This window comes from Brienomyrus brachyistius, chromosome 2 (genome assembly GCF_023856365.1).
Source record: "Brienomyrus brachyistius isolate T26 chromosome 2, BBRACH_0.4, whole genome shotgun sequence".
NCBI classification, from domain to species: Eukaryota; Metazoa; Chordata; class Actinopteri; order Osteoglossiformes; family Mormyridae; genus Brienomyrus; species Brienomyrus brachyistius.
In genome coordinates, this window is record NC_064534.1 from 7853709 (window position 1) to 7925797 (window position 72089).

General features: G+C 45.3%; 3 protein-coding genes across 5 annotated transcripts in view; 1 reads left to right on the forward strand and 2 right to left on the reverse strand.

The window, feature by feature from the left end:
• LOC125727565 (peptidyl-prolyl cis-trans isomerase C) overlaps positions 1-5040 on the reverse strand; it is a 5889-nt gene extending 849 nt beyond the window's left edge. The window contains exons 1-6 of the mRNA XM_049004379.1: positions 5033-5040; positions 4558-4725; positions 2254-2367; positions 1596-1689; positions 1142-1326; positions 1-636 (exon numbers count right to left, since the gene is read on the reverse strand). The exon at positions 1-636 is cut by the window's left edge and continues 849 nt beyond it. Coding sequence (XP_048860336.1) covers positions 502-636; positions 1142-1326; positions 1596-1689; positions 2254-2367; positions 4558-4647 — 618 coding nt within the window. The 5' untranslated portion in view covers positions 4648-4725; positions 5033-5040 and the 3' untranslated portion in view covers positions 1-501. The remainder of the gene's footprint in view (positions 637-1141; positions 1327-1595; positions 1690-2253; positions 2368-4557; positions 4726-5032) is intronic.
• A 7768-nt stretch (positions 5041-12808) lies between these two features.
• On the forward strand, positions 12809-55554 carry prdm6 (PR domain containing 6). 3 transcript variants are annotated; one of them, XM_049004406.1, is made up of 8 exons: positions 12809-13146; positions 13733-14228; positions 17045-17352; positions 34980-35107; positions 37943-38067; positions 42749-43106; positions 51040-51226; positions 54929-55554. In XM_049004406.1, exons 2-7 carry the CDS (start codon positions 13745-13747, stop codon positions 51218-51220), a joined length of 1584 nt encoding a protein of 527 aa, XP_048860363.1. In that variant the 5' UTR covers positions 12809-13146; positions 13733-13744; the 3' UTR covers positions 51221-51226; positions 54929-55554. The 3 variants fall into 3 exon arrangements, with proteins under 3 accessions (XP_048860363.1, XP_048860350.1, XP_048860357.1); XM_049004393.1 differs by having other exon boundaries at positions 51040-51216; XM_049004400.1 differs by having other exon boundaries at positions 34980-35050; positions 51040-51216.
• Positions 55555-60674: 5120 nt separating this feature from the next.
• Positions 60675-72089, reverse strand: part of LOC125723949 (centrosomal protein of 120 kDa) — a 16939-nt gene continuing 5524 nt past the window's right edge. The window contains exons 9-20 of the mRNA XM_049000730.1: positions 71848-71998; positions 71194-71343; positions 70153-70335; positions 69896-69992; positions 68692-68844; positions 68074-68163; positions 67815-67907; positions 67323-67484; positions 65473-65595; positions 64355-64453; positions 61809-61954; positions 60675-61105 (exon numbers count right to left, since the gene is read on the reverse strand). Coding sequence (XP_048856687.1) covers positions 60895-61105; positions 61809-61954; positions 64355-64453; positions 65473-65595; positions 67323-67484; positions 67815-67907; positions 68074-68163; positions 68692-68844; positions 69896-69992; positions 70153-70335; positions 71194-71343; positions 71848-71998 — 1658 coding nt within the window. The 3' untranslated portion in view covers positions 60675-60894. The remainder of the gene's footprint in view (positions 61106-61808; positions 61955-64354; positions 64454-65472; positions 65596-67322; positions 67485-67814; positions 67908-68073; positions 68164-68691; positions 68845-69895; positions 69993-70152; positions 70336-71193; positions 71344-71847; positions 71999-72089) is intronic.

Genomic DNA, 72089 nt, shown 5'->3' on the forward strand with positions numbered 1-72089 from the left:
ATCTATCTATAAATTTTTCACTTATCATTAGGTTTTTTTAAAAAACGTTCGTCCTAAAGTGAGTTCATGTATCACATTAAAGCAAAGGATTTAAATGCAGGCAACAGTGAAAGCTGTAACTGTGGATGCCCATGAAAACCTTTCTCTCCTTGAGAAATTTTTGGGTGATATGTATACCAATGTATCTACCCGTGTTTAATTAAGTGATATCTGCTGCCATGAAGGAAGTACCCCTTCAACGGAGTCTTCATTTACTGAACAGGCCATGGATAAAGAGTAACAAATGCAGGTGAAAAAGGTGTTTCATGAAGTACATTAATTTCATGGAATCCTAAAGGTACATAATGTTAAAACACATATTTACGCTTTTCATTAGATCATTTATTTCACATACTTTCCATTAACTTGATTATTGCTTGAGAGGGTGTTGGCACTGCCATAAGCTCGAGGTATGAACAGCAGATTTCATGGAAGCATCTGAGTGGGACGCCGATCAGCTACTCAAGTCTCCCAACCCTCCACTTCCACCACGAAGGGCTCCTTGACTTCGATTTTGCCGCTGTTCACAATCACACATTCTGTGTATGGCAGGTTTCTGTCGTTGGTGTCCTGGAGCTCAATGGTATGAACTACAGACTGAAAGGATAAGAATACAGTGAACGTCATGGATATACAGAAAAGATTCACAACCAGTATGGACCACTTGAGGTCTATTGGGTCTTGTCTTTTGGGTTTTGTCCATTGTAGCCATTGAATTCACCTCAGGGGGAGTCAATCAGAGGTAAAATGCTCATAAACATACAGGACTGAAGCCCCAGAGGAACAGCACCTCAAGTTAGCAACACAGTTTGCAGTCTTCCCTACTCAAATACACCTTGGGTGTTTCTCAATACCAAGAACGCAAAGATTGTATTTGAGGTCTTGACAAGACTGCTAACTTGCCTCCCAAGATTGAACTTAGGGTGCAGTGCATCATGGGATTGATATTTGGGACAGGCCAGAATGACATCCAGGGATATTTACCGTCCTCTGTAGGTGTGTCTTAGCAGGGAAATCTGCAAACTGTGCTGCAAACTAGCCTCCAGGACCGGAATTGAGGAACCCTGACCTAGAGTCTTTCCTCTGTGAGTATGAAACCTACCATGCCTTCTAAGACCTTCCCAAAGACCACGTGCTTGCCGTCCAGCCACGGTGCCCGGACGGAGGTTATGAAGAACTGCGAGCCGTTGGTGTCAGGCCCCGAGTTGGCCATGCTGACCCAGCCCGCTCCCACATGCTTCAGCTTGAAGTTCTCATCAGGGAACGTCTTACCGTAGATACTTTTACCTGAAGTGAAAGGAATCAAGTAGTCTTCAGTATGTGGGAGGCACGCAGCAGGAGAGATCCTGCCATCGAGTGATCATTCAGATGAGGGCAAGCATGGGAGGTTGCTATCTGGACATAGCAACCATTACTAAAAGCAAACCAAGTGTGATGCTAGGTGTGATATGGGGATGAAGGATTCCAAGCCATATTACTACGTCATTAAATGTCATGCAAAATACCTCCCCACCCCCATGCTGGACAGTGGTTGGTGCCAGAGTTAATATGTATACCTCCGGTTCCATCTCCTGCTGTAAAATCCCCGCCTTGGATCATGAAGTCCTTGATTACGCGATGGAACCTGCTCCCCTTGTATCCGTACCCATTCTGCAAAAAGAGGCCATTTTGCAGGGTTCGACACGCAAAGACTAATGACCCCCATTACTGGTTCATTGTGTTTGGAACAAATGCAGCTGCTCGATCCTAATCCACACCTCTGTAATATTCTTATAAGAACCTTTATAGCTTAACCGAGTGAATCTGGGGTTTCGGAATAATCCATCCATCGTCTGCTTATTCAGTACAGCACAAGGGTACAAGGCAGGGGAACACCCTAGGCGAGATGTCAGTGCACTGCCTGGCACAGAGTTACATTAATGTCTTTTACAATTTCCCACACTGTAAAAAATGTGATTTATAACATATATTTTAACTTGACATTTCTTCAAAAGGCAAAGTGGTCCTCAAAGTCTGAAATTTACGTGACCCTGTCAAGGTCTTCACTTATATGTGCGACACTTTGGCAAAATTAATGAGACACAGTGGACAGACTGTGTCATTGCACTTGTACTACCGATCTCAAAAATGACCAATCGCAGCCTCTTCTCAACACCCTCGGCAGACAAAAACATTGTTACATTATCCCCAATGTGTTAGACAGGGGGCGCGTACCTCGCCTGTGGCCAGAGCCACGAAGTTATTGACAGTCTTGGGGGCAACATCTCCAAAGAGGCCTATTACAATCCTGCCGACCTCGTGTCCGCCCACTGTGATGTCGAAGAAGACCTTCAAGCAAATAAGAGAAGGAGAAGGAACCACATTAAAAATACTACACTGCACCAAGAGAACAAGCACTGGGGGGGGGGGGGGGGGGGGGGGCTTGTGCTTCTCTCCTGAAATCTGTAGATGATTGGAGGCACGTTTCTGAATAATGCCGACCAAGTCCAAAGCAGCACTGAAGAAGATACCGCCACTTAGAAGCCATACGTAGGTGTCTGGAACCATGTACTTGGAACTCCTGGAACTAGAGTGACTAGATAATCCATATCGGGGGGGGGGGGGGGGGGGGCACTATGAGCTACTTCAGGATTTACAAACTACTTTAAAACTGAAAGGCTCTAGTGCTCGGCTAAATAGTTCAGCTCTTCTTGTACTTTGACTGGTTTGTTTCCTTGATTGAAGCGCTTATCGAGCTGTTTCACATTAACATTAGTGATACATGCATGATTATAGGAGACTTGCCTTGGCCGTGTCTATAACCTCCCTCAACAGTGTGCATAACCTCCCTCAACAGTGTGTATAACCTCCCTCAACAGTGTCTATAACCTCCCTCAACAGTGTCTATAACCTCCCTCAACAGTGTCTATAACCTCCCTCAACAGTGTGTATAACCTCTCTCAACAGTGTGTATAACCTCCCTCAACAGTGTCTATAACCTCCCTCAACAGTGTGTATAACCTCCCTCAACAGTGTCTATAACCTCCCTCAACAGTGTCTATAACCTCCCTCAACAGTGTCTATAACCTCCCTCAACAGTGTCTATAACCTCCCTCAACAGTGTCTATAACCTCCCTCAACAGTGTGTATAACCTCTCTCAACAGTGTGTATAACCTCCCTCAACAGTGTCTATAACCTCCCTCAACAGTGTGTATAACCTCCCTCAACAGTGTCTATAACCTCCCTCAACAGTGTCTATAACCTCCCTCAACAGTGTCTATAACCTCCCTCAACAGTGTGTATAACCTCTCTCAACAGTGTCTATAACCTCCCTCAACAGTGTGTATAACCTCTCTCAACAGTGTCTATAACCTCCCTCAACAGTGTGTATAACCCAAACTTTGATTTGACTTCTCTTCCCAGACGACCTTCAGAGGAGGGGCATACTTGGAAATTCTGGGGGCCCTGATAAAATGTCACCTTGCCCCCCCCCCCAGATAATTTTACATACCCGCGGGCCCTTGTCAAGTGCCGGGCCCCCTGAATCTGTTGGGTAGCCTATCGATGCCCCTCGGACAGTCCTGCTTCACTGGCTACATTTCATTTCCCAGATAAACAGAATTTATTTGGCTCTGCATGTTTGACGTTTGATAGAAGAACCTCAATCTATTTATCAGCGTTGAATGAAAAAACCTGCATTTTTTCTCCAGGCCTTTTCTAAGATCGTAAATTACAGAAATAATTATTTACTTTGACTGGTGATTTATGAAAAATTAAGAGAAAAAAATCCTGAAATAAATTGTGATATAAAATTAAGCAACATTTGATTTTTGGAATGATCAAACTAGCCCACATCGACTTTCACAGTAAAACGTTCTTGCGTGAAGTATGTTTTAAGTGCTTTAGTAGAGCACTTGGCAGTGCGCGATTAATTCAGTCTTAAGACCAGACAGTGTTTCTGTTACTGCTAGGAGTATTTGCCGTTTAAAGGCAAAAATTAGCTTTATTTGATTGCGGCGCTGTACAGTCGCATTGTCACATGACGAACGCAATAATAATACGATTTTCTCTGCTATATATACCAGACAAAGGCACCGCGTATCCGCGATTTGCTGTCGGACTTGGCTGCCGGACCTACAAACGTGGCACCTTCTCCCACACGATCCTCCCCTCCAGCCGCAGTAGCACAGCCGCGACATCTCAAACGTCACCTCGGCTTTCAGGCTGCAAGTCCATCCGGAGCGATATCCAACACAAAAGGATCCTTTCGTCGCATGGCTCATATATAAACGATTATTGAAATCGCAGCCCCCTTTGAGGAAGTGCCGTAACGATCATGCCGGCTTCCAATCGTTTACAATGAATGGACATTACTCGTCATTTTAATTTCGAACCGCCCGTATACCGTACGTGATATAATTCAGTGTGTGTCGCTGAAATGCCATGTGTGTTCAATGTATTCCTGACGGCCGGGCGACGTGACAGCAGCTGCGTAAAGACCTTAACCTTCTCCACCAAAGACGACATTCTCCACCTACCTTAACAGTAACCTTTGGGCCTCTTCTCTTGGAAAAAGCCGCATTTTGCGAAAACGAGAGTAAAACGAGCAGCGGGAAGATCGGTGACATTACTGACGTGCAGAAAGACGCACTGACGGTACTCGGGCGCCCGGGAGGGGTGACCGCGGCGCGCCTGCTGCCTGTCTCCTCCAATGAGATGCCAAGGAGAGGAAGGAGTGATGGAGAAGATCCTTCACCCTTTACTGTGCGGTCTGCCGTCAAGTGGCGGCAGCACACCAGTCAAAAGGAGGTGCTAATAATACTTTTTAGTTGTGATATTATTACTTGCAAACCAAAAAAATCCTGGATAGGAAATTAGACTGTAGCATAGACCGGACAAACCTCCATAATAATGTTACATTTAAATTACACAATAATAATTAAAAAACAAACAAACAAATAGACAAACAATTAAATACATATAAACATGACTTAGCTATTCCTGACTACTTACATTCTTTATGCATTCTTTGTTTAGTTGGAGGAATCGCTAGAACTAGTAAGTGTTTTGTGGAAAGCAAAATCAGATCTATCTAAGGTTACTGAAGTATATATATGGGATGGCTTCAGGGAGAACCATCTGTACTTTAGCTAGTCTTCTTCTTTGATGATCACAGGCCAAACCCAGGAAGGGCAGAAGGACGGACATGCAGAAATGATGTCATGAAGTATGAAAGTAGCTGGTCCAAATAGAATAGAAACTCCCTATGAAAAATATATCACTTATACATGTATTCTCATAGCAAAATGAGTAGCTTATTGTAGCCTATGTGCTAGTTTGTTGGGTCTTTATAAAGAGACACTTCTGTAAAACATGATACTGCATCCATGAAGTCCCTCAAGTTCTGATTATAAGGGGATCAGGAATCCATCAAAAAGTAATAAAGACAGCCAAGGCCACTCCTGGCCAAATTGGGGCCCTAAGCAGAATTTTATTTTGAGGTCCCCCCTCCCGATTACAAAATGACTGTATCACGAAATGCCATTTAAGTTTACAACCTTTGTTAGTAGGAACAAATCAAATGAACACCCTCTTCCAACAATGGAGCAAACCCAAAATAGCCCAAAACTAGCATAGCATAGATTGATAGGCCGTAAACCTGAGACAACATACGACCCCCAACTGGTCAAGTGACCATCCTCTTTCAACAGAGGTGAATGTATATGCAGTTAACAAGACATTCAATAAATGATAATCAGGGCCACTGGAAAACGTAATCTCCAGTCCACATCTAGACAGAATGATCCTCTCTTCTGTCTCCTGATTAGCAGGGTAGCCGCTGGGGTTCCTCCTCTTGTTTTGACTTTTTCTTTCTTTTGCTGGCTCCCGACTCATATTGCCGTATGGAGACCATCTCTCCACCTGCATGGATCCAACTGCCTGTCGGCGCATTTGACCGCTGATTGGTCAGATGCTGCCTGCTGTCAATCACTGCAGTAACGCCTGTGGTGTCAGGTTACTCGTCTCTTTTTCATTCTCTCCCGCCTTGGGCTGACTTGGTGCTCTACGCGCCTCATGGCAGCGATGCGCATCCTTTGCGCATTTGCAGAGAATGCGTCCCCTTGCGGAAAATGGGGCCCCCATGGATTGTGGGGCCCTACGCACAGTGCGTGTTCTGCGTGTAGGGAGGGGCGGTGTTGAAGACAGCAGTAAAACTATAAAAAGGGAAAGCAGAGGTAGATATCCCTGTTCAGTAAATAACCAAGACATGAGAAAGGACACAGGTGGACAGGTGGACCAAAGAACTAGCGCAGTGCTCAAGGGAACTGAAATGGCAGATTCTGGTCCAGATCAGGATCAAGACACAATATAATCTGGACCGCACATCCGACTGCCCCCCCCCCATGTCAGATGGGGTCTGTTGGCTCTGTGTGACTGATGCAATTCGGACCTCTGGGAAAAATAAATGAGTACTAGTGTATAAAAAAGGGAGGGATCCCTCCTGATGTCTGTATTCAGCTCAGCTGTCTGCAGTGTCTGTGCACCCTTGGTCAGGAATAAAGGAACAATGAACTTAAACTCAAACTGCCCTGTATTCTTATTATTTTTCTAAGACTGTGTTCAAACTCATACTATAGATAGTATACTATAGATATTAATAGATGGAATAGATACTATAGATATTAATAGATGCTATAGATACTTATAGATACTATAGATAATTATAGGTACTATAAATACTTATAGGTACTATAGGTACTATAGGTACTATAGATACTTATAGATACTATAGATAATTATAGGTACTATAGATACTTATAGATACTATAGATACTTATAGGTACTATAGATAATTATAGGTACTATAGATAATTATAGGTACTATAGATACTTATAGATACTATAGATAATTATAGGTACTATAGATACTATAGATAATTATAGGTACTATAGATACTTATAGATACTATCGATAATTATAGGTACTATAGATACTTATAGATAATTATAGGTACTATAGATACTTATAGATACTATAGATAATTATAGGTACTATAGATACTATAGATAATTATAGGTACTATAGATACTTATAGATACTATAGATAATTATATGTACTATAGATACTTATAGATAATTATAGGTACTATAGATACTTATAGATACTATAGATAATTATAGGTACTATAGATACTTATAGATAATTATAGGTACTATAGATACTTATAGATACTATAGATAATTATAGGTACTATAGATACTATAGATAATTATAGGTACTATAGATACTTATAGATACTATAGATAATTATAGGTACTATAGATACTTATAGATAATTATAGGTACTATAGATACTTCTAGGTACTATAGATATATATAGATGCTATAGATACTTATAGGTACTCTTTCTTGATCTCTGTCCTCCTGCTTTGGGCCTGGTTTAAATTTGTGTCTGTAGGGTGCAATTGTAGTGTCTGTCTCTGTGAGGCATGTGTGTCCACTTCTTGTGGTTACATGAGTTTCCCCCTTGTTGTCCCCCTACAGACTGCAGACAGGATGATGTAAGTTGTCATTGATAGCCTCCTGAGTGGACTTCATGATGAGCACTGCAACAAAAAAAATGTCTGCAATTGGCAGTTTTGACAATAGCACTCTTTAAATGTAAAAATTCCAATCAAGGATTTAGCCAATCGTATGGTAGGAAGGCATGGCTATTCAGCATAATATACTGAGTCAGGAGAAGTGTATCATTTTTATGTAATTTATTCATTCCCATATATGGGAATAATCCCTCAAATACCTAGAGGTAGGACACCTAATAGTACAGTCCCGTTCTCAGTGTGCTTGAGTCCTGTTAGAATGCTTAGTGTGCAAGAGCCGTGTTTGAGGCCTCAGTGTGTAAAAGTCCTTTTTGAGTTCTCAGTCTGTGACAGTCCTGTTTGACGTCTCAGTGTGTAAGAATCCTGTTTGAGTTCTCCATGTGTGACAGTCCTGTTTGAGGTCTCAGTGTGTAAGAGTCCTGTTTGAGTTCTCCATGTGTGACAGTCCTGCTTGAGTTCTCATTGTGTAACGGTCTTATTTTAGTTCTCCATGTGTGACAGTCCTGCTTGAGGTCTCAGTGTGTGAGAGTCCTCTTTGAGTTCTCCATATGTGACAGTCCTGTTTGAGGCCTCAGTGTGTAAAGGTCCTGTTTGAGTTCTCCATGTGTGACAGTCCTGTTTGAGGTCTCAGTTTGTAAGAGTCCTGTTTGAGTTCTCCATGTGTGACAGTCCTGTTTGAGGTATCAGTGTGTAAGAGTCCAGTTTGAGTTCTCCATGTGTGACAGTCCTACTTGAGTTCTCATTGTGTAACGGTTTTATTTTAGTTCTCCATGTGTGACAGTCCTGTTTGAGGTCTCAGTGTGTAAGAGTCCTGTTTGAGTTCTCCATATGTGACAGTCCTGTTTGAGGCCTCAGTGTGTAAAGGTCCTGTTTGAGTTCTCCATATGTGACAGTCCTGTTTGAGGTCTCAGTGTGTAAGAGTCCAGTTTGAGTTCTCCCTGTGTGACAGTCCTGTTTGAGGTCTCAGTGTGTAATGGTCATATTTTAGGTCTCATTGTGTAACGGTCCTGTTTCAGTTCTCAGTTTATAAGAGTTCTTTGAGTTCTCAGTATTTGACAGTCCAGTTTGAGTTCTCAGTGTGTAACAGTTTCCAAGCAGCATTTGTAGATTTACTTAATCTGAGGGAAGATCCTTCTGTTGGATGCAGACTTGAGCACGGACAGATAAAGAAACAAATCAGGAGGTTACTTTCGTATTATTTCTGGGGGTGAACTGAATTGAAACACATAATATTTACGGTTTCAGAATTGATAGTTTTCTTTGGAAATCATTTTACTTTGGTATGTTCAGTGTTGTAATTGTCAGGGTTAACGAGTGAAGTTAGTCAGTTATTTCTCCTGGGGAAAAAATTGTCTTTGTAGTTTAAAACACATGAGTGTCTCAGTGTGCAAGAGTCCTGTTTGACTCTGTAGGTCATTCATATTTTCTAACTCTTTACTGAAAGTGTACATGAGTATAGATCTATACTGGCTGCTATTTGCACACTCGTGCACGTGTGTGTGTGTGCACGTGTGTGTGTGTGCACGTGTGTGAGTGTGCACATGTGTGTGTGTGCACGTGTGTGAGTGTGCACGTGTGTGTGTGTGCACGTGTGTGTGTGTGCACGTGTGTGACGCACAGGTAGCTAGTGAGCCTGCTGGAATGAGCCAGCTGCGCCGAACATAAAGCACAACTGATCAAGCCTCTGTGTATGAATCCTAATGCGTTTTGGGACCTTTTAATAAATAAAATGTACCTTTATAAGCCTTATTCTGAGTCCCAGGGTCTGATAAGAGCCGTAATTGATTAGTTTTGTCTGAGCCCATTTAAAATACTTTGTTTTTTAAGTTACTGTTAAGCCCAAGGGGACAGTGGTTTTGATGAGAGTTGTTATAGCAGCATTTAGAATTGGTATGAAACACTGCAGCCCCCCCTGGGCCAGAAAGAAAATGATAAGATTTTCTTTTTGTCCGCTATACAATGGTATCCAGTTTGCCCCAGATAAGAAGTAAGATTCACTTAATGGTCTTGTAGAGCTTATAGGACAGAGGGAAGAATACAGCCTGAGTCCTGGAGGGTAGAGTCTTTATTACAAAAGGTGATCTACTGAATCCAGTACATCCAGTGATTTACTTCACTGTAAAATTACATTTGTTATTATTGCGATTATTTTTGTTCATGTTATGAACATCCACATCATCCTCAACTGAAATACTACTACGATTAATAAAAATAACAACAACAATAATGATAATAATTATTATTATTATGGCTGAGCATCACACTCAATAAGATACCACGGTGATTTAAAAAAAAAAGCTTCATTCATTCAGTATTTCAGCAACAAGTCAGTAAGATTTGTAAAGATGTTTTTAAAAGCACAACCTTCCCAAAATTACATGAAGCAAATTTCAGTCTCTAATGAGCCTAAACACGGTCGTTTTGTGAGGTTTAATTCCGTTGAAGATGCGTTTTCAAAGTTTATGAATTCGTGTGCATTGACAGCCAGGGTCGCTGCGCCCCCTTGGGTTGGTCTCCGTGTCGCCGCTGAATTCTCAGGGCTGGAGCTGCGCGCATCGCTAACAGATTCACTCTCTTGTTCAGTGAAAATGATCGGACTAATTTTATTACTGACGCAGCTTATCTGCGTCACTGATACTTTCAGAAACAGTGTTTTGTCTAATGAGCAAAATTATTAGAAATTCGCTAACCGAAACCGTAAAAATATACTGTTGGCAATGTTCTAATTTCAAATAGCACAATAATCAATGATAATTAATTTTTTTAAATGAAAATGGACTTCAAACGCCAATTAACAAAGGCTATAAAAATAAAAAAATTAAGTATTAGCTGCGAATGAATTTGCTTCAGATTTTTATCATAATATCTGAGAAAAAACCGTTTAATATCTGAGTGAAAACTGACATACCACATAAATGTATAAAAATAGTAATTTTGCATGGAAATTACGCGTTTTACTTCTGATTATGCAAAAACGGTTTGGTTTTCCTAAGTGCTGACATGCGGAATTCTCTGGCCTACTGATTTAAAAATGTTTTAAATGTATTTTTGCCTGATCAGAATATTGACGAGCATGGCATAAACGTTAAATAGCTGTTACTATAAATAAATATCCAAAATATGTTTAAAACATGTTAGGCAGGCCGATATCAAGGGCATTTATTTCACGCTTGCCGAACACTTACGCCTGGTGATGGAAGAAGTTTAAACCTGATGATGCAAAGAAATTGCGTATCACTAAGTCCCATCTGAATATACGTCTATATTAATGAATTATATACCCAGCAACCCGTGACCTTAGCACCATAATCAGGAGACACCCGGGGCACCGAGAGAGGCCGCTGAATTCTTTATCGGACTCCTGTCAAAGTAGCCCGTCCATTTGTCTTGCAGCCATCAGGCGAATTAATTAACAAGAAATGTAAACGTTTTAATTGAATGTCAAACGGCATACAGTATGCAAATACAGGAGACACCTATCCCAGCGCTTTAAAGTCAAGTATGCAAATATATAAACCCGTTATGCCGTGGATACAATGTGGCTCAATAATTACATTATTTTTCCAAAGAAAATGATGAATTTCGGCAGTTAATTTATTGATCCAAGCTCCAACTCCAGCGTGTTTTACTTTAGCCATCATTAATCAATCAAAAAGCACCCTACGCCTTCCCTATAATTGCATTGCACTCATTTTAACAAAAATTTCGTGTAGGAAATAAGTTCGAATTGGGTTTCCCCACAACAGAAAATTTCAAATTTTTTTTCATCATCACCTTAAACTATACCTAATAGTTATAATGATTGTACTTACCGTAGTGCTGTATACATACAGGCCTAATTTAATCCTTTTATGTCCGCGTAGGTACAATCGCACTTTAAAAAAAACGAAAAGCAACTAAAAAATGTAGCGAAGATACGAAACGTGATCCTAATATAAAACATAAAATATAAAATAAACCAAATACACATAACTGACAGACACTTCTTCAAAGTCCACATATTTTGCGCGGCCCTAATAAAAATGTAATTATTATTATTATTAGGCCTATTATTACATCTACTACCGGCCATTGCCAGATAAAATAGTGCTAGATGTTTTACAAATATGCCTAATAATTAAGGAGAAACAAAATGACTTACTGCGTTCGCGGTTAAAATGTAATAAATATAATTTGTTGGAGTTAACGTGACATGCACGATCTGTGTGGCGGGGTTCAGCTCCCAAGGGGGGTAGTTAACAGACAGCTTCTCCATTCGCACGCTTCCAAAGCACTGCAAATATTTTCACTGCTTTCAGTTACTATTGGTAATGACGGACATAATTTGCGACGAAACACTGTTTTTATAAATGCAAGTGTACGTGATCTTAAATGAACGCTTTGTAATGCACGGGAACGCCTTTAAACTTCAGCGGGGATTGACCTCTCGAGGGCTCTTTTAAAAAGAAACTGCGTTTCCTAAATCAGCATCCGACGTAGGGGTAGATCCCAGATAACGACTATCTCAATACATGTGTAAAAGCAGCGCGCTAAACTGTTATTAATTAAATGCCCCACGGTGACAAATTTGATCGATGTAAAGTGTGAAGAATAAAAACTGCACTTGTCGAGCTTCATGCCGCGGAGGGCTGACTGGGAAACGCGCTGCAGTTCCCCGAAGAAAAATGCTTTTAATGTACGAGGACATTTGGTGTCTGTGTTATTATTCACATTCTTGTACAGTGAAATGGTGGTTTCTTAGACTAAGAATTCATTTTCAGACCATTATGTTTGTGTTTTGCTTCGCTATCACTCCGCAGAGGGCGAGAGATGACGGATGGCCCTGTCAAATTGACGCCAGTCAAAACATTTTTTTGCGCCACTCTGGAAAGAATCGCGCAAACGGCCCAGATTTAGGCACGCAGACACTATCTCAGCGGCAGTAACTTTCTCAAGCGGCTGAGGGCGGCTGGGAAACGCCGGGTTTCGGTACAACTGTGCTTAGCGCAATCTACAGAGAGCAATACATCATAAATAAAACATAGACGCGTAACACTTATTAAACAAATACAACCAAATTACAATTACTCAATCTTAGTATTTTTATGAAAACCTTGTCTTGATATGCACTCTTATTCTAGGCCTATTAAATGTACTATTTTCAATAATTATTTACAAATACAGCAGCTTAAATTTAAGTGATTGAAAACAGTGTAATGCAGCTTGTATTTCTCTGGCATGTTTTGCTTAAAGCTCGCCTAAGATTGTGTTTTAAAAGCCCCAAAAAAATATGGGTAGAGTTTTGGCAGAGACAGATGCGCACTGCATTTTCGGGCCGGTAAGAGCAGCAAGTCCCGAGCGTGTTGTGCTGTCGTAAAACCCACGTGTCCTTCCTGGAGGGGGGAGCTGATGTTGTACTTGAAACGGGGCTGGGGTAACAAACACGGCGAAGCGTCCAGTCTGCGCGATTATGGTGTAGCAGGCTGGGGAAAAAATTGGAAAGCGCTGCGAGGGGCGAATATTGCTTACTTTTCCCGTAAACTGGGTGAGTGTAACTTTGCTTTTAATCTCAGTGAACCAATATTGGGAAAAGAAATGTAGACGGTAACTCGTAAAAGTATGCGCATCGTCGATTGTTCGACTCAGCCAAGGATCTTTATGGAGCCGGGGGAGGATAATGGAATTTATACGAAGTAGCGAACGTCGCGAGAGCTATCTGTTCCATGCATGCATTTAACTTTGCATGTTATTATTATTATTATTATTATTATTATTATTATTATTATTATTACTACTACTACTACTACTACTACTACTGGAGTTATTAGATGACCAGTGCACGTCATTTGCTTTATTAATTCTTGCACTTGAAGACATTGCAAACAGTTTATCTAACTATTTATTACATATCTGGTGAAAATGTTTTACAATTTTCGACTAACTGGTTTCTTATGTGGACAGTTTGCACCGAATAGTTTCTAAGACAAAACTAGTTAAATTCACTTTTCGTTTGTTTCGTTTGAGTTAAATCCCTGCAAGCCCATTAAAAATTATATATATATATATATATATATATATATATATATATATATATATATATATGTAAACTTACAGTTTGTTGCGCGTTGCAGCCGCGCTTGGAGATGCTGAAACCCGGTGACCCAAGCGGATCTGCTTTTCTAAAAGTGGACCCGACGTACATCCAGCACTGGCAGCAGCTTTTCCCCCAGGGCCAGTTGAAGAACGGGACCCTTGCGCAGCTCCAGCCGCCCGAGAGGACGCCTATTTCAGTGGAAAGTCTCCGCCAGCGCCCCAGCCTCATCTCTTCCGCTTCGGCGGCTTTGACGCCGTCCTCCACCTCTTCCACCACTTCGGCATCGTCGCTCGCTGGTCTTACTCAGATATCCGTGCCGCAGATAACACTTTTCGGACAAACGCTATGCAGCGACATCCCCTCGTCAGCGAACACCAACCCCCAGCCAAAAGACGTTTGTTTGCAGACCAGCAGTAAAAATGACAGAGGATCAAGGTATAAATTCACTTCCGAGGAGTTAGATTACTACCTCTACGGACAGCAGAGGATGGAGATAATTCCGCTGAACAACCACGCCGGCGACCCCAATAATCGTATGTATATAAACATAAATATTAACATGTTTGTCTAAGCAATTGGATCACTTGTAGATTATACCGGCATGTTTGCAGAAATGGAAACTTTGTTTTGTATTAAAGGGCTAGATTAATACCGTGTAAATTAAATATGCGACCGAATGCTCAATATTATTAAAGGCCCATTCCTATAGTAACAATGAAAAATAACAGATTTTAATATAAATATTTGCCTGCTGCTCACTGCCTAAAGCAGCAACGTGAATAACATTTTCGCAGTAAATATTTATTCAGCATTGGACGAGTGCGGAAAATGTAAGGCCGCTATGATTATGATTTAAATTAAACCAAAATGTCTTGAAAGTTCCCTTCTGTTCACTGTTTATTCAGAATGGGGCGTTTTAAAATAGCCTGATTATTCCATTCCCTAAAGCATAACTTAATGTTATCATAAAATTGCGGTTATATTTCAGGTTAAGTCAACAATTATTCTAACATTTTCTTTAAATAAGTTCATCTTGAACGTTATAATATGCGTTGTGATCATTATTTTAAATGCTGTTTAAAATGTTTTGTATGCGCGTGCTGTCGCATGTGTGTGCGGGTCACTGCAGTAAATGACATGAATTATATAAATAAGCATGTTTGAAGTGAAAATAAACTCAATTTAGGAGTTAGAAGATGGCCAGTTTCAGCAGTGATGGGCTCTTTCTTCCGCCTTAGGATATAGTTTTGACAAGAAATGCAGATCAAAGTAAAACAAAATAAGTACCCGGTGTTCAGCACAATGATATTAAAAGTCACTTTTAACAAGATCCATAAAATTTTCTACAAATAGGCCTAACATTAATCGTGGTCAGATTATTTTGCGAAAAATCGCGAATAGCGAAGAAACAGCAACCGTAAAGAGGCAAAACGAAATTGGAATTTCAAATGCAATTTAGTGATAGGACTGTATAATATGTGACCAATTCCGATCTGCGCTTTTTAGAATGATATGCATCGCTTAAAATTTATATATAATGAAGAACAGCAATTGATTGTTTTTAAGGCATGACATCATCATGTAGTTTATTAATATAGTAATTGACACACTCCGTACGTCTACATGAAAATATAAAAAACAGAAATATGTAAAAAAAAGGTATATATTCAAGTTTGCATATGCAAAATATTATTAATATAATAAAAAATAATATGATTTTTTTATTGGAATTAGTGGCTTTTAAAATATACCATTCATCTTGCAAACTGTGCGATAAACATGGAAAAAGAGATAGATAGAAGGCGCTATTTTAAAGCCAGGTTTAAAAAAAGGGTGACTGTTTATTTAAGGTGATAAAACGGCCCATCAGCAGTAATCTCCATCGATATGTGCCACAAGGAGATGAAGTATGGGGGGGACAAGCCACAATTAATTGCTGTATAGTTTTGTAGAAGAGAGTAGAGTGAGTGTGGATCAGAGATCGATCTCCTCCATCGGCCTCTATTCATCATCCGAACATGGTATATGGGAGTCTCTGGGGACGTGGAGACTACTTTATCTACGTTCAGTGCTCCCGGCCCATATTTCAAAGCCACCTCAGTCATTTTTAACGCGACCAAAGTCTGTATTAGACAAGGAAACACATAATTCGCCCTGATGCTTTATTTGCGTGGTTTCCCGGTGCGAATGAGATCAGCGGCGCTTACCTCCGGGTGGACAAGCGAAATTACGCGCCGTGGAGGGCAGCTTGGGGGGTGTTCAGCTGAAGCCAGATACCTATAGGCACTAAACAGCGGGACCATTCATTTCAATAAAGCGTGTCCTGCCTGCGGGCTATTCCTTATCAGGTGTTATTAGTAAATTCTGTAGATTAACAGAAAAGTTAAAAACCGTAAAATTGGTTGGGCTATCAGTGTTTTAAGGTTATTGGCGAGTGAGACGTGGGTGAAATGAGCCGGTAAGTTCAGGGCAATGAATTGACCTTTAAAATAAATTATTTTAAATATTAACGTGAATAAGTTTTTATTTGGCAGGTTCAAAAAGTTAATTATACGAAACTTGCAGCGATCTTTTCGCTTGTACATAGTGGCGAACAGAATAGAAAGTGTGCGTGTGTGTGTGTATATATATATATATATATATATATATATATATATATATATATATATATATATATATATATATAGTGGGTTCGCACATATATATATATATATATATATATATATATATATATATATATATATATATATATATATATATGAAGTATTTTTTAATTTTTAATTTAATAAATTTACCGTTGTTACCACGAAGGCCGTTAACGCAGAATTTTTTTAAATAATTTAGTTAATATAATTTCGGCTTGATCCGATTGATGCAAGTCGCACGTTTTTGAATTAATTGTTTTATTTACAGGCTTCAATATGATAACTTACGAAATTTGCTCCCTTTTGGCTGGAAGATTCGTACTAAAAAGTGAAGGCTGTATGTTATGATCCGTATTATTAATAATTCAAAATTAATAACAGGTAACACGTATTCACGCACTATTAAACTGCACGTACAATGTAAAACAAATGAAATCAAGCAAACAAAAACAAAACAAACGAATGGCACGGCTCCTTTCATTTTGCTGCCGATGTGACTTTCATGTAGCTGTCATTTTGTTTCAGTCTGCCCAGAAGAAGCATCACTGAAGCATCTGGCTGTTGTGTAGACAGCCATAGGATCGGCCATTTGTGCTAAAAGCTCCACACTCTTAGCGAACTCGGTGGCGAGGGTCCACGCAGGAACAGAACCAGGTCGTGTGTGACCGCTGTGACACCGCTGTCCCCCACCCCCATCCTCGTAGGTTGTGACATGTGTGCGGACAACCGGAACGGAGAGTGCCCCATGCACGGCCCCCTGCACTCGTTGCGCCGGCTAGTGGGGACCAGCAGCGCGTCGGCTGTGGTGCCGCCCCCTGAGGTCCCCGAGTGGCTGCGCGACCTGCCCCGCGAGGTCTGCCTCTGCACCAGCACCGTGCCCGGCCTGGGTTACGGCATCTGCGCTGCTCAGCGCATCCCCCAGGGCACCTGGATCGGGCCCTTCCAGGGGGTGCCGCTGCTTCTGGACAAGGTGCAAGCAGGAGTCACCCGCAACACACGGCACCTGTGGGAGGTGAGTCAGCCGTGGTCTGCATACAGTCCCCACATGGTCCATGTATGGGACCCACAAGGTCCATGTATGGAATCACATGATCCTTGTATGGGACCCACATGGTCTGTGTATGGAATCACATGATCCTTGTATGGGACCCACAAGGTCCGTGTATGGAATCACATGATCCTTGTATGGGACCCACATGGTCCGTGTATGGAAACCACATGGTTTGTGCAGGGTTCCTATATGGTCTGTGCGTGGTTCCTATATGCTCTGTGTGTGGTACCCAAATAGTCTGTGCGTGGTTCCTACATGGTCTGTTCATGGTTCCTACATGGTTTATGTGTGGTTCCCACATGGTCTGTTCATGGTTCCCACATGGTCTGTTCATGGTTCCTACATGGTGTGTGCCTGGTACCCACATGGTCTGTGCGCGGTTCCTACATGGTTTGTGTGTGGTTCCCACATGGTGTGAGCATGGTTCCTACATTGTCTTTGTGTGGTACCCACATGGTCTGTGCGTGGTTCCTACATGGTCTGTGCGTGGTTCCTACATGGTCTGTGCCTGGACTGCAGTAATGCTGTGGTAGTTATCCATCAGAAGGTCATGGGCTTCCCATACTGTGAAACCCTCCCTGTGCTCACATTCCACTTAAGGGTGTAAAGACAATCAGCACTGCCTGTCAAAGAGCGCGCGATAGCTTGGACCTGTGGCTCTGCCTTACTGATGGATACCGAGGCACTTCCACCGTCGCCCACTGCTAGTCGTCCTAGTGTTTCGAACACAAGTGAAAGTTACGTCTGAACAATATTTAGAGGAAAAACGAATGCATTCTTTTGGTATATTTAATGACAGACTCAACAGCAGTCAGTTCTCTTAAAGCAGTGTAACAGTAATCTGTGTGATGTATTTACAGCCCCATGGTAAACAGCCCCATGTCACACACAGGCTACTGGCATCCAGACCTGGACGCACTGGTCCCGACCCTTTGTGGCCCCTTATACATGAACAGGGTTTAATGTTCAGGTCACTCCTCTCGCTTATATCCAGAGCCTGAGAAGTAGTGGCTTTATTGAAATGATTAACGCGCACTGTCTGACAGACTCTTTGATGAAACTCCACCCCATACCTTCCCTGGGTCTAGTTCAAATCAATGTTTTTATAAGCCCCCTGTAATGCTGCTATATGCTATACGCATAAGCCAGAAAAACCTTTAATTAGCTTTAATGCAAGGCGGAAGCCCTGCCAGAAAGGCTCATTGGAGGGTCAACCTGTCAGTCAGTTTTGAGGTGCCAATCCTGTGCCATCCACAAGCATTGAGGAGCTGTCGGGGAGGACAGGTTTTGTACTGGGTGCTTTGTATTCATCCATCCATCCATTTTCCAAACCGCTTACCCTACTGGGTCGCGGGGGGTTCGGAGCCTATCCCGGAAGCAATGGGCACGAGGCAGGGAACAACCCAGGATGGGGGGCCAATGCGATCTCCTCACACATGTGACCCTAGCGGAGACTCGAACCCGGGTCCCAGAGGTGTGAGGCAACAGTGCTAACCACTGCACCAGCATGCCGCCCGGTTCTCTGTATTGCGGGTGTTAAACACTGACTCTCCTAGGGGTGGCTGTAAAAATTCCAGCCTTTTAAACAAAGCTGGGCTACGTGGAGAGGAGACAAGGCCAACACTTACATGTGTTTCACTCTTTTACGATAGTATTCATCTGGATTGAGGGCAGTTTCGTTAAAAATGCTGCATGTTGCCAGTTCATACAACAGAGCTTTAAGGGCACACACAGCAAATCCGTCCTGGAACGTGGATGTTTTTGTTCTTGGATGTGAAGGGTTTCAACTGAAGGGTTGAGTCAGTCGCCGCTAACAGAAGGACCCCGAGAACGGCCGTCCCGAGTGAGAACTGGGGCGTAACGGACTGTGGGCCAGGTGTTGCTTTATTTAGTTACTTATAGGACATGAAACAGATATTTTGGGGAAGAAGTTTTACATTTCCTGTCAATTGAAGCCTGGCGTTTAGCGTTAGATTCCCTGCCTGTACTCCAGCTGGTCACAGCGGGGATCGCGGAGAAATTTAGCACTTTTCAGGATGGGGGGAATTCATAGTGGGGGGAGCCGATACGGAGTTTGTCGCTGTTTGTAGCTGTGGTGGTAGAACTCACTCGCAGTCACCCTGTTTACTGTGTCACTGGTGCCTTCGGACCTGGAGGTATAAGAGCGTGTATTAAATTCCTGGCACAGTGTGTGTGTCGATGTGCTGCCGAGATAACCAAGCACTCGTTTCAAGTCCGGGAGTGTTTGTGTCAGTCACTCTATAGTTCAGTTTTTAAGCTTAATTAATTTCCCTTTTTCATTGGGGTGCGCAGTGCCCTGCCTGCAGGGGGGAGTGAGAGTGTTAGATGTGTCACGTGGAATACATTGCGCACTCCTTGTGAAGCACCTCACCCCTGCTAAGCTCCGAAAGAGCGTCCTAGTGTTTGAGAAGTTACACACCATCCTGGTGCAGCAGAGACTCACAATGTCCTCGCATCTGTATATGTCTGTGTGTGTATGTGTGTGTGTTTGTGGGTTATCAGTAAATTACATCATGGGGACTAAATGTGCCCACATTGTGATAAAAACCTGTAGTTTTGACCTTGAGGGAACAATTTTTTGGTCCCCATGAGAGGAAACAAATTTTTATAAAAAATTTGCGATTACAATCAAAAAACTAAAACTGCCAAAAGTTGTGTATTTCATTTGGTTATTTATAGTTAAGGTTATAATGATATAGACCATTAATCTGTGTGTGTATGAGAGTGTGTATGTTTGTATACAAGCTTAATAAAGTGATTAGGACAGCATACGGACAAAGTCCTACCTTGTGTGTGTCCCATCATTTTATGTAAAAATATATATGTGCCTGTGATCAATTACTTTGCATATGACTTACAAAAGTAACTTGAACTGAACTCAGATTATATATGGATGAAAGTTCAAACTGTGATTTTCCAGGTCTACAAGCTGTTAGTAATTTATTTAAAATATTTTTTAGTGTCTGTCTTTGAATTGCCTGATTATGATGTTCATATTTTCACCATTTTATGGTTGGTGGGACTGTCGTCTTACTTTACATTTTGGGTCATAGAATTTTTTAAATCATCCCAGTCATCTCAATATCTCGGGATCTTTCAGGCAACAATGGATTCTGCTTTAAGTATGTGATTCCTTATGAAACACAATCGGCATAATAAAAAGTATATTTTTCTGTTAAAGCTAAATCATCTTGAATTTCAGGGGTATTTATTGAAGATCATAGTTAGTATAATGTTTGTTTTTGAGATTTATAATGCATTGTTTTGTATATGATTATTAAAAGAGTTATCAGTCTAGTGAGTATTAAAGATTCTAATGTCATGTTTTTATAATTGTCATTTCTAACATTACTGATTTACATTTTCGCCTGTATATCACATGGTAATAACAAGTTTAAACTGCAAGTTTAAAATAACATTAAGCATAAAACAGCAGTTAGACAGTGACCTCGTCTGTCACATGACCACGTCTGACATGGTATCTTGGAGGACCTATTTCCTTGCTTTTCATTCTACACTAATTGCAAGATCATTAGCAAGGAAAAACACTACATTGGCACTACATTTCCGTCTGACACCAATTAGGCATGTGCTAAGTCTGTAAGTGATATTGCCTTCTTTTTATAAACCATACTCCAGTTTTAGGAAGGGAAACAGGAAAGAGCTTCATCTCAGTTTGTGAAGGATATCTGACTGGAGACATGCAAGCGTGTGCAATGACACGCTCTGCCAGCCATCACATAACGTGAGCTATAAATGTGTGATGGCCCCGGGCCCCGTGGCCCTGTGGCCCCATCCTGATAGCCCATCCCTCTGACCCACAGTGCCCTCAGAGCCGTCGACTTCCTGGCTGCACACTGAACCAGAGGCGGCCATTTCTGCCGAATTTCTTATCACTGAATTTTCTTCTCGCTCACTTGGAATGTATCTCATTTCCTTTACTTCAGATCCCTTTAACTGTAAGACTGACCACCCACTAACCAGTCAACATTACCCCCAGTTTTGCATGTGTCAGCATTTCATTCATCTCGCTGAAATGCAACGTTAACAATAATGTTTATGCCAAAAAAAGAAATGCTTTTTAAAAACACTGCTGAGAAGAACCTAATTGTGCATGACCTTAATTATGATTAATGACTAGGTTAATTTACTTTAAGCTTATGTGCAGATTAATATTTGAATAGAACTATCTTCTGTTTCAGCTTCGATTTGTTAGTATGTTAGTTAGTTAGCTGATATCTGATTAATGTTTGAGGAGACAGTCTTTCAAAATGTTGGGAAAAGTTACTGGCCTCTGGCAGCCTGTACAACAAGTGAAATCTGACAAACCCTAATAGAGGCAGAGAAGTTTTTGAAAGCTGTCCAGATCCTTCACTCTGTTTCCAAGTCATAAGAGTGATGAGGTAAGGGATCCCATTTTCAGTATCGCAGCGTTGGAATAATCAGTGAAGAAAGAAAAATAATGACAGACCAGATTCTGAGCCATGCTGCACACCTGTAGAAAAAGGGAGGGAAAGGATGTGTGGTCTGACTGTGCAGATAATTATGGGATTCTTGGTCTGTTGGGGTTATGATACATGGAGATCCAGAAGGAAGGACTGTGTAAATTTTTGCAGTTGAGATGGTGCAGGAGGAAGTGAAAGGATTAATGATCTATAAGATGTAACTGTTGTATAGTACAGGTATAGTAAAGGCAAAACCGTTTGTTTGTTGAGAAGCAGATGAATGTCGTTGAAAAACAGGGTCAGACGAAATACGGAGCAGGGCCGCTTGATTGGTCTGATGTATAAATGGCGGCTGGCACACCTAGAGCATTCGGCATCACCTTGCACGTGCGGTCCAACCCATGACATCACCACCTGGGCCGGCAGCATCGGGTTTTCCTGGGAAATACAAAAGATCCCCGGCCACATGCCAGGAAAATCATTTTTGTTTTGTGCGGGCCAGTGTGGAGGTGACATGTTTAACGCCGGTTCACTGGCTAAGAAAGCTACATAATTTGTCACTGAAGTTATTTTCTGGTCCATTTCCCTCGATCTGCGGCTGTGTTGTGTGAGAAAGCAGTGAGTTTCGCTGGCCTGTTTTTATCAGCTCGCTCAGAATTTCCTATCTAAACATCTTCTTCTCAAACGTTATAAACATTTCTTTCAGGTTTATTTTTACAGTAGTGAAAACACGCAAAGCTGAAAGTTGAACCAATTTAGTTCGTATTAATGATATTTATTTGGGACCCTCAGTGAGAACATACTTTCTGAGCATTTGTCTGTGATTTTTAAATGATTGCTAAGTGATTTATATCTGCTTCCCTAGTGGAATTTTCCCCGATCCAGAAGACTATCTGTTGTCACATCTTACACCTTTGTTTGCCTTGCTTATTTGAATGGCCTGATTTCCAGAAAAAAATCCACTCAGTACCCACGGAATTTCAATTCAGTGAAAGCTGTTTTACACCGGCACCTTGGTGAAAAGTATGTTGTTTATAAGAATTGTTTTTTGAATGATTTACACCAAATGCACAAAATGAAGTTTCTTAAAAAAAAAAAATAAAATTAAAAATAAGACCTTTCTGTCCTTCAAGGTAATAAAAAAACCTTATATAATATATCAGATCTGTGAAGACCTGTGATGTCCCATCCAGCCTTGGTCCCTGCCATGCACCCGTAGCTTCCGGGACAGGCTTTGGACCCCCCCTCGTGACCCTGCATAGGTCACGTGGGTACAGAAGATGGATTCATGAACGTATGGGACATATGTTTTTGGCTATAAAATATATACTTTATTGCTTGCAGGGACAATTTCGTATAGTAGTAAAATAGTAATAGTAACACTGTATTAGTAATATTAATAGTAACACTGTAACAGTAATAGTATTCGTAACAGTAATAGTAACAGTAATACTAATTAATGTAGTAAAATGGTGTCCTGGATTTGCTGTGACACAAAAACTCAAAATGAGAATTGTTTTCTACATTGTTTCTGCGTCTAACATCCTTTGCTGTTCTGAAGCTGTGACCCACACAGGAAGCTGCGATGCCCATATACTGAAGCAAGTCACTTCCTAGAATTCCTAGTCTGGTTGATTTACAGTAAAAATATGCAGCCTGGCTGATAGAGTGAAGTCTGTGGGTCGTTAGCATGCCTCCTAATCAGTGCGGTGACGTGCGCAGACTCTCCTGCTGCTTACAGAACAAAGTGCTGTATGCCGTCGTGCATCAAGACGCAATCAGAGCACAGGTGCCGGACATGCATTAAGGCATGAGGAGCGTGCACATGCATCTTGCTGTTATTAGACAACTCGATGGTCTATTTAACCAATTAGCGTGACATTCCTCGCGCTGAGATGGGGGCGTGAGAAATGCCGGTTCCTCCTGAGCTCCAGCTGGCTGAGATGATTAAAGGGCCCTGATCCAGATTTTCGTGTTTCACCGAGGCGTCCGTCTTCCCTGAGAGGCGTCTGAAGCACGACCCGCTCCATGACGAGCGACAGAGCCAGGCTTCCTCCAGTCCCCAGCTATTAAGAAGCATGTGATTGGCCTCGCCCTGGGTCCACCAGACCCTTCCTCTTCCATATCAGGGCTTTGATTAAAGTGAAGTTAACAGTCCTCTGACGATCCATCACTGCATCACCGGCCATCTTTGTTTTGGCACTTCCCAGTCCGCGTAAGCCTTTGGCTCGGCCCGTGACATTATCGCAGACGTGTACTGGGCTGCCTCTTGTTGGATTTTTTTGAGCCCCCCACCCCTCCCCAAAGAATGTGTGAGAGTAGAGGATTCTGGGAACGGATCACCTCTGTTACTCTACTGTAACGTTTCGCTGGATGATTGGAGCTCGGGGCCCGATGCTACAACAGATCCAGTCACACATTTCCTGTAGGTCCACACACAGATGTTTCATCCAGAATAAGCACAAGTTTATTCTTTAATTTGATCTTGTATTAATAATTCTGGTCAGTTTTGTATATTTTTTACAGCTGTCCTCTTACAAAACACTAGTAAGCCGATGTCACTTTCAGGGCAACGTTTTTGTCACCCTCAGTATCATTAAATCATGTCTGGTGAGTGCCAGAGCAGGGGGTTTAGTGCAGTACCGCCCCCTACTGGGCACCATGAGAGTATGCAGGGGGGCTTTTCCTATCCAGCCCATTTGTACCTGGGATTAAGTGTTTCTCCAGATAAGCAGTGGCATTCCATTAGCCGGAGTGTGTGGCAGCACTGACCTCGCCAAGTGGGGGGGGGGGGTGACAGGAGGGTGGGGTTATGGGGGTCCTGATTGACTTGCTCTAATAAGGGCAGGGGGTCAAGCGATGGCGGGATGGACCTTCTGCAGCCGGGGTGAGCGGCTCACAGCTGCTCGGGGACGATTTACAGGCTTGGCAGTGACAGGGTCCAATCAGTGCACCGTAAATGTCAGCCGGGGGGAGATTGAGCAGTAAGTAAGGGAGTGACGGCAAGGCTGCCCCCCCCCCAATCGATGGCCGGGGGGGCTGTGGGGGCAGGGGGGCACTGTGCAGGCCAGTCTTGCCTGTTACCAGTCAGAGGAAAAATAAATATGAGCCTGAAGTAGTGGTGTCCTGTTCCTCTGTTGGACCCCCCCCCCTCTCTCTCTCTGTCTGTCTGTCTCTGTCTGTCTGTCTCTGTCTGTCTGTCTCTGTCTGTCTGTCTGTCTCTGTCAGTCTCTCTCTCTCTGTCTGTCTCTCTCTCTCTTGCTCGCTCACTCCCTCCTTATGTTTTATTTATACTGAAATTCAGCAGTTTATCAATTCTGAGTGTCATGTTGTGTGAAGTAAAACACTAACAGATGTCCCGTCCCCCCCCCCCCCCCCCCCCAACAATGATGGCAGTTAAACTGGTAGACTTTTCTGTAGAATTGCCTTTTTACAAGTAATATATTTTAGGTGACCCAAATCTGCCACACTGTTTATATTCTGAAGAGATCGTCTCCCAATCTCTGGCTTGGGGGGGAGGGATGGCAGGGCAGAAGGGGGTTATCTGGAAACGTGAAGCTGCTACCACGCTTGCCGGCACATTCGAGCAAAGCCCAGCATGTGGGATTAATTGTCCCTGCCGGAGTTACAAATGACTAAGTAATAATTAGCTTGTTTCTTCTCAAACTAAGTATCTGTGGTCAATACTTTTGGCGAAAAGCATATGCTGCAACCTGCTTTAACGATGTGTTGAAGCTTCTTGGTGGTGAAATAATGACGAATATCCATCCATCATCTGTTTACATCATTTCATGAATTTGCTCTAGACCATGAATCTCGGCCATTAGCAGGAACATGGCCCTGTGCTTGTTAAGTTCTCACTCCAGATTTGTAGGCCTGCTTTCGTCAAGTGAAAAGCTCTCATCATGAACGTTTGTGTGTCGTTTTTGATAAAATTATTGGGTGGGGGAGCTTGACTATCCCTGTGCTTCAAACCGGACTTTATACCACATGTCGTATAAGTCTTTAGCAAAACAAGAGCCTATTTTCGTGGTTGATTTAGACATTGTTCTGTCTGTGCGTAGAATAATGCTGTAATTAATCCAGGTATATTTCATATAAATGTAATCTTTGAAGTATTAAGTAGACTCATCAACAGAATTGCTTCTTCTAACACATTATCTGTAGTGTGGTCACATGATTCAAGCATACGAACCTGAGCTGCGTTGGCGAGGATTTCAGGCGACATAGTTACATAGTTGCTTCCCAGCTGCTGACATGCCAGTCCCTGTTGCGGTTGTCGTGGCGACGCAGCATCAGCGGTTGCCGGGAGGGGCCCCATCGACACGCCTCCGGTCCCATAATTTACGAAGCGGCTCCTTTCTTTGATTATCGCCATCATTTACAAAATTGATCAGTTCCTCACACTATGGGCAGCTGTTAGCGGGGATATTGACAGACGTCTCTCTGTTATGTGCAGGCCGTCCACAATTAGGTGGGATGTCATCACGCAGTGAGAGAGGTTCGCTGGCACACGTACGCCAAGGGCAGATGTGATGCTGAAGGAGAATCCATTACACAAGGGGTTCCTGACCCCCGATCTGCCGACTGGTCCAGGCCGGTATTCCGCTGTGCCACAAAATGCTGGGGGTTATTTATAAAAATAAATGAAATATTTTCAATTTTACAAACCCTCATTCTGTTTGCGTCTGAAAAAAATGGAAATGATTAAACTTCTGAAATCGCCGATCGATTCGCCTGCACCCTCTTCTCTCCCGCCAGCTCTTGTAATGGTCCATGATTTTCATTTTACAAAGTTAACCTGCATGCGTACATGAAAAGGTTAGGAACCCCTAGTTCACACCACAGATCGCTCCACTCTTAGAAGTCCGGATTCTGTAAACTCGTACCTGTACGTACAAACTAGTTACGTTCACGTGCGTGGCCTCGCATTCCTCGCGGATCAGCACCGTTTTCACGTTCGTACCTCCTCTGAGTCGTCTGTTAAAGGACAGACCAAAGATCATCAATCCTCTTTATGGGTGTTTACAGTGAGTCCTGGTTTGACTGGTAACAATGCCTCCCCTCAGTAGATTACCACACGGTGATTGTTATCAATCAAAGTGTGTTTTCCCAACGGTTGTGTTTTACAACATCTGTGGGGGGCAGAGGCCTGGGGGCCCTGTTTAACCCCGCGACTCCTCAGACCTCCCTGCCTTCACGTGTCTCACGCACCCACGGTTTCTGGATAATGAGGATCCTTGAAGGGCGACGCCCAGAGAGCCGGGCTGCGGAAGCGAAGAGGCGGATCAGAAGGGGCCACAGATCTCCTGCAGATGGCGCTGTAAACAGACCTTCAGTTGAAAGTACTCTTTCCTTACAGTGATACTTTTCTCACAACACGGAACAAATATGAAAGCAATCTGGGTAATCAGGTTAGACTAAAAATATATGAGTAAATTGCAGACTGAAAAAAGAGTCAAGTATTGCTTTGGCGCATAGACTGGAGAATTTTTAAAGCAATTTGGGTTCAATTTTATTACCAAGCACACTGGTCTCGTTGTGGACACTAAGATCGATTAATTAGCGCCCCCTCTGGCAGAGCTTTCCAAGTCATGAGCGGACAAAAATTAGGCTGTTTTTTTCCATCTGGAGTCCCTCCAAACAAGCAACTGAGAAATACAGTCGGCTGGACACGGAAGTCAGGAGGCAGGAGAAGGCGGCTGCTTTCCTGCCATCCCATCATCCCTCCGGTGTCATTGGTGCCTGGGTGCTTAGAAACAGATTGGCATCAGTCAGTGCAGGAACCAGCAGGACTGACACTAAAGGGAGGCTCCTTCCAGATGGATGCAAACCCTCTTCTCAAAGGTGAACAGCTCCATTTCATTGGCTCTCATTCCGCTTCTGAGGGCATCGACCGTTGTTTAAGTCATCCATTTACTGACTTTAACCGCTTTCCTGTCTGAGAAACATCTCTTTAATCTCTCTGTAAACAAAGAAGGAAAAGACTCTTTTGCTACGTAAGTTTCCAATTCGACCGAAATATGAAATTACGAATCCGTAACTCGTGGCTTGTTAACTGCAAGTGTTTATGGTGTCTGCCCTGTTGCCCACATGTTACCCACATTTATGTTTTCCTGATCTGGCTGGCTCCATGTTAAACCTAAAAAGATAGCATCCATCCATCCATTTTCTACATCCGCTTCTCTTATGCAGAGTTGCGGGAACCTGGAGCGTGAAAAGTTGACAGTAACATACAAATCTATTTTAGCTTTATGGCTAAAACGAATAATTGCAAGCAGCCCTAAGCAATGTTTGCTGCCCTCGGAGTTTCTCCTCATGCTAATGTCATTTTCACCAGCTGCTCATCCTTAAAGTTAGAATCGTTAGTTTCCTGGCTGCATTAGCTCAGATCCAGTATTGCAGGCTGGAGTAACATGACCTCACAGTCGGCCGCGTTGATAGCGAGATGAGATCCAGATGATGGAGCCGCAGGTCCCTGAGGATCAGCACCAAGCCCCAAACAGGAGAAGAACCAGCGATAAAAAGGCTCAAAAGCCAGCATTTATGGCCCATTTTATCTCAGTACATGTGAATGTAAGGGAAGGTGTGGCGGCAGATAGGGGGTGAGAGGACAAGATGGTCCTCAGCGGGACAGCCTGGAAGGAGGCCAACATGAAAGTGGGCAGATCAGGAGAGTCAAACAGTTTTGCTGTTCTGAAGGGCAGTAAGATGGATGGACTGTCAGGAGTTTTTAAGTAGACGTGGTCTCCCCCCCCCCCCCATGAGGCCCAGAGCGAAGGGTCAGGCATCTCCCAGGCCGCCTGTGGGGCCCAGGCAGTGAGTGGGCCGTTTCTATCTGGCTCGGCTACCATCGCTGTATGTTTGTGCTGAATATATATTTAAAACCTACCTTATTCTCTCTTAAGCTGCGTGTCAGTGTGTGAGTGTTTTATAATAATCTGTGACTGCAATGAAAAACTAAAAAAGTCTGGTATTTTGTTTGGTTACTTATGGTTAAGGTTAGGGCTGGGTAGGGGTTCCCCACAAAGATATAATTACAGATCTATGTGTGTGTGTGTGTGTGTGTGTGAGCAACCATGATATCCTTTTAACCTTTCTAAAACTGCCCAAAGCTTTTAAGTAACCTGTGGGGAGAAGAACAAACCTGAGGCTGAGTTAGTCAGCGCTAGTTAATTTGAATTAGATTCTCGAATCTTGTGGTTGTCAGAGTGATGTCACCGCTGGGCCCTGAGCGACGCCCCTAACCCCCTATTCCTCTAGCCACTGGCTGACCCTGTTTTCTCAGTTATATGTCACTTTAGCATCATCAAAAATAAATGTAATGCAAATTAAAACAGCACTCATCGCGTATCCAAGCACTGGCTCGGATATAAACCCTGCAGTTTAACAGATTGGAGTCATATGACTGCAGGCCATGGGCTCCTCAGGACCACAGACCATTGGCTTCTCAGGACCACAGGCCATGGGCTCCTCGGGACCACAGGCCATGGGCTCCTCGGGACCACAGGCCATGGGCTCCTCGGGACCACAGGCCATGGGCTTCTCGGGACCACAGGCCATGGGCTCCTCAGGACCACAGGCCATGGGCTCCTCAGGACCACAGGGCATGGGCTCCTCAGGACCACAGGCCATGGGCTTCTCAGGACCACAGGCCATGGGCTCCTCAGGACCACAGGCCATGGGCTCCTCAGGACTACAGGCCATGGGCTTCTCAGGACCACAGGCCATGGGCTCCTCAGGACCACAGGCCATGAGCTCCTCGTGACCACAGGCCATGGGTTCCATGTGACTGCAGATCGTTGTTCTCTTCGTGACCTCAGGCTGTCGTGCTCCTCGTAACCGCAGGTCACGTACTGCTTGTGACTGCAGGGCATGTTATCCTTGTGACCTCCGGCTGTCATACTCCTGGTGACCGCTGGCCATTGTGCTCCTCGTGACCGCAAGCTGTCATGCTCTTTGTGACTGTAGGCTCCTCACTTTTAGGAAGCCGGTCTTCACTGCTGCAAAGCTTGTTTATATATGTATGCAACATCGTGACAGATGGGTGACTCCAGGCTGCTGACAGCACCTGTCTGCAATACATTTTACAGGAAGCTTCTGGAAGGAATTCCACAGTAACGACACGGTACCTCACACTTCCGAGTCGCTTTTCCTGCAGGCTTTAAAAGGGACTGCCGCACTGCGTCGCTGCGTCGGCCGGGATTCCCTACATCCCAGGCTGGAATTTGAACTCTGGGGTCATTTATCCGTGAGTGTCTATGCCGTGATTCCGCGAGAGTGTCGAGAAAAAATTGCCGCTAAACTGTGTCCCTGGTCCACATACCCATACAGAATCTGCAAGGATGTGACGTCCAGGAGGATGTAACCTAGGCGGGTGTGGCCACATTACCTGTGTCACCTAGTGACTCAGCTGGTTAAAGACTCGGTCACACACCCGGGCACAAGCACGGTCAGAAGCACGGTCACACACCTGGTCATGGTCACATGCAGTTACAGTCACAGTCACAGTGCCAACAGTTTGGTAAGCTGGGCTTTAGATTTCGGAGTCAGACAAACACAGAGCCAGGCCTCAATTTCAGCCAATCAGGGAGCTGATAAGTGACTCACTAAGTTGCCATTAATAGTGACTGCTCCAGATGCAGTGGGGAGAATCATAGACAGAGGAGGGACGTCTGTTAAAGAAGCGTATTTAAAGAGAAATGCACGAGCCAGATTCCCGTGTCATCATGATAATAACACAAGTAACCTGAAATACATTTGTAGCTGAAATAACAAACTCTTGGCTGTTTTAATACACTCTGATGAGCTGTAATGAGATTTTGAGCCATTTATAACAAGCTCTGACATATTATAGCATATACCCTGAGCTGTAAAAAACACACTTTGATGAGTTGTAATTAGCTCTGCTTAGATATGATCAAAGGAAATTAATCAGCAATGATGGCATGTATTTACATTTTGGAATGAAAAGACGTTGCATTACGCATTTGACTGCAGGCTGTGTACGGCTGACTGGGAGCCCCCACAGCAACCTGCTGAAGTCTGAGTAACAAACTGCATTGTTGTGAGGAGACCCTGGAACATTCTATCATGCTGTCAGAGCTGGTGGAGGTTTACACTGGAAAAGGCCCACAGACAAAGACAAGGAAACGGGGTCAGCAGGGCCCAGAGAGGCCTTCGGTTCAGCGGCGGACTGAGTGCCGCTTTGGACACTTTGTAAGACGTGCATCTGTTTTTGGGACGTTTGTGATTGGGTGAAATGTGTGGTGATGCGTGACATTAGCCGAGCTGGCTAACTGGAAGCGAAACTTCGACCCATCGTAGCTTATTTACGATGAGTCCATGAGTTCACTTACACTTTCGGGGGGGGGGGTTTACAGTAGACGCTCTCGACGCTCGTCACTGTCTCAAGCAAATACAGCCAAGTCTAGTTAAATGTGGAGCTGGGTTTTCCCGCGAGTTTCCATTAAGATAAACAGACCCCAAGTTCCTCATGAATCACCCTGTTTGGAGGTTCTGTCCCATAAACGTGTCCACAATTTAAATCTCACTAAGCACCTTTTTCTTTTCTATTTTTTTTTCTGGTTGAGATCTGTAAGATTCTGGGTGAATATCTGTAGTTTTATCAGCGAGTCCATCTTAGCCTGTGCTGAGGGGCGTGTGTTTGCCGATGTCATAAACTTTAAGAGCACGACTCTGGTGCTGATAACTGCGCTTGTTTTTCGTGAAGAATGTCGTCGGCCATGTTTTGAACTTAGTGTAATTTGCTGCTTCCCCTAAACAGACGCGTAATAGGCGTTAGCGCAAAGGGCTCATGTGACTGTCCTGGGAAAAGCTCTCTGAGCAGGCGAGAGCTTGGTTGAGGGTTATTCTCCGATTTCGCAGCTCAAGACGGGCTAAAGTGTTGTTTACACTAGATGGGCCTCCCAGGGGGCTCCAGACTTTTCTCTGAGCTCGTTTACTCTCCCTGACCTTTACTATCTGGCCAGTGAAATTGTGACGCTGTCATTTCCAGAGGCTCCCGAGTTCTGTAGCAACACGCAGGCTCATGTTAGCCAGATTAGAAAGTTAAAGCTATTTCTGTCTATTTCTGTACATGTCTCTCGAGTTCACACTCACCCAGAATGCCTCTTATGGCTTGTTAGTGTGCGATACATTTCTGAGATCTGCATTTTGAACTTCCGGGGAAATGCTGGCTATGTGAAGCAATTATATGAAAAACTTCATACCCTTTATTTTTGGTAAGCAGTAATTATTTCTTTCACATCCAGGAGAATTTTTCATTGTTTTCTCTTATGAAGTAAATGTAATAACGTAGGAAAAAACTATGAAAACGTTATTTTACTGAACGAATCTAAATATCTCATGAAATGTTTTACTTACCTTTAGTTTAGCTTTTTTGTTTTTATGTTATTTTATTTTAAAATGTTCTTAATTTTTCTGTATTTCTCATATTGTGAGGTGTTCCTCAAAGCTGCAGTACCTTGTGTCTCCAGCAGAGTGCCAACCGCTGTCTGGTCCCCCGGGGCTGAGTGTGACAGGCTCTGCGTGATGCTAAGGGGAGGGGCCCAGGCCTGCGAGGTGCCTTAGCCTTACAAATTCCAGCGGGAGCCGCTCTGTTGTCTGAGACATATGTTACGCCCCGGATTCCTTTCAGAGACAGGGGCCTTCTGGTCCGCTAGTAGAACATGAAGAGTACCACGCAGTGACCGACACGCCGTCCCCCTGCACCACAGCAGTACCCCCACCGAGGTCCGGGCGGCCTCTGCATTTTCTGTGGTGCTGATCCAGACCCAGGCTGGACCAGGCCTATGTGTAAGGCGCACCAGCAAATTATAGCATTTATTAAATCGCCATGGAATGTATTTTATAAAGGGTTCAAAGGCATACTGAGCAGTCCCAAAGGAGACGTTTATGTATAATAACAGTCGTAATCATTCATAGTAATTTCATTCCACCATCTTCACAGTGGTCGTCAAAGACTTACCTCCACCCCCAAGTACACAAAGTTAATATAATTCTGTAATCTAATTCAAGAATTTATGTATTATTAGAAGGACAAAGCTGGTTATCAAAACTGCACGACCTCTGAGAGTCTGAGGCGCCCGGATCCATGTGGGGGTGGGAGGTAGCTTGGCCTCTGCAAAGAGGTGCTCTGGTTCAAATGCTTAATAACAGAGGGCGTAGACCCAGCAGTAAATAAAGTCTTATGGCCCGGCTGCATTTGGTTAAGAAGCAAATCTCGCACTGGAAATGTCTTCTGGCATCTTCCTACAGGCTAAGGGTCCGGGCCAGAACCCGAGGTGTGAGGGGAGATGGCTTTTATTCTCTCCACGTGCAGCCTGCAATGACTCTATGAAATAACTCTGCAGTAATAACTCTGTGGCTCAGGGGCTCTGGCCTTGCAGTTCCTCCGCCCACCTCATGGGGGCAACACTTTTGCCAAAATGGCACAGCTGTAAGCTGGTATGCGAGGCTTCAGCCTGATGCATCCCGAAAAGCCAGCGACGGGCTGTCAGGACACCAAAGGCTCCTGCCCGTGTCTCTGCGGCACTTTGATGTGTTTAATAGCCACCTGGGTGCCATCGGCAGGTCAATTTCATTTATCTCTCTGGTGGCTTGAAAAGAGACTCAAAGAGCGAGGGGACCGATCCGATTCTCTTCTGAGGCATAGCTAGCTGGGAAGCACATTCTAATTGCATGACTTCCATATTGGCTCACCAGCCCACAGGTTCTGCCCTAAATCCTTTTGACTCGGGCCTGATTTCATGTCAGCTGTAACTAACTCCCTGCTATCAGGCCACGCTGGCCACCCTTGGTATGATGCTGTAGTTCCACTGAGGGCTAAATGCTGTGTCCAGGCGAGCAGGTCTTCAGAAGAAGGACGTCTGTCACTGAGGAACACAGAGAGGCTTGGGAATCAATAAGTGTATATACTGACCGAATCACACATCCGTCTTCAAAGGCGTCAGCTGAATGTGCTCCACTCAGACGGGAATGCCGCTCAGCCCAACTGAAATTAAGTGGACAACTTTTGCTCAGGGCCCTGAAGATTATGTGGAAAGGGCTGTTAACCTCTGTTCTATACTGTTAACTATCACTAGTGCTGTTACTCTTGTACTGTGCTATAAATTACCACTAGTGCTGTTTAGCCCTGTTTTACACTATTAACTACAACTATTCTTATTGAAGATGCCTTAGTGTGTATCATTTTATATTTTGGAATATCTGCTCAAGTTTGTTGCCTGAAGTACAACTATAATGTACCATGTCAGGTCCACCAGGTGCAGACTGCCGGTAACTATCCCTAAGTAGTAAACATAGGTAGGGTAACTATCCCTAAGTAGTAAACATAGGTAAGGTAACTATCCCTAAGCAGTAAACATAGGTAAGGTAACTATCCCTAAGCTGTAAACATAGGTAGGGTAACTATCCCTAAGCTGTAAACATAGGTAGGGTAACTATCCCTAAGTAGTAAACATAGGTAGGGTGACTATCCCTAAGTAGTAAACATAGGTAGGGTGACTATCCCTAAGTAGTAAACATAGGTAGGGTGACTATCCCTAAGTAGTAAACATAGGTAGGGTGACTATCCCTAAGTAGTAAATGTAGGTAGGGTAACTATCCCTAAGTAGTAAACGTAGGTAGGGTGACTATCCCTAAGTAGTAAACGTAGGTAGGGTGACTATCCCTAAGTAGTAAACATAGGTAGGGTGACTATCCCTAAGTAGTAAGCGTAGGTAAGGTAACTATCCCTAAGTAGTAAACATAGGTAGGGTAACTATCCCTAAGCTGTAAACATAGGTAAGGTAACTATCCCTAAGTAGTAAACATAGGTAGGGTAACTATCCTTAGGTAGTAAACATAGGTAGGGTAACTATCCTTAGGTAGTAAACATAGGTAGGGTAACTATCCCTAAGCAGTAAACGTAGGTAAGGTAACTATCCCTAAGTAGTAAAAATAGGTAGGGTAACTATCCCTAAGTAGTAAACATAGGTAGGGTGACTATCCTTAGGTAGTAAACATCTCCAAGCAGTCCATGCAGGCCCACTCTACAGGCCCTGCATTGTGTGTTATGCTGCTAGCTGTCTGTATGCTAACCCGCTCCCTGTCCTTCAGATCTACGACCAGGAAGGCACGTTACAGCACTTTATCGACGGCAATGAGCCCAGCAAGTCCAGCTGGATGAGGTACATCCGCTGTGCGCGACACTGTGGAGAGCAGAACATGATGGTGGTCCAGTACAGGTACAGACTGCATGTGGACCGGAACCGGCGGCAACGCTAATGAATGCTAAGTAGGCGTGACTGTTTGGTTGACAGCATGAGATGTCGATGCCTTTTTTCCTGAGAATAGCATACAAACTGAAGGCTCACCTGGACGGTCACACAGATTAGCTTCCCTAAAATTCCCATCATGATCCATTCTGGGTGTTTGGAAAACCAAAGCAGAAAAGCGTAAGTCTTTCCCTTGGCAAGTTCGGAAGAACAGTACGGAAATGGCAGCCTGGAATGTGCTGCCTGATGCTAATCAAACCTACAATTGGATGTTAAAAAGATTCATTATATCTAATCATCATACAGTATCTATATCATTGTGAAGGCATCGTATTTCTGACCACTGGAAATATCCAACAAATTCAGCATTTCACTTTCATATTAAAACTTGCATGGAGAGCATCAGGGTGAAAGAATGAGGACGAGTCCAAGGCTGTTTGGTGGCCAACCGCAATGCAGGCATCGCAATGGGAGAAATGCGATACGAGTGTAACGACACGAACAGCAAACCGAACCAGGACTCCGACTCGCGCCCTGCCATCCTGCAGTGATGCCATTAACGTAGTCAAGAAAAACAAAATCACCAATGTTTATTTCATGTAATGAACAAGTACAATGCGCAGAATTAACATATCAGCAGTTTATTTAATTAGCAATGATAATGCATGTAAATAGTAGCAGTGAAATCAATTTAATTAACAGGGAAAATGCAGAGAAATCAACATATCAATAGTTAATTAACAAGGGTGATGCACAGAACACATCATATCAGCAGTTAATTAGCAAGGATAATGCACAGAAATCTGCATATCAGCAGTACGTTTAATTAACTGGGATCATGCACTGAAATCCTCATATCAGCAGTAGGTGTAATTAACATGGATGATACACACAAATCATTATATCAGCAGTTCATTTAATTAATAGGGATCATGCACAGAAATCAGCATATCAGCAGGAAATTTAATTGATAGGGATCATGCACAGAAATCAGCATATCAGCAGGAAATTTAATTAATAGGGATCATGCACAGAAATCAGCATATCAGCAGGAAATTTAATTGATAGGGATCATGCACAGAAATCAGCATATCAGCAGGAAATTTAATTAATATGGATCATGCACAGAAATCAGCATATCAGCAGGAAATTTAATTAGATCCTGCACAGAAATATCAGCAATTTCAACTGTTTGATTTGTGGAATTTTCCAAGTTTACTTTGTACAGGATTTCAGCACAGCCATGCATATAAATAAGAACCTTTTCAGTATTTAAGATGTCAGAAAGGCAAGGAGAAGGACAAAAATGTAAAACGTCGTTAAAAGTCGAAACTTTTTAAACATGGATGACAGTGACGCTATTTGTAAAGGCAAAGAGTTTGGAAAAGTAGAGTGAGATTAAGACAGATCCTGGGGAAGGACCAGCAGGCCCCACCCACACATGGTTCCGTCTTTGGGGTCAAAGGTGACCACCTCGAGCCTCCAGCTGGTTTGAGTTGCACACACTCCGTTATGCTGATCCTGAATGGACTCCCCTTCAAAGCGGCCATGATGGATTCACCCCGGGCGGCCTGTTTGGGTTTCGCTCAGACAATAATGTGCGCTGGCACGTCGCACCCGTTTCCCTGCTTGGGGACGCCCTGCTTGGGGACGCCCTGCTTGGGGACGCCCTGCTTGGGGACGCCCTGCATGGGGACGCCCCACTGCCCGCTTTATGACTCATCCAACCACAACAATAAATAAGTGTTAGCTTGGGGAATATTACCCAAACGCAGAGAAATGCCTTTGATACGCATGTTCTGGCCACGGCAGGTCGGCCCGTAAGCGGCGGGCGTGCAGCTACGCGTCCCCGACCCTGTGCCCGGCCACCCATGGCTCTGTAAACACGGGTCTTTCAGCTGCCGGCCGGGCTGTTCGGCTGCCCCCCACTCGCGTTTATCCGCGGTGTTTATGTTCGGCCGGGCCGAGCCCAGACGGGGCGTCATGGGGCCCGCCGAGGCCGCGCCGCTGTGGAGGCCCTGTTTTTCTGTGGGCCCCGGATCCGGGTGATTTATAGATGTGTCATGGTGGAAAGAATCCATAAAATCCACAGAGCCGCTCTGCCGGGACCAAAGCGCAGATTTTGTCAAATATTTGTCGAATTTTCTTTTTTATTATTGTTAGTGATATATTTAAAGCGGATGAATAAGGACCCCCATTATTCCGGGCCCGCTGCATTCTGGGAGTCACGCCGCGCTCGCCGTCTGTATTGATCGGTGTCGCCGCTGCCAGGGGCGGCCTTGTGGGCACATGCCTCACTGCCATGGCGACGGGCCGGGGCCTTCGACCGCTTACCGCTTCATTAAAAGGCGATCCTGGCCGAGCCTCCACATTTTTTACCCGTTGAACTTCGGCTCATTACCTGCTGTGGCGTTTTGCCCCCACCGCCACCCCCCCCCGCGAGAGAAAAATCTGACGTGATTCTGGGAGTGTAACGATGACACATGTGGGGCCGGGAGGGGGAGGGGGGGCATGCCATAGTAAACACAGCCTTCCCAATTGGTGTTAACCATCAAAGTCATAGCACACGAATTCGGAGGAATACAAACATACTCAGAACAGAAAAGCACGTGGTTGCCATGACATTTAACACCCCTAATCTGTAAGGGTAACGTGTGTGTTTTTCTGTCATGTGTGCACTGAGCTTCAGCTGTGTACTTTTACGGCCTCCTCTGACATGCACACGCATGCGTAGGTATATAAATGTGCTGTCTGTAGCGTGTCCTGCTTTTCAGATGCTGAGGTGTGAGTGCTCTTTCTCCATAGGTCGTGTATATTCTACCGGGCCTGCATGGACATCCCCCGTGGCACGGAGCTCCTCGTCTGGTACAATGACAGCTACACGTCCTTCTTCGGGATCCCCCTGCAGTGCGTTGCACAGGATGAGAACCGTAAGCTCCTTCTACGCCACGCACAAGCATCCCGTCCACTTTGCCGTGCAACAGCCCCCTACGTTCCAAACTCACGGTCACTTGCGGTTCTGTGGCTTTGTCTGCCGGCCGCACCCCTTCCAAAGCGTCGCATTCATGGTGTCATTGTAATGGTGTAGTTTATGTGTCATTACCGCTCAGGTTAGTCTTTCCACCTCGATTCGAACCCTTGTAGGATTCGGGACACAATAACCTTTGGGTTACATGCACGGGAGTTTTGCATTTGGTACGGCGCGTGCCTTTTCCAGGGGTGTCTCTTCCCTGATCCGCTGTAGCATGAATCACCGTGACACCCACCTTCACTTCTCTCTGTCCGCGTGCTTCTTTGTGCTCCAAAACACGTGAAACCTCCCTAATGGGGCATCAAGAACAGCTTGATCTTGTAGTCTAGACATTTCGACGTTATGAATTCTGACAGTTAATGTAATAACAATCCTCCACGAACGTAGTAAACAATTCATTGTCAGGCTACGGTGTCTCTGGCTGGGGTGTGGTTGTGTTGCTGAGTTAGCGCCCTGGAGAGAGACGCCTCATTCACGCCGGTCACAATGGCGTCATGTGGTGCTTGCAGCTGTAGATGTGGTCAGAAGGACCACAAGTTCAACTAGATGGAGCCGCCTGTTCCGACTTTCACCCCACCCGACGGTGTAGTGCTTAGCAGGCAGTGGTGGCTTAATGGTTAAGGAAGCGTACTTGTAATTGAAAGATTGCTGGTTCAACTCCCCAACCAGCAAGGCACCACTGAGGTACCCTGAGCAAGGTACCCCCCCAAGCACTGCTCCCCGGGCGCTGAATTAGCTGCCCCCTGCTATGTCATGATGTGACATATGGGTTAAATGTAGAGGACAACACTGATCACCTAATTCTAATTAAAAACCAAAAAAGACCAGTGTTTGTAATTCTTCAAGTTTTCAGTCAGCATTCGCTTATTAGAAAGTTATACCTGGTTATTTTTGTGTTTAACCTTCTTATGTTGGACTGGACTCTGTAGACTGAATGTGGGCCAGTCTCAGATCCAAGGAGATCTGCTGGAGGAGGCTTTCCAGAGGTTCACCTTACTCTCCATCATTTATAATAATAGTGCAGCTAGAGATACAGGCTTACAGTGATAGTGTCAGATATAGAACACAGAACAGACACAATGGACATTACAGTGAGAACAATGTTTAAACGATAACGCCTTGGGAAGAAATAACGTATCTCACCCTCTGTGAGGTTTCCCAGTGTCCATCTCAGCTGCTGTTCCTCAAAGTGTCTTCAGAATTTACTGCACTCCTTCTGTCAGGTACCGCTGTGATCTGGCCTCTTCTTTATCCTCTGGCAGAATCACCAGAAACGATCGATAGCAGAACCCTGGAGTAAAGTCCAGCCCAAGTTTTTATACTGTAATTAAATAGAGTAAATCATCAGGGCTAACTGTTGTCAACGAGTGTTTAATTTAGGCGAGATAAAGGGTTCTTTTTAAGGAGCATTGACAAATCGAATCAATATTCAAAGTTTCCCTGTGTGAGTTTACACAATTACACCAACGTGCTGAGATGTTGCTAGGGTAATCTGATCAGGAAGCAAAACTGTAAGAGAAACTTTGTCCCTATTGTTTAAAATTTCCTATTGTATTACGTGTTGGATGTTTTAACAATGAGGATCGAAGCCCAGCATAGAAATACGAAGTAATAATGCAGAAAAATCACACGTGAAATATTACATACAAAGTGAAATATTCAGTACCAGAAGAAAGGCACGGACAGGATGCTGCTGCTTTCTGTTTTGACTCATCACAGGGTCTTAGATGTGCGCTTCCCTTCCTCCGCAGGCATTCGTTGACTTGCTCGCAGAGGCATCATCTAGCATCCCATCCCAGTAGGAGACCTGAAAGAGCAAAAGCTGTTGCTGCTATGTTTTTAACATAACCCCGTCGCTGAAAGCTTATGGGGACGGTTTTGTATGTATAGCAACAGTAAATACACATCACAGATGTCGGGATAGTATCATAGCAGGAGCTGCATCAGGTTAGAGGAGAAGATCACCACCAAACAGTCTCATCTCATCCATCTTTATTATGGGCTGTAGATGATGCTGTCTGGATTTTCTCTAAATTCTTTAGGAACGGAAGCCTGGAATGTTCTTGAAATAGTCAATAGAAAGTTAAAAGCCGTCACATAAGCGTGTTTTCAGTAGGTCTTTAGTTTCTTTGTGTTCTTTGATAACGATGTAATGTAGTGTTTGCTTGGTGTTGCTGCCTGGACTGTGGCTCACGTTTTATGTTATTCCCCAGAAGCATTGTCGTTTGATTTTCCGAAGCCTGCAGCATTTCTGGGAAAAGCCCTTTTACCATAAATTCTGTATATTGGAATGTTGTTTTTCAAAGTTAGATATGTATATCGGCATATGGTTAGAGACAAGCTTCAATGCGGAGGTGAAGCCTTGGAGAGCGTAGCGTCGGTCATCAGTGTGCTGGCGGAAGAGCGTCGAGGAATGCATGACACAGTTTTTCGCTGATGACGTAGATCGTCGTCTGCAGATGAATCGCCCTGAATCTTCTGGGAAAATGTGTATTTCACTTTTGCAGTTTTCCTCTGCTCATCAGAAATAAAAATCGTTGCATAAGCAGTCGACAGTGCGCGCCCCATGGCCTTGTTAGAGCAGTGTAAACAAGTTTGACTGTGTTTTGGAATGAAAGACCTCAGGTCACTGCAGAGGCTCGGCTCAGACAGACACGCTTCCGGGCTGCTTGCTCTAAAGCTACTGTAATCCTCAGACCTTGTGTACGCAAACACGTGCTGCCGCAAGAAGAGACTAAGCTGCCCTGTGAGACGCTGTGTAACTCAGGGATATTTTTGGCTGGACAGCAGCTCTGCACAATGAAATGTGTTCGATAATTAGATGCACGTGGGACACGCCGCTGTGCTCCACTTGTTCTGGTATTGTTCGAGTTTTTTTTTCTGAGCGGTTTTCATTAGCGACTCTTTATTTTACTGAACGCAAGTAAATTTACAAGATGACTGACTTGATTTCACATTTTGTTTACCTTCCACAGTGCCTGCAAATTTGTAGGGATGATTTAATTATTTGCACAAGGTCCGGTTACAGTCGTTCTGTTGAGTTTCCTGCCATGATTGACGTTATCCTCACTTTCAGTGCATCTATGACATCCGTTAATCCGGCGTTATGGAAAGGAAGGGAGAGCGTAGGACCACCCAGGAGTGGCGTTGAGTTCAAACCCTTCTTACTCTCCTGCTTAAAGGAATTCTGCACGTAGAAGAGATGGATTCTGGGGGGGGGTGAAGAGCAAGAAATATTTGTTTTATTAGAAGTCTGTAACCTTCGATTGGGTAGAAAGGTTTACAGTTGCAAAGGTATCGGCTGAAGGTTTGTGTCCAAACAGGACACAGCAGAGAGTGTGAACCTTCGTTAGCACAGTGTATGGCTGCACTTACAGTACAGTGGACCTTTGAGTAGATAAATCGTCAGAACCATTTGCTGGATCATCTGGGGCTGAAAGTCTTAAATGAGCAGCCAACGAACTTCCTTTGCTCACTGTAAATGTAGTGTATAAAGTTACGCTTAAAGTGTGTGTGTGTGTGTGTGTGTGTGTGTGTGTGTGTGTGTGTATATATATATATATATATATATATATATATATATATATATATATATATCAGAAAATCCCCTCTACTGTACACAATAAGCTGTTACAACAAAGACTGGAAAGACTGAGCTCCTTTTGTTTACAGATTTTTGTTTACTGAATTGTTGCTTTGCTTTGACTACTGTAGTAAATGATCAAGGAATGGAGGCAGGAAGGCTAACATATGTTCATTAAAAGCCCACCGAAAGCAGTTGCTTTCCGTGTCCAGCTGTTCGAGTGTAAATAGACAGCAATTTAAATATTATGCTCTGAGATTCAGTAGCCAGCAGAGTATGAAGTTCATCTGGGTTCTGACACACCCTGCGGAGACGCCCTTGTGACTGAGGACAGCTGGTCCCAGCTTGATTATTTCTGGACCTTTCTTTTCATGGGGGGGGGGGGGGGGGGGGGTGAACTGTCTTCGTTCAAGAGGGATTTTTGAACTGTAGACGCATTTTTCATAAACAACTGTAAACAAAGAAACAACTCCGAAAATGTCAAACACTGCAAAACTTTGTAAACACAGTTGATATTTTTCTGCATTTCATAACAGACCGCAGACAGATTTGTGTTTATGGTTTGCTTAGCAAAACACATGACAGATATCCGAGGAGTGAAGTGCACATGTCGATATTACCCAGCAGCCCCTTACAAATGACGTAATTATCCAGCCCACGCCCATATTGGGGCCAGATCAATTTAGCAGGTGAGCTCTCCGAAGGAGACAAATGATGTTCATTGGTGATTAGATTAATCTGTTTATTGGTGTACATCCTGTAAAAGTGCATTAAAAACACACACTTTACAAAATAATGAGCCATGGAGAGTGGGCAGCGTGATGAAGCCATTTTTGATGTTTCATAGATTTTAAGAATCCTAGTTAATGTCAGACTATCTAGTGTTTGTTTAATCGGCTGGAGTTGTGCTCCTTTAAGCTCTGTAAGTGACCGTGTACTTAACATGCCCGTCACCTGCTGCGTTAACAATGCCCGCCTCTGTTTTGTCACCCTCCAGTGAACGTGCCGGCCACTGTGGTGGAGGCCTTGACTAAGCAGGACAGCCTGCAGGCCTTCGGGAAAGGGGGCAAGCCGCCCGGGCTACCGGTGATAGCGGCGCTCCGCTCCATGGTCTTCCCCCACTCGCCCTGTGCTCGCAACTTTGCCCTGCTCGAGAAGCCGGGCTCTGCCGACTCCGGGTTCGGCCCCCTGGGCAGCAACAAGAACCAGCAGCGCGTGCTGGCCAGTCCTACCTCCACCAGCCAGTTGAGCACAGAGTTCAGCGACTGGCACCTCTGGAAGTGCGGTCAGTGCTTCAAGACCTTCACCCAGCGCATCCTGCTCCAGATGCACGTGTGCACGCAGAACCCGGACAGGTGAGGAGCTCTCTGAAGACTGGCATAATCACTGGCATGCCAACCAGAAGGCTATGCAGGGTTGCCAACTCTCACACAATAAATTCTTACAGCAAATCTATATTATTCCGTTATAAACTTAAAATTAGCTACACCAAAAGCATTGGGGTAGTTTCCAAACCCTATACGCTATTTACAAGGTAATAAAGCTGTTACATGCATGTAAAATTGAAAATATCAATCCAGCCAGCTGACCAAATTTGGCATCCTTGGGCTAACCAGCATGCTAACTATAGCATACTGAAAAACATGCTATCTAGCATACTAACTAGCATACTGAAAATCATTCTAACCAGTAGACTAACTAGCATACTGAAAAACATGCCGTCCAGCATGCTGGCAGACCTGTTGACTGACATGCTGACAGGAATGATGCTTGTCTTTCATGGTTTGATAGAATTTTTGACAATCAGACCTGCTGATCTAATGAGTCATGGTGACATCCGACCTGATGGCTATGTTGACAGATGTATTTGAAAGACGTGTTTATAGACAGGTTAACAGACCTTTATGGTCATGTTGAAAGCAATGTTGACACATTTGTTCACAGTCATGTTGACAGAAATTGACAGCCATGTTCTCAGTCATGTCAACAGATAACGTGACAACGTATGCTAACAGACATTGGTAATCATGTTGATAGTCATGGTAACAAACATGTTCACAATCAAGCTGACAGACTGACAGCCCTGTTAACAGACATGTTGACAGTCATGTTAACAGAAATAGTGACAGATGTGGTAACAGACATTGACAACGATGTTGACAGTTGTGGTGACAAATGTGTTGACAGACATTGACAGCTGTGTTGACAGTCGAGGTGACAAATGTGTTGACAGACATTGACAGCTGTGTTGACAGTCGAGGTGATAAATGTGTTGACAGACATTGACAGCTGTGTTGACAGTCGAGGTGATAAATGTGTTGACAGACATTGACAGCTGTGTTGACAGTCGAGGTGACAAATGTGTTGACAGACATTGACAGCTGTGTTGACAGTCGAGGTGACAAATGTGTTGACAGACATTGACAGCTGTGTTGACAGTCGAGGTGACAAATGTGTTGACAGACATTGACAGCTGTGTTGACAGTCGAGGTGACAAATGTGTTGACAGACATTGACAGCTGTGTTGACAGTCGAGGTGACAAATGTGTTGACAGACATTGACAGCTGTGTTGACAGTCGAGGTGACAAATGTGTTGACAGACATTGACAGCCATGTTGACAGACTTGTTGAGAGTCATGTTAACATAAATGGTGACAGATGTCCTAACAGACATTGACAACCATGTTGACAGACGTGTTGACAGTCATGTCTTCATCATAATGAAGCTTCACTCTGACCCATTCGTCTTTGTTTTGCTTTGTGTCCTTGTTTGTATGCATTTATAATTCATCAGTGCGACTTGTCTTAAAGCATTCCTGGCACAAACAGTCACAATGGATACTTATATACAATTTAAATAATCTTTGGACTCTCAGAAGGGATCATAAAATTAACAATAAAACAAAAAATTCAAAAAACAAAACCCACCTTTATGGAGTAAATGGTGCACAAGCCATTCACACTTTAAATGTAAATAATGCACGTTTATCAGCCAACTCACCTATATACAGACGCTCCTCTACTTACGAACTTTCAACTTACGAACTTTCAGACATAAGAACGGAGAGGGCTGTGAGTCCAAATTGTGTTCGTTGGGCTCCGGTTTCCTGTCCGCAACATCGGTTTATTTTTTTGTGATCCAATCCCACTTAGGTTTACAACAAGGTTTCCAACACACTAATGCTTGGAAGTTTTATTATACGAACACTTTCTTCTATTTCCATAATGAGACAAACACTGTGGTATTCAGCATTTGATGTTATTACAGCAGAAATAGTCAAAGGTTTGTGGTGCATTTAGGGTATGGCAAGTCACACAGCATTAATCAGTGAATAGCAGTGATCATCGGTGAACAGCAATGCACAGCAGTGACCAGGAGTACTTATGAGTGAATAGCAGTGAATGGGTGTGATCATCAGTGAATGGCGGTGCACAGAAATGATCAGCGAATAGCAGTGGATGGGAGTGATCATGAATGAATAGCAGTGCACAGGAGTGATCATCAGTAAATATCACTGAGCAGGGGTGATCATTAGTGAGTAGTGGTAAGCAGGAGTGATTATCAGTGAGTATCAGTGAGCAGGAGTGATTATCAGTGAGCAGGAGTGTTCATTATTGAGTAGCAGAGAGCAGTGTTAACATCACTAAACGACAGGGTATACAGTAGTGTCTGTCACAGCACTTACTCTGACAATAAGTCCCAGTGGCTGTTTTCTTATGATTAATTTTATTATTTGGATGTAAGTCTAAGCTTGTTCATAATGAAGTGCAGGAAATGCAGACACACAAACACACACACAAGCACCCAACATGGTAATTTTCCTCTAAACCAATGAAATTAGTGTCAGTGTGACCCACCCACCGTCACAGCGCTTTTATGGTTCAGATGCAGTATGTAACATCTCAAAACTTAATTAAAGATGTTGAGGGATATATTGGAAATTTCTGCTTAGTGCTGTTTTTCTTCAGAGAAATACCCACCCCAACTGTGATGTGGAGGAAAACACATGCCACTTATTCAATAAACTAATATTCATACCGAAGAAAAATGTTGCCTGGATACTGAGGAGTTGAAGTCAATGTGAGGGTTTGTCAATATCCAACTTTATGGCTCTGGGGTGCAGATCAAATTCAGCTGAACAAGGGAATTGAGGTCTGGATATTTGGAGGAACAGCTTCTACACCCAGTAAATAGTCTAATATATCTGCATTAAAATATTCTACACTGTGTTCTTTGGCATTTCTGCTTATGCATGCTTATTGATGCAGAGTTTATAAGTGCAGTCAGTAACAGAGGAGTTTCCCGTGGCATCACTAAAGGAGACATTTCCTGTGGAATTCCCCACTAAGACACTCTTGGGGGGTGAACATGGGATCCCTTCTTACTCAATCATTCTACGGAAAGTGTACTGGAGTACAGTGGTACACTGATCACATTGATCACATGCAAATATAGATTAATGAGGGTCAGTAACGTGCACATGTGCAGTGATGAGCATTTGGGAACATGTGCACAAGCATTATGAAGGTCTGGGAACATGCACGCAAGTGTTAAGAAGGTTTGGTGTGCATTGATGAGGGTTGATTCCATATGTTGTGTTGTGTGGTTCTCTTATGTTCTGAAAAACCCAGCACTGCCCTGCACTTCTTTTGTAGGCCAAGTTGATGGACACTGGGCTTCAGTGGACCATAAGCATATTGGTGTAGAATGCGATAAATACCAAGTCAAGAACCTTTGTGTTGTGCTGAAGCTCCATGTAAATGTTCAAGAACCTGTTTATTTCCCTGACTATCGGCTGGGCTCGGCTCCTCTGAGACACGATCACTGCAGAACCATCTGGGCACAGAAAACAGAAGGTACTCCTCCCCAGTGATGAATGCTTCAATATTCTTAATCATAGGTGAGCAAGCCTTGTCTGCGGGGGTCCAGCTGCCATTATCTGCTGGTCTTCAAAACAGAAACCTGCTGATAAGGACTTGAAAATGTTGGGTGGAGGGTCCGTTGATACCAGCTAAGCTAGTAAAGAAGCTGAAGATCCTGGAGAGTAGTGACTATATTCAGCCTCTCGAATTTTGGGCACGAACTCAAGGTCTCCTCCACATGGATATATTACCTACTTTTTTGGTGAACTTATGTAATCCAATTACTCTATTCAATGGGAGAGTAACCATTGCAGCCCAAGCTGAGTGGGGCTATAAGGACAGCTTGTGTTCCGCTATGGAGACCCTGATCTTAGGAGGCTTCCCTGATGGGTTTGCAGGTGTTGCTAAAAAAAAGACGTCCTCGCTGCGGTACATGGCCGTTAGTGGAAAAGGTACAGGAGGACTGAAGGAGGAACCCAGAGAAGCTGGTGGAAACCCACATGGATGCAGGTTGCATATGCAAACTCTATAAAACCACTGCAGGTGGGAAATCAGCATGCCGCCCCTGTTAGGATTATAATAATAAATATTACTTACGTGCTTTTTGAAAAATGTGGTTTTTGACAGTTAACATAATACCTCCTATACCATCAACCCTGCCTGTACTTACAGCCTCTGTGCCCTTACCCATTATCCCAGTAGTAACCAATACTGGGTTTTACGTCATTGATGTCTGTACCTGAAATCTAGATGCTGTTGTGTACAATAGATGCTCATGCAGTAAAACACAGGTGTTTTGACACTGCTAAATTGGTGGTCACTGACTGGTTCGAAATCCCATTAACAGGAGTATTGGAGTGATCCTACCAGGATTTAACTTGAGTGAAACCTCTGGGTTTCAGATCAGGCCTCACAAGCCAATACAGATGAGTGTATGCATATTCACGTGGCGAATGAGGAGTGGCCTGTCAAATTTTCAGCTCAGGTCGGCTGGCGGGGCTCATGTTCTCATGCCACATTGGACTCATAATCAAAAGCACACTCCTCCAGCCTCTGGACCATGGAGAAGCCAGCTGATTCACTGCCTGGTGTGTTTGACTGAGGAAACCACATTCTGTGAGGTTCGTATCCAGAAATCTCAAGCTGCTGTGCAGGTTTAATTGTATAGAGGATCATTTTAGACTGTTGTAGAGATTTCACTGTGCACAGAGGAACATCTCAGGCTGCTGTGGAGGTTTCACTGCAGATAGAGGGATATCTCAGTTTGCTGTGGAGGTTTCACTCTGCGTTGAGGAACATCTCAGCTGTTGTGGAGGTTTTACTGTGGGTAGAGGAATATCTCAGGTTGCTGAGGATGTTTCACTGCAGGTAGACGAACATCTCAGCTGCTCTGGAGGTTCCACTGTATGTAGAGGAACAGCTCAGGCTGCTCAGGAAATTCCACTGTGCAGAGGAACATCTCAGGCTGCTGAGGTGGTTTTACTGCATGTAAAGAATTATGTCAGGCTGCTGTGGAGATTTCACTGCATGTAGAGGAAGATCTCAGGCTGCCAGGGAAGTTTCACTGTGCTTGAATGACCTATAATGGATCCTGACACCAGTACATATATGAGAACACACTCTACACTTAGACACTCTAAGCTGTAGTCACTTTCTCTAAGTTAACGGCTTAAAGGATCCCAGCCGTCCACGGAAATATTGACACGGATCTCAGAATCTTCCTGCCTAAGCCCATATGACTGCTCAGTGCTTAAGGCCAGCTGATAATGAAGGTGTCCTCTGTGGTAATTTATTTTTAGCTCTCTTAATTACCACAATTTGTGAATGGGAGGCACCATTGTGTTTGTCACATTTAGTATTTTAATCAATACCCACAAACCAAGACCTCTCAATACCTGCAGTAAATATTTCCAGCACAGTAATTTAATAAATCATTGATTATGCATCGATGTTGTCATTCTAATGAATAAGGACTTTAATGAAATATGGAGATTACACAGCTCATTTAAGGTCTCAGATTACAAGGCAAAACACTGCAGTATGTAACCCCTAATATTAAATCCCTGAATGTCACCCACATAATTATGCTGTCATTGTTAACCTAATGGTCAAACGGTTACAGAGATTAGGCAGTTAGATCACATGTTTTACGTTTAGTTAGTAGTGATATGTACAGAAGATACTGTATGTTACATTCTGGTGTGCTAATAGTATTGGCTGGGAATTAACTCAATCACTATTACTGTATGTTCAGATAGGTGAAAGAAGAACTAACTAGAAACTTTTTTGCTGAATTGAATATACAGCACTGTGTGTAGAGTGTGCTGTGGGTGTATAGTGCCTGTTCTGTGTGTCTGTACTGTATGTACTGCACTGTGTGTACAGTGTGTCTGCTGTGGGTGTACAGTTCCTGTTCTCTGTGTCTGTACTGTATACACTGCACTGTCTGTAGAGTGTGCTGTGGGTGTACAGTGTCTGTTCTGTGTGTCTGTACTGTATACACTGCACTGTCTGTAGAGTGTGCTGTGGGTTTACAGTGTCTATTCTGTGCATCTGTACTGTATACACTGCACTGTGCGTACAGTGTGTGCTGTGGGTGTACAGTGCCTGTTATGTGTGTCTGTTCTGTATATACTGCCCTGTGTGTAAGGTGTGTGTTGTGGGTGTACAATGCCTGTTATGTGTGTCTGTACACAAGGATCACCCTGTCGCCAGTCTGTGGCTGCAGGGCTCTCTGCTGTAATAAACAATAACCGGGCATTAATCACCAATCGCCTCGGTAATAACCAGAATCCGCACATTAATCACTCAAAAACACCCCAGTCAATAGCAGCTTCACAGAAAATCCACCAGACAAATAGTCTGAATCATACAATACGAGCAGCGACCTGCATTTGAAAATAGGCTCTAATAAACAAACAGAGGTCTCCCTAATTCACTTACATGTGATCTGTGCGGGAGTTACTCCGGATGCTAAACTGTTGCGGTCAAACGTTGAAGGCTTTCAAACGACGTCTGATTTCGTAAGGAGCAATGTGCTGATGACAGACTGTAGCCACACCCACCACGCAACCTCAGCAATGAGATCCCGAGCATAGCCATGCAGCAAGTGATACCTCAGACCCACACTGTTCTGAATGGAACAGTGTGAGTTTTTTTCCAGTGGCTGCAATGCCAACTGGATCAGTCCTAAAGTTAGAGGACCTGCTCATAGGGCTGGATGTAGGATAACATCATACCCAGGGTGAAGCAAATGCAGGTAAATGGCTTTGCTCAAGAGCTCCCAATGGAGTAGGATCACCCCCGAGATTCACGGGATTCGAACCAGCAACCATCTGACTGCAGGCACAGCTGGCTCACCTCAGAGTCACCATTCCATCTGCCATTTCTGCCAAAGTCAAGTTAAAATCACCCTAGGTGTGTACACTGCTTAAACTGGAATAGCTATGATTTTAAAAATGCCCTGCAATTGATCAACACAGCCTACAACCCCCACTCCACAACCCCGTGACCCTGGCAAGGAGAAGCGGATGCATGCATTTTAGGTTTCTTACATGTAAACTGGTACGGTATTAATGTTCGTTAGTGATGTGAAATTTTGGGAAATGGATGGATGGATGGATGGATGGAGGGATGAGATGCGGTTTTGTACGTGGTACATTTAAATGAAACCCCTAATGTATATTTAAACTGACATTGTGCATATTATTTAAATTATATTAACAGTTGCAAACGCAGCAGTTAAACAGTTCTTTATATTCTCCTGAATGAAAGAATCGATACTTTGTATATCCTATGAAATTCTTTTATTGCTTCATAGTTAATTATTAGACATTAATAACCAATCCTGGAGCCCTAAGGAATGGGACATGGTGTATTTAACCTGTGTGTCTGTCCCTTAATGCCCCTGGAAACACTTTCTACAGGGACTCATGCCGAGTCCTGATACCTCACTGAAGACTCTCTGTGTTTCTTGATCTATGCTTTTCTTTCAAGGTTTCTTTTTAAATCACCATCTTTAGCTGCTCTGGGGGTCAGAGGCTGTTGCGTCGGCTGTGTTCAGCATGGCAAACAAAAACACTGATGATTTCGGCCTTGTGGGTTTGCTAATTTAATTGGAGAAATAATGTGATTGATGGCGCTCAGCTGAATAGTCAATTACTCTAATTACCCCCGTAAGTGCCTCCTTTTGTGCCCTCTGATCATCGATAAATGTGTGGTTTGTCATCACCTTTCCATGACTAATTGGGATTAAGAGAGATCATTATGGCTTTTAATGTGCAGGGAGGAGAGGGCTGAGGTTAAAGGAATGTCATTGTCACCGCTGACGGACGGTCACATCTCCGGCGGAACATTTTTAACGAGGGTCACGCTGCCATGGTAACTGGTGCCCTGTGTCATCCCACCCCCCTTCATGTCAACAGGCCTTACCAGTGCGGCCACTGCTCCCAGTCCTTCTCCCAGCCGTCCGAACTGCGTAACCACGTGGTGACCCACTCCAGTGACCGGCCCTTTAAATGCGGATACTGTGGCCGGGCATTCGCCGGGGCAACCACCCTTAACAACCACATCCGCACTCACACTGGGGAGAAGCCATTCAAGTAAGTAACAGTGAGTACCACCGTCTCCTCTGATGCCTCACAGATCACTGTGATGTGGCTGGGACACCATCCATAGCAACCAAACCCACCCAATGGGTGTTCTTCACCTGCATAATTAACTGCCGTTATTTATCAGTTACACATTTTAATGCAGTTAGGCCAGGTAGTCTGTTAAAAACTTCACTCAATGCTACCACAGCAGGAAGAACCTCGCTCAGGGCTAGCACAGGTGTTTTAATTTAGCAGGAACTCTGATATAGGCTAGCACAGCATGAAGAACCTCACTCAAGGCTAGCACAGGTGTTTTAATTTAGCAGGAACTCTGAAAGAGCAAGGCTACCACAGCATGAAGAACCTCACTCAAGGATAGCACAGGTGTTCTTATGTATCAGGAAACCTGTAAAATCAAGGCTACCACAGCAGGAAGAATATTGCTCAAGGCTACCACAGCAGGAAGGATTTTCTTCAAGGCTAACACAGGTGTTCTTACATCCAGCATAGTTTCTGCCATTAAACTATAATTAAATCATTGAATATTTGGACATTTCCCACCTTGCAGTTTGTGCTGAAATCCCCTGTCAGAATATCCATCTTCTGAAACCGGTTGTCCTATTCAGGGTCACAGGGGATCTGCACAAAGCAGGGAACAACCCAGGATGGGGCGTCAACCCATCACAGGGCACACTCACTCACCATTCATTGGACTGTGGGGGGAAACCGGAGTAGCTGGAGGAAACCCCATGACAACACAGGCAGAACATGCAAACTCCACACACATGGAGCCATGGTGGAAACTCAAACGTTGGTCCCAGAGGTGTGAAGCAACAGTGTTAATCACTGCACCGCCATGCCCCCTTTTTCCAAAACATTTTTTCGTGTCTCCGTGACCGTGTACTGGATGAGCAGTATAGAAGATGGCTGGGGAGGGTTTTAGATGCCTTTAAGTCTGATAATCATGGAAGCAAGTGACTGCTTATCAACCTTGGGTGTTTCCTTATAGTTAGAATGTTTACGAATCTTCAGAATGACTTTACTTGTGCCTTGTGCCCGTAACTTCCAGGATAGGCTTTGGACCCCCACAGCCCTGAAAAGGACAAGCAGGGATAGAAAAAAGTATTCATATGTAGGAATTGACTGACAGCTTGTGGGTGTGGTCAAAGAGTCCTTTCGGAACAACAGAGCGCCCCTGAATGTCGGCAAGCAAAGTGTAGGTCAACAATTGTCTGGCTTCCCTCAACTAAATAACCGTTTGGATTGTATCACATCAGGTGTAAATTTATCAGTAACTGACAGAATGCAGATCCCACCTCAGACACTAGGGCTGGTCACCCCAAAGCTGATCCTCTCTTTGCCTCGGTCTCGCTTTAGTAGGAGCCGTAATCCATCTCGACATATTTCCCAGCATCTGACCAATGCTATATGTGATACAGTGTAAATAGATTCTTGTAATTAATTGAATAAGTTAAGGGGTCAAAGTGGATAATAGATTTCTTTTAATTTAATGGTCGTTACTTATGCCTGACCCTGTTGACTCCAATTTTTTTCAACACCAAACGTCTGTCATGTTTTCAATAAGGCCACCATGCAGGTCTAATTAAGGCTATCGGATTGCTTACTGTAACACTCGCTGAAGAGGATGTGCAGCGTGGCCCCCTTTGATAATCCATCATCATAAAAGCACTCGGCTCAAACACAGGCAGGAGAACAACAGCCGACCACATTACGAGGAACCGTGAAGGAAAAACAGCAGCGATGTGAAAGATAAGTGATAGCGAGGCCTTGAACACGCTTCATATGTCAGCTTCGCGTCGGGGGAGAGGCGGGACCCCAGGGCTGAACTTCTTGTTATTGTTACCATGGTTAATCATAGCTGATGATTATCATTCCATCATAAGCTGGACACATAATTCATAGAAAATTTATTTTAACTCCAGGGCGACCCACCCCCCCCTTTTTAAGAAAAAGAAATGAAAACACATTGTCATGTTTTTATTATGTCCGACACGAGCGACGTTTCTGTTTTTGCTCGCTCTGCGGCTGTTCGTTTTTTCGGGTGACGTAACAAAGGGTCACGTTGGGTGTTTGTCAGTGTCTGTACTTTGGCACTTGTGCTACTGCCGGATCCAGGGCCTCTCCAAGCACATGTGGTGCCCTAGGAAGGCTTAACCCAAGGCAACCCAACCCTAGCAAACATCACTGCCCAATTTCACATTGTGGGGGGGGAGGGGTTTGCTACGTCAATGTCCCACTCTGAAGACTGCGTGCCGGGCGGCTATCTCTGTTGCCTGTAAGATCGACCGGTGCAGGTCGGAGCTCCGAAACAGCTGTTAAAGCCTGGTGTTTCGTACTGAGAGATCACCATCAAATGTAACACCCCTCCCCCAATTCACGCACCTTTCAAGTGCTGGAAGGAGCCTCATTTGGAGGGGGTACTGCAACAAATCAGCTTTCTAATAAGCAATCAGTGCTGCACAAATGTGTCATCAGCATTTCAAATGCTCCGGGGGGGTGGGGAGCTCACAAAGACATTAATGAATACACAGCAGAAATCTTTAGCCAGTCAATATGGCTGAGTTATTGTCATTGAGCTGAATCTATGGTTGATAGATTAAAGCTGGCGTTTCACGTTTGTCATGACTCCGCTGTGAAACATTACTTAGATCATTTTGGATGAGGTCTGCAACTTTGGCTGTCTGGACCGGCCCACGCACTCGCCGTACGAGGCCTTGCTGCCCTTCATCCATTTACGACAGTAAATAGCACTATGAGGCACTATTATACTTTACATAGGTGGGTAGTTCAGGTGCAGAAAGTAAAAGTCCAGGCCAAGATTTTGTTTCAACCAACCAGTTGAGTATAAAGATTCGCGGTGACAGAGGACTCAACTGGTTGCTTGAAACAAAATCTTGGTCTGGACTTGTACTCTCTGGACCTGAACTATCCACCTCTGCATATACATACAGTGTATGGACAGAAATTGAAAGGTCAGAGGATCAGCTGGATATCATCCAAGCAGCCAGAGAGTCAAGCCTCCATCTCCTTGTAGAGCCTGTTTATCGGCCATGCATCTCCATGGACTGTTATCTCAGGTAATCAGCCAGATAAAAGCTACACCTGAAAACACAGCGGGGCAACTTACCCAGAACAAATCGCTCGATTTTTATCTGCTGACATGTTTTAAGTCTGTTTTAATGGCCTGTGGCATGCAGGTGCCATAATTGGGACAGTTAGCAGGAAGGCAAACATTTTTTTTAATAACACGCCCGTATCTCTGGATGGCAGAGCCTGGGGAGAACGGGCAGGGGCAGCAGATTGCCACTGTACACCTAGCGACTCCCAAAACGCAGCAGGAGACGGTCTCTTTGACGGTTGGCCTGCGGGGTCCCCACTCTCAGTCTGCTGTCGGTTAGAAAGGACGATGATACGCACCTTAACTGAGCAGGTCTCCCCAGGGACCCCCCCCACTGGAATTATTGACAGCCCCCCCCTGCTGAGCAGCCTGTAGCATCTCCTCCCATCTTCACCATCAAGGACTGAGGCCTGGGTACCAATTACACCCTTCAGGCCTCTGCAGGGTCTGTCAATGCTTTCAAGTGTCAGCTGGCATTAGAGCAGCCTGGCCTCAGTGTGAGGGGGGGGTGAATGTGTATGTGTGTGTAATGGGCTCTGAGCTTCCTTTGGATCTCTTGTGTCCCACCCCTCTCCCCCGCAGGTGCGAGCGATGTGACAGGAGCTTCACACAGGCCACCCAGCTGAGCAGACACCAGCGGATGCCCAACGAGTGCAAACCGGTCAGTGAGAGTGGCGAATCAATCGAGGTGGATTAGGTGATGGACTGGCCGGAATTAAACTGCAAGGAAAATCATGATTAAATGTCACGGACACTTAAGCAAAACCAAAGATTTCCTCTTGAGAAACTCTCGATCAGCCCCAGAAAACCAAAAGCAGTAATAAAATAAGTGAGATGTTAAGAGATATTGATCCTGGCACAGATAAGAACCTGGGACGGACTGGTGGGGGGAGGGGGGTGCTGAAATGGGGGGAGGAAAGATGATTTATTTATAACCGGGTGTCCCAGAGCTTAGGGGAGCCTGGGGATTGCAAAGATACCAAAAATCAGCCTGCGTCTGTAGCTTTCTTATATTACACTTTCATACTCTTTGTATAACACCAAAGGCAGCCGGCCGGTCAGGGCGCTGAGTCGGACCTCTCTGTACTGAGAATGCACAAGCTTACCTTTAACGGATCCGTTTCTACAGCATGATTTTACAGGAGCACGGGGGGGGGGGGGGGGTAAAATGTCCCCCTCCTTTTCGTCTCAATGTGATATTCTGACACCCCACCCCCACCCCCGCCCCCCCCATCCCCAAAGGAAATAAGAGGCCAATAAAAGGCCACTCTCAATATAAAGTGTAAAAAGTGAAAATAATATTTATCGTCCATTGCTCTCATACCATGTTTTGTGCACTTTCAAACAATCCAAACTAATTTAATAAAACGTCAGTTTCAGTCTAGTGCTTTGAAATGTAACGAAGGAGTCTATTTAAGTACAAATGAAAATAATTTCTTGTAAAGTATATTATGAGTCCATAAATCTGTATGAACAAACATTACTGATGTAGTAAAATGGGACAGGATGGAACGTTCTAGATGTTTGGTCTGGAAAAGGAAGACGGTCAGTTACAGCATTAAATAACCATGTATTCAGGGCAGCCGTACATGATTTAGTACCATTTAATGTTGTTATTGTGACTGTTTTTCTTTTCCTTTTTTTTTACACAGAATTGTAAGTTATATTGCAATTTCACGCAATCTAGAATGTACATACGATGAATATGGCAGCTCACACAGGTCAATCAGAACCCACTGGGATGTTTCGCTCAGTCAAACGCTTTTTCTCAGACGTCCGCATTGGGAACATGCGCCCAGAGTCTGTACGGCGTGTCTGGTTTGGGACCATACCTCTCCTTCAAAGACTGTCTGCTCAGATGTCCTGCTCATGCGAAGCCGTTTTACTCGGAAGAACTGAACGTGTTAAGTGTGATTTCTTCACCTTTGCTGTACGAGGAAAATAACTCCGGTTATGACTTGTGTGTTAAACCCAAAGACCCAAAGAACTTTGACTCATTTGCATGATTTCAACATGTTGCTTTTTAAAAAAAATAAAAAGAAATAAATAAAAACTGGCCCGAAAAGCTGAACCATTATTCCATGGGAAATAAAGTCGGTCTGTTTCCAATAGTAAATTCATTTTTAAGAGCATTATTCGTTTATGTGAAAATGTTGCCTGTGTTTCTGACTAGGTAATCAAAGCAAGGCTCTGCTATAATCTGGTCTTTGGGATCGTCTGACATCACTGCCGTCATGCACTTACATGGCAAAAACGTGGAGGACAGTGACAGCGCAATAAAAATCAGCAAGAGTTGGCTTTTTATTGTACGTGAAAGGATTTGGCCAGAATATTTGCAGGTCCTCTGCCCATGAATCTTTATTAAATCCACCAGCCATTACGCTGGGACAAACTGGAAGAAATACTATGATTTGTGATTGTAAAAACACACCCTTAGAAGGAATATTAAACTTAAATAGTAATGAAAAATTTACCTTTGAATATCAGTGGTTAAAATGCCAACAGTCAGACATAAAGATTATTAGGGTCTTGGTTAAGGTGAGTATTACCTTACGTGTTTGTGTTATGCTAACGGACTGGATTAGCATAGTGGCACGTGGTGGCAGAAGGCTGTGGTAACCACAGCTGTGGGCCGAAAAACACCCAGGAACACGATTGAAAAAAACATCTTGTTCAATGTCTCTGTACAAATTGGAGCATTACAGTATGTTTACAAGTAATGTCTGTGTATATCGTTTATATTCCCCACAGAGTAAAATCTTTTGTTTTAAACATAAATGTATATAGATGCATTTCCAAAATGCATGTAACATGCTACTGTAGACATCAGAGAAATACAAAAAATGTAAACATCAATATTTCTCCAATTCACTAAATCTGAGGTCATAATAAAGTGTACAATTACTTTTGAAAATGTAGGGCTATTAAACAATGCCTTTTGTACATACTGAACACTGAAGTGGTACCGACGTCATATGTGCAAAACAGGACAAGAAGGGGTCAGAACCCACACAGAGGAGCGACACGGGCGAGTGTTACTTTCACAAACGATGTTGCACCCAAAGATTCCGATCAGAGCACCATTGCATTACGGATATTCTCTGCACCCATTTGAATGTTTTAAATAATTCACCTTCGGGGGGAGGTGCGGTTTGACTGCAGGGCCCCCACCACACCCATGTTTACAGATCTCAGATTCTGGGTATGACCCGAAGATCACACAGCGCGCTGCCCACTCCGCACACACTCTGCGGAACAGTGACAGGCTTCCCAAAAACACACGAAGGCCTGCCCTCTTATTTCTCCGTGATTTTATCTATGGTCTCCTAAGCAAGGCGTTCATGTCCTTTTTTATCAAGACTGGCTTGACGGGATTGTGGGGTGGCCATCTCCCCAAGCCATGGAAAATCACGGTAACATGCTCATATTACACATCTCCCTGGTGCCCATCAGATAAATCAAAATAAAATGTAAATACTTGTATGGCCCTATAATACCGTAATATTGTTTTGTTTGGCTTTTATATGAGGAATTTGTTTCTCATGTGTTTCGTCTAGCGTACTAAATATGGATTCCACAAAGTAATGCATGAATGCTTTTGTCCGTCGTACATACAAGATAATTAAAACATTACATGTGTAGCTGTAGAAGAGACACACACAAGGTTACTTACTCTCACGGTGGTCACCTGTATGCATCAGCCTTGCTAAAATCACGCGAGTGAAAAATAAAATAACCTTTAATTGAATTCTGACCTATTTAATGAAAATTTGGGATTTTAGTGGCTAAATATTTTCACTTATGAATATTTCCTAAAAGCTGCAAAACTTACCTTAAAACCACATATGTTAGATTTTTTTTCACAAGGCCAGTCAGTTTGTGGCTAGGTGTGTGATGGTGAGTTACTGAAATGTCACTGTTCCTCACAGTTCCCCAGGGTCGAATCTCATCATCGGTATTTATTTTGCTTTCCGTCACTCGGAGGTAAGTCCACCTCAGGCTGACAATGAACATTCCACCCCGGCGGTGCTTTTGAACACTAACATCATCACCTTGAACTCCAAGAGTAAAATATTTACCACCTTTTGTCAAGGGCTCAGCGAGCGACTGGGATTTTGGGATAATAAAAACAGAATCGCCGTCCTTCTGAGTGATTTAAGCAAATTATTCCCAGGGGGCCTTTTACAAATTTCTAAAACAAATACAGTTAAAATTTTGGACATCAATCACCATGCTTTTCCATGGGAAGCTGGACGTGCGATATGCAGTTTCGCCTGGAGACATGAGGAACGATCGCATGAAAACGATTCTTCTGCAAACACACATGCGAAAGTGGCCCCCCCCAGCCTAAAGGTTTTCTGCCGCTTTGTTTTTCCTGGAATTTTCTGCTGAGGAAAATATTGAGCAAATGGGGGGTCAGACTTTCAAAAGCAATTAGCATCCAAACAGGGGTTTTTCCTAACTCCTTCAGATGGGCCTAATTGGAAACATACCGGCTGGGAGAGACTCTGACAAGCGCAGATTCTGCTGGAGCCTTGAAAGACCGCAGCCCTGCTTTATTAACTGGAGAAATGTACCTTTTCGCAAACAATAATCTCTCTCCCACAGTGTGTTTTTCATTTGGGTTCTGAGGCACTAGGGCGATGACATTGGGCGGCCAGACACGCACAACTCTAAAGATTGCTGGGGTCTGTCACAGAGCAAATGAGCTTCACAACCAATCACAGCCAGCCAGACCCCCCCCCCCCCCCCCCGGCACATCTCTGAGCAGTAGCACAGTGCAGATAAACCCATACAGATGAATGCATCATCCAATCTGCTATAAGACACAAAACACAGCAACTGCATACCTTATCAAAATTGAGTAATGATTAAAATCGGGTATCTTAGGGTGATAGTACAGGGCAATGTCAAATTTCAGAGTGGGCAACTTTTTGCGATCATCCAGACACAAATTGTTGTAGTTGCCCTTTGTCTCACCTGGTTGGCAATTGCCCAGCAATATCACCACCTTGAGGCTTTTTAATCTCATGACAAGACTTCATAGCTCAACTGCGCTCAATTTTGAAGAAACCACTATCATTTACCAACCTGCTACACATAAGGGTGGACAGTCGGAAAACTTCGAAGCCCTTTTTCTGAGCATAATTACTTTGTTGTGCCGTTGTGGGGCCGCAGTAGTCCATAGAATTAACCCAGAGGCTTGGTTAACCCTTAGGAAGGTAAAGTTATGCTTAAGTGGAGTGTATCACACTCAAAGAGGTCAATCCATCCTAGTGTCATGAGCGTGTCAGACTAACGGAGGTCAGTGTGTGAGTGTGAGCAGAGCAGAGGTGGGTATGTAAGCGAAGATGGACACGGCTGTTTGAGGCGGTTATCGCACCTCAGACAGGCATGAATCACTCGGCCCGGTAGGAGTGACTTCACAGACACGCTGATAACGTCTCATATCAGCTGCGCAAGCTGCCGCTGACGGGCTGTCCTAAGCACTGGGGGTGCCCACGTTGGCCGCTCCTCTTCAGTGGATAAACGTCGCTGGCTATCTGAAACTGCTCAGCTGCTCGCCTGTTAATGATGGGATGGCAGGACGTCAGCACTGTTACCAGGCCACACAAACCGAGCCATTCATGGGACTTGATTCACTTAGTGGACCCAGACAGCTGATTCCCCCCCGATGTCTGAAGCTGTCCCCTTCATGCTGTAAAGGCATTTCCCACCTTTGCGTTTTCACTGCCCGCTGACACTCTCTCACGTGCTAAACATGTACTCCACATCCCCGAAAATAAGCTCAGCACCAGTGCAATGGCTACATTACAGGAATGATGTCATGATTCTACAGGACGCTGTTGTAAGTGGATTTGCTTGTTATGCGGGTCAGAGATGACACCCCGCAGCCCAACCCCCTCCCCCAGGCTGCTTGGGAATCTAGGCTTTCCCCACTGTGAATGGCAGTCAGAGACATGCTAGTATCTCTGCCCAGGGACTTGCTTTCCTGGTCCTAATCCCTGCCCACTGTAGGGGTCTAGTGTTCTCATCCAAACGGCTTGATTTCATTTAGCCTTCAGGGAGGGGTGGCACACAGGAGTGACGGGGGCTGACCTCTGGGTGGGACTCATTTCCCTGTTGCACTCGGATGTCCTCATGGACTCGGTCCAAACCCTGAGTCGGCAGGCTGACACAAACGCACTGCGGAGGGAGTCAACGGGAAGGCAACTTGCAACAGCCATCGTCTACAAAAGGAGACAAGTGAACTAAAAAAAGACTACAGGATAAATGTGATTAGAAAAGATTCATAGAGTTCAGTCACCAGGAAAAATTACAACAAAAAATTTGTCACAAAATAATTTATTAGGTACAAAAATGGATACAAACTAAAGGACAGACAGTTTTAATACAGAAACAAACAGAAAACTTTTCACAGAGTAAGGGCGCCATCTGGTGGTCGTAAGTACACATGTAACATGAGCAAGTCCGTGGCCTTCAAAGCAGGTAAGGACACTGCCGAGGCCACACGTGTAAATGACTCAGAAGGTGACGTGTGTCCTCTGTCAGCGTCCCCCCCGCAGGCTCATGGCCTCCTGGATCTGCCGGGTGAGCTCGGCGATGATGCGGTCCTCGTGCGTGTACACGCCTGTGCGTAGGAGCGTGTCCCTCTCCTCCAGGAGCCGGCTCAGGTGCTCGTCCACGCCGTCGCTGGCCGCCGCCATCTGCTCCAGCTCCACGTGTCTGGGGCTCCGCCTGCCCTCCTGCTGCTTTAACCTGAACGGGTGAAGGAGGGTCACCAAGCGTGGGGGGTGAGGCCAGCGGGGCTGCTTTCGAACCCGTGCAGATCACACTCACAGGAAAATCGCACCGGCATTCATCACGCACAATCAGTGTGAAGCCCAACTTTCAAAATGGTGTGTGGCTCACAGCTGCTTATCATCATATGTTGTGACAAGCCTATGAAGGCCACACACCCTTGCGCTGTCCAGCCTACCAAATGCTTTGTCCTCCCCCAGACCCCTCCCAAATGGTGTGCGTCCCTCCCCCCACCAAACAGTGCCGCCCCAGATCCCCCCACCAAAGTGAACCCCCCCAAATCAGTTCCCCCATCAAATACAGTGTACCCCCCTAGATTTCCAACCAAACATCCCACCCCATCGCCCCACCGCAAATACAGCACCCCCCCACCAAACATCCCTCCCCCCAGCAAACACCACGCCCCTCCCCCAGCAAACACCACGCCCCTCCCCCCAGCAAACACCACACCCCTCCCCCCAGCAAACACCACGCCCCTCCCCCAGCAAACACCACGCCCCTCCCCCCAGCAAACACCACGCCCCTCCCCCCAGCAAACACCACGCCCCTCCCCCAGCAAACACCACGCCCCTCCCCCCAGCAAACACCACGCCCCTCCCCCCAGCAAACACCACGCCCCTCCCCCCAGCAAACACCACGCCCCTCCCCCGATGGCCCATACCTATTCAGCTCATTCTTTATGTCCTCCAGCTGCTGCTTGTCCGTCTTCACGGCCTCCTTCTCCTCGGCCGCCAGGTAACGGAGCCTCATCTGCTCCAGCTCCTGCTCCTGCCTCTTTAGCCGAATCATCGCCGTCTCCTGTTCCCTCTGACATGGAGGAGCCACAGGAATGAGCTGCCTGGCTCGCTTGTGGGGCTCGGCCTGAAATCTCACTTCCCTGGATCCCATTAACTGCCTGCTTCTGAGCCAGTATTAAACTCTGAAGTCTGGCACAGAGAGCACCTCACATCAGGAACGTGATCCGCGGGACTACTGTCAGATACCGCGGGACTACCGACTTCCTACATGAAGGGTGCTGCATTTGGTTTACGTTTGGCAGACATTAGGCATAATGCTCTGGATGCTTATAAACTGTCCGATTTACCAGGAGATACCATTCAGGACAGACCACGGTATGACGGTGACCATAGGCGGAGCCAGACAGGAAGGGGAAGATAAAGCCGGGCTGGAGTCTCCCGATCCCAGCCTCCCACTCTTTGCTGTCACATGGGCTGGCAACAGGACTTGCAGGAATATGAGAGAGAGCTGGCTGGGCCCAAAGACACCGGGCAGAGCCATACAGCACCATGCCCTCTCTCAAACCACATGATGCATGCTTCTTATTTATCCATTTCTGGAGCACCAGAGAAATGGATTTCTGAGAGTCCAGTGCTCCATCTCCTGAGAGACCCCTCCTCACTGCTTCTCACTGCTAACATCCCACTGGAGTCCCGGCTATAGCTACAAGGACATGCTGCACCAAGGAGCCATCGCCATCCTGTCCCACATCCACACTTCTGCGAATTCTAACACTCGTATGTGCTTAAGTTCACTGCCTACAAGGAGAAACTGAATCACACGCTGCCCTTTGTAAGGAAAGAACAGCACTAGACGCCAGAACCAAGGCACCCCAGTGCAAACAGGTCTGCCTGGGTTCAACTGATCAGTCCACCTCTGCCGAAGTGAATCTGCACCCGTGCAAGTCCTACCTGCCCAGCTATCCCACCCAGGAGCCGTAAATAAACGTGTCACTGGATGACAGAGATTGCTACAAGGAATCCAGGTTCACCCTTCGGAATGCTGCCAGGAGACAGCAGTGTGATTACAGGAGCCACGGCACATGCGGGAAAGACTGCAGGCATCTCCGGATTACAAAGACACCAGTTGCTCTTCCGGATTTCCCTCCATCTCTCCCAGATGAGCTTAGCAACTTTTATGGGGGGTTCGAGACTCGTGGCTGCGAGCCGATCACAGAAGTGGCGTTTACATAGGCTGGGGCCACTCTCCGGGTGACGGAGGCGGACTCGAGGGAATCTTTAAAAATTCACACCAGGGAGGCCCCGTGTCCCGACACCCACGACACGCTTCCGTCATCGGTCACGGTGCCGATAAGTCCTTATGACTTTTTTCGCACCCATCTCCTGTGTGCTCGTCAAGTGCAGTACCTGTTCTGTTATTGGGGTTGCCTTGGCGATAAGCAAAAGGGTCGGGAAAAGCCAGTGAGCGGCTGTGGCGCACGCCGCGGCATAGCGAGGCAGGGGAGGACCCTGCGATTGGCCGTCTGCACCCGCCTGTCAGCCAAGGCGCCCCACTGAGAACGAGCAGCACCGGGGCCCCAGTCGGATAACGAATCGCAAGTCAGACACAGGGAGTCAGGAGATAACGGGGCAAGAATGTAGCTGAGGTCGAGAGAGGACATCAACACGGACTCTGGGTGCGTCCCGTCCCGTCCATCAAAAGTCCAAGATGGTCAACATTGATTTTATCCTTGAATCAAGAACATTCACGGGACGAGCAGCTGAAATCAGATACTGGGTGACACAGCCATCGATTAAGCAGATGAAATTTGTCACAAGAACAGAAGGCGTTGAGGGACATCTGACAACCTCAGCATCAGCTAGACAGACGACTCCCCCGAGCTCACGCTGAGACGACCAAGACGCCTAAATGGTTAAAACTTCATACGTTACAAACATGATTTATACCCTCATTTCCAATGAAGTTATGAACCCTACAGAACATAAATCACTGGTCCCCCCACTGTGTATCTGGCACTTACACTTTGAAAACAGAGGGCTCCACCTTCCAGCTGGCTCTCGTCTATAACAGTTATGAAGACAGCACGATAAGCTACATGTCTCACTGGCTTTCATGTTTAAAAAGGCTGGGACCACAGAGAAGCAGAGGTTTTTGCACGTCTGCCTTGTTTAATTAACTTTAATTAACGAAGTGACCCAGCCCTTGGGTCCCGTGACAAGACAAACAAGCCGATATAACATCACAGCTATGGAAGGCGATTCACATACAGGCTGCGAAGTGCAGTCTCATGTTCTAAGAGCGCGACAAATTAAGGAGATGGGGGCAGAGAATTCCATATCCAGCATAAAGGAAACCTTGAAGCAACTGGTTTTTAAGAAAAACTCATTTTACGAAAGAAAAAAAAAAAGTCACTGGTTTCAACCTCCAACCGTCTCATGTAGCGAACAGCTTCCAAACCATACGTCATACCTGTTTAAAGCGGGCGAGCTCTTTTAAGGCGCGCCCCCACTGTTGCTTGTAGTGCAGCTTGGACTTCGTGGTGGATTCCAGCTTCCTTTCAAGTTCCGCCTTAAACAGAGCACACAACATTAGCTCATTACAAACATCCACTGAAAGATTATATATACACACTCAAGTGTCTGGATCAAAGATGCCTCATCCATTACGAGAAATATATGGTTTCAATCACCTGTGGCATGTTAGGCAAATATTATGGCAGAAGAACATTTTCTTGTCTTAAAATATGAGCTTCTTACTAAGCTGGACATGGGACCAAGCCCCCATGGGAGAGAGTATTTATAGTCAGGAGGAGGGTTTCCAGCAGGAAGACCGGCCCAGACGGTACCAGTCCACTCCAAGTCAATCATTTCCCTATTTTAAGAACCCAGACACCTTGTGTCAAGAGCAGTACGGTTTCTGCACAACAGCTAAAGACCTTTTTTCACTGGATCCTGTCAAACACACACTTCCTCTCTCCGGCAGGCCTTGCTACAACATTTAATTCTGCAAATGTGGAGTTACTAACAATCGGGATTAAAAACATTCACAGCTGAGGACTGGGAGAGACCTGTGAGAGAGCTACACTGACAGAATGCCCATACAGAGGACAAGTGGGCCCAGCCACCCCGAGTGCCCCCCCCCCCCCCCCCCCCCCCCCCCCCCCCCCAGCCGGGGTGAAGGCCGAGGAAGCAGGGGATGGAGGGTAGACCACTGTGGCCCACACTATACTGGATGTATACTGTATCCAGCATTTTCAGTGTCCATGTCATTAACTATCTGAAATAAAAACAGCATCACTGAGTTTGGTGATATCGTCACAAGGTAACCAAGATAAACGTTATTGATCCCAGAGGAAAATTCTTGAAGACACTAAATCCACGGTACTGCTTTACACGGTTATGATTCTGTAGCCATACTGAGACCAGATGCAGCCTTCAAAACGGTTCTGCTGGCAAACTCTGGACGCCCATTTGGTTTAGACCTAATCACCCTGTTCCAGTTAGTGGTCACTACTTAGGGTTGCCAGGTTACATGGGCTAATCAGGGTTAGCATTCGGCTGGCGTGGTTCCCGGAAGGAAGGGCTGACCTTCTCCAGGCTGAGCAGGTTCATCTCGGACTGCAGCCGGATCTCGGGCCTCGTGTTCTGCTGTTCCCGATAGAGCTGGAACTCCTTATCAAGCTGCTTGTACTTGTTCTCTGCCTCCTGGACCTACAGAAGGCGAGACATTGACAGTGAGGAGAGCAGCACTGCCAAACCGTTGGCGTAGAGACAGGACGCCGATCGACAAGCCATCGAGGGTCAGCGGCCAGCCTGGAAGGTTATTCCCAAATGGCTGCAGTCCAGTATCACTTCCAGTTAGAACAGCACGATATCACATCAATATAATCGCGGTTATGTGCCGCATGTGCAATAATCACCAGGGTTGTAGATGATGGCTGTAAACATTTGTACGGATGTTGACTTTCTGGTACTCTATGACATTTACTTACGCCCACAATTTGGTAAGACAATAATTAGTACGTCTAAAATAATAATGAGAGACGTACTGTGACACGCAGAAGTTAATAATCTACATAAATATAGCATATGCTTCTATTTATTACAGGGCAGGGTTAATGTAAAGCACTTTGAGACAATGTAGTGTTGTGAAAATGCGCTATACAAATAAAACTGAATTGGATTGGATTGGGATGGGACTGGATGGGATGGGATGGGATGGGATGGCAAGGCAAGAGAAGAGAAGAGAAGAGAAGAGAAGAGAAGAGAAGAGAAGAGAAGAGAAGAGAAGAGAAGAGAAGAGAAGAGAAGAGAAGAGAAGAGAAGAGAAGAGCATGCCACGCGCGACTGTTTTGGTAAATCACAGAAGTGATAAACATTATTAATATTTCAGGTGCACAACGAATCTACCAAATCGTTGGTGTAAGTAAACGTCCATATAGTACCGAACATCCGGCGTCCGGATCAATGTTCAGCCTTGTCATTTAAAGTTCAGGTACTTTGTAAGGAAGAAGACCTGTGAGCCAAACTGAAGGAGGAGGAAAGCTGTGGCTGTAGGGCAACAGAACCGTCCCTTTTGCCCAGTGGGCAGCACCATGACCCCTGGCGCGTGGGCGTGGTCACCGGCTGCCTGCGTCAGTGTGTGGAATCTGGAACGTTCTCCCTAGACCCTCACAGTGAGGAGCACCACCCACTCATCCATCTTCCATAACTGCTTATTCACTGCACGCATGCTTTCAGGGTGGCTGGTTACCACTGTCACTGGCCTTGTGAGCACAGCGACCGGCTGTCTCGCACACTGTAAGAGTGATGGCCTAGAACCCCATCCAGGATGCGCCCTGCCTGCTACCCTGTACTGTCTGGGATGGGCTCCAGGTCCTGCACTTAAGGGACTAAAGGGATGAGTATAAATGAATTCATCTGAACTGTAAATAAAGGACAAGCCCATTATATTAGGACCAAGAATACACATACAAAATAAGGCAAGGTGCCAGCTAGCTGCAAGTCAGAATGAGAATGGAGACTCACTCCATAGCTGGGGGGGGACCTGCTCAGCCCCCGGCTGACGGAGAGCAGATGTGAGCTAAGGGGGCCGTGGAGAGGTGGGGGGATTCAGGGCGTGTTTACAAGATCCCGACACGGGCAGATGAGAGACAGAGCGCCGCTCCCAGCTCGGCTGCGCCCATCCCGACGACAGCCTCTCGACACGTCAGAAAGCCACTTTGTTTGATTTGCTAAAGCTGGCCCAGGCGTTTCTGGGAAAGCGAGGAGCCCGTGTGCGCAGGGGCCGCACGGCAGACCGCAGCTATTTTCATACTTCTGTTAAACGGCTCTCCCTTTGTTTCTCCTCGTATCCATTAAATACTGCGACCTCTCGCGGTATTCCTGCGGCTCTGTCGCCCTACAGCGTCACGCCGACCTCGGCGTTCGCCACCCACCCGAGCTTGCAGCCGGGAGCGCTCCTCCTCCAGCAGCCTGACCTTCGACCTCTCCAGCTCCACCTGGTGGTGGCAGTCCTCGCGCAGCCTGCGGCCGCCGTCCTGCAGCTCGCGCATGCTGAACTCATGCTCCGCCCGCATCTCCCGCTGCAGCCGCTGCGTCTGTGGGGAGGAATGTGCCATTCGCTCATGCTGTGCGCTTCATGACTGGCTCATACCACAGGCTGCATGTGTGGCCCAGAGAGCAAATATTATATATATATATAAATATTTTTCCCCATGAATGATTTACAGACAGAGAGGATGGGGGACTCAGCTGATCAAACATGGCTACTTTCACTGCCCCAAAGTCAAGCTATTAAAGCAAACCTGCCAGCCTCGTCAGTGACGCACGATCACACAGAACTCATCTTTGTTCTTCAGTGGTCACATGACCTCTGCCTTTTAACCCCCCCCAGAGCCACACCCCCAGGCAGCCCCAGGGTCACGCACCTCCATCTCCCCATGCGCCAGCTGCTTCTCCCTCTTCTCCAGGTCAGCCAGGGTTTTCTGAAGCTGCTCCTCCAGAAGATTGTATTCCATCTCCTGTCAGACAGCCCCACACGTGTAAACGACCCAGCACTTACCAAATCGGATGCGTTTTCAGTGGCCCAAGACCGAGAAGGTAATTAGCCGGTCATAACACTGCTGGCTGAAGAGCTTTACTCAACCAGGCTGCCATGGTGACCGTTAAGTCATGTGACTGGGCTACCTTCTTTTTCACCAGCGCCTCTCTCTCCCTGTCTCGCCTCTTCCACTCTTCCGCCAACCCCCGCATGTGCTTCAGCTCCTTCTGCTTCAGCTGCACAGAAACATATGTGACGATACACAATACTGAAGGAGACACATGCCACAGCCCTGCACACGTGACTGACACCAAAGAGCAGAGAGGCACACGCCAATTATCAGGTCACTCCACAAGAGGCCATTAGAGTGCCTGCTGCAATGCTTGCGGCCTGGGTGGAGAGGAAAAGGCCAGGTTGGGGTCACGACCCAAAAGGGGCCTTAGACCGGGTTGGAGTCATGACCCATTAGGAGATATGCACTTCAGAAAAGTAATGTTTAGGGAATAAACTGAACACCACACTGGACACAGCCTACTTAGTAATAGTTCCCAGCCTGTGATCACAAGTTGCTGTTTCCATGGCGATCCCCATTACAGAGTTCTGTGATTACTGCAGAAACATAAAATGCTACATCCAACCTTATGACAATGACACAGTGGAGCTGACCAACACAAGCAGCAGACTGGGGCGACTGCGAGCAGAACACGCGTCTCTGGAACACAACCCCTAGGCAGCTGCTAACTCCCATTCACAGATGAGGTCACCTGGTTATCAAACAAGTCCTCTTGCATCTCCTTCCATGCCTCCAGCTCCATGGCTGCCTTGTACTCCAGGGTCTCCCGTGGCTCAGTGGGGGCACCCGCAGAATCTGGGGGTGGTTTCGGGGGGACCTCCTGCTTCATCCCACGATTCGCACTCTGTCCGCCAAACATGCCAACAGAACAGAGGACACTATCACTTGCTAGGGACTTTCAGCAAGACGTGGAGAAATGCATCGTTTCACAGGTATGGCTCCTGTCAGTTAAACATTTAGGATTCTGACATTCCGCAAGACAAGGCTGACCCTAGCAACCCATTATTTTCTCTAGAAGACGATTCAGTGACAGAGACGGTTACTCAGCGGGAGCTTCAGTGTTGGCAAGGAACCCTGAAGGAAAGACATCTTCACGCACACAACCATGGGCCAATGTGCTCCTCTACTTTGGCTTCTTATGTATCGGTTTGAGATGAAAGGAAAACGATGAACAACTTGACAGGAAACATCAATACAAGGCAGAGAGAGAGAGTAAGGCTGAGCCGCTTGTGCTCAAGCCCCCTGATTGCGCCCTTTTGTGGGTAGACTGGTCTGCTGAGCGTGTGGTTAAATGAGTCACCCTGCTCTCCACAGGCCGAGAACTACGCGGTACGGCGCATGCCAAAGAAAGCCAAGCGCACCGAGGCCTCTGTTGGCTCGGGCATGTGCGGTGGGCCGTTCTTCTGCCCTGCCAGGTCACAGAGCCGCTCAGACGGCAAAGCAAATGCCAACACACACAGAGCCATCAGGAAGGATCGCATTTCAACCCCGATGGGACAGGGACCGTCCAGAATGCCCCAGTTTCTCAGGGCACGAGGTACGCCATGAACAACAGTCACCAGATGTATCCGTGCAAACAACTGAAGGAGTTTCTTGAAGCTTCTCAGATGAAATTGACTGACTTCTTGAGAAAGACCTGAGGGTGCGTTTCAACAAAACACCAACCAACTCCTCAAGGACCGGAATGGAGGAGTCACAGCCTTCAAAGCAGTCGGCAAACATGAACCCCAACGCGATTAAACTGTCAGAGGGTCATCATGGCCCAATACCCACTGACAATACCTTCCTTAACTTTCCTACCTGCCTGTATGCTCGACATACATGACTCAGTGGCTATCCTGTTATCTCCACTGCCAATTTCTCAACACTCCAGAAGCACCCGGAGCCTGCTGTACCTGTGAGGACTCCGACACGATGACGTCTTGGACTTTGACCAAACCCAGGTCCTCCAGGGTGGTGACATAGTTCAGCTCAGCTACCTTATCACTGCGCCTGGAGGGAAGTAAAAAACCGACACACACATTTAGCAACACCGGCTGTCATGGCCCTCCTGAGCCTGAGCTCACTGTCAGTCTCTCCCAGAACCTCATGTTAGCTGATAAGACGCCTCTAACCCAGCAGCACCCATCTGATGGCAGGTCCGTACCCGTACCCTCTGGCTCTTACGACGGGGATCCTCTGAGAGAAGGTCTGCCTCCAGTGCTGCTGGCCAGACTGGCCCACGAAGCGGGTTTTCTCCGCCGAGAGCAGGTGGGACAGCTGGACACTGGCTGTGCCCAGGAGCACATCCTGAGTTTTTGGGTCCCTGTGCCACACCTCCACCACCAGAGGCACCCTGCCGCAGGAGAGAGACGTGACCCAGATGCTGTGCATTATTGGTATGAATACAGCCGTGGACAAAATTAAGAGACCACAATACAATTTTATATTTTAAAAACCTTATATGCGTCTGTGAATAATGCAATTTTTTTTGCAAACTGCAGCCTAGTTCTTCTCTGTCTCATTAACGAAGGGCTTCTTCTTTGCTTTATGTGACTTTAATCCTGCTTCTGCCCTAGCAGTGAACTTCACACCTGCACTTAATGTTTTCCATTCCTTTTGAAGGTCACTTGATATCATCCTACGATTCATGAGAAACCATCGGAAAAGTTAACGGTCATCTCTGGCGTTAGGAAGCCGCTTCCATCCTTCTCCTGGCTGCTTTCTTGTCATTTCCATTGTCTCCTGCTTCACCTTTTGTTTATGAACAGATGTCTTAGAAATTTTGAACCTGGAAGCAACCTGTTACTCAGAGTAGCCTTCTGCCAGCAGAACCATGATTAAACCAGGATTTAAATATGTAGATCTTTAAAAATATAGAGTGGTCTCAATGTTTTTTCCACGGCTGTAGACACAGATACCCAAAAGGAGAACAGCATCTCACTCGAAACATCTGAAGTCCTTCACTGGAAAATGCCATTTACTAAAATTGTTACACCCTGTAATGAAAAAAAACTCCTTTTCATTTTAACACTCAGAGTGAAAAGCAATAATCCAGAAAGTAAAAAAAAAATGTCTATACAATAACCCAGCTCTGGTGTAAGCAAGTGTTTCAGTTTTAAGTGTGTATGTCCTCACACATCACTGGGCTCACCCCCCCCCCAGATAGCAGAGATACAGTACATGAGAGCTGGGACTCTGAACCAACACCCACCTGAGAAAGGTCTCCTGAAGCTGCAGAGGCAACGCAGCAAAGTCGAAGGCACAGTAGGACTTGGGAAGGAACACCTCCATGTTCTTCTGGATCTCCATGGGGGGGTTGGTCATGATAGGGGCTGCACTTCCAAAGAACTGGTAGGTATATCTTGTGGGGGAAGGAGGGGAGGGGGGGCTTTGACTAAACATCAGGAGGACAAGATGCTGTCCACACGTGGGTCAGCTCATGTTCCGTACCAGACTGTGATAAGGTAAAGCTGTGGTATAAGACCCAGCGCTTTCTCATTTTACAGATGATTCGTCTCACTGTTAGCCGGTGATAAGCATTCCCTTAGACAATTCCTGGGGAGAGCCTAGACCCTATGCAGTAACACTGCCCCCCATTAGAATTTGGAATTTGACCACAATGTGACAAGCACAACAATGAAAACGCGCCCTCTGCATTTAACCCCTATGTGACATCGTGACATGGCAGGGGGCAGTTAATTCAGCGCCCGGGGAGCAGTGCTTGGGGGCAGTACCTTGCTCAGGGTACCTCAGTGGTGCCTTGCTGGTCGGGGATTCGAACCTGCAATCTTTCAATTACAAGTGCGCTTCCCTAACCATCAAGCCACCACTGCCCACATGCAACCCATGCAGGAAGACCCTGTACCTTAGGACACAGTTGACCTGAAAGCCCACATTCAAGTCCCGAATGCTCCGCAGGTCAATGGAGAAGCAGTAGTGATGGGCTGAGGACGGGATGCTGATCTTGGGTGCCGAGACGCTGGCTGAGGGGCCTGGGCCGTCTGGCTGACTGGAGACTGAGCATAAACACAGAATAAAACCAGGACTCGGCACCTGACTACTGGCGGAGGTCCAGAGAATCCGGCCATCGGAAACGGGCCGCGTATC

Bases quoted from the DNA above. Each gene is read 5' to 3' on its own strand.
- prdm6 (XM_049004393.1), top strand. From the start codon at position 13,745: ATGCTGAAACCCGGTGACCCAAGCGGATCTGCTTTTCTAAAAGTGGAC. The intron at 17,353-34,979 runs GTGAGTCAGCCG...CCTGTCCTTCAG, and splicing joins ACACACGGCACCTGTGGGAG to ATCTACGACCAGGAAGGCAC. The intron at 38,068-42,748 runs GTAAGCTCCTTC...GTCACCCTCCAG, and splicing joins CGTTGCACAGGATGAGAACC to TGAACGTGCCGGCCACTGTG.